At 45.3% G+C, this 68195-nt stretch overlaps 3 protein-coding genes across 11 annotated transcripts; 2 read left to right on the forward strand and 1 right to left on the reverse strand.

The window, feature by feature from the left end:
- Positions 1–9894: 9894 nt before the first annotated feature.
- Positions 9895–38302, forward strand: LOC109877586 (trinucleotide repeat-containing gene 6C protein). Of its 8 annotated transcripts, none has more exons than XM_031818117.1 (18): positions 9898–10068; positions 12223–14850; positions 17998–18198; positions 19495–19733; positions 20027–20084; positions 20241–20392; positions 20734–20892; positions 23304–23444; positions 23801–23920; positions 24218–24301; positions 24659–24899; positions 26134–26298; positions 26677–26853; positions 27126–27275; positions 28165–28323; positions 29128–29352; positions 35751–35964; positions 36249–38302. In XM_031818117.1, exons 1-18 carry the CDS (start codon positions 10044–10046, stop codon positions 36622–36624), a joined length of 5514 nt encoding a protein of 1837 aa, XP_031673977.1. In that variant the 5' UTR covers positions 9898–10043; the 3' UTR covers positions 36625–38302. The 8 variants fall into 8 exon arrangements, with proteins under 8 accessions (XP_031673982.1, XP_031673980.1, XP_031673977.1 ...); XM_031818118.1 differs by having other exon boundaries at positions 9899–10068; positions 35754–35964; XM_031818119.1 differs by having other exon boundaries at positions 9899–10068; positions 28213–28323.
- Positions 38303–44156: 5854 nt separating this feature from the next.
- On the reverse strand, positions 44157–51586 carry LOC116365523 (uncharacterized). Of its 2 annotated transcripts, none has more exons than XM_031818116.1 (4): positions 51366–51586; positions 50759–51121; positions 49956–50005; positions 44157–49742 (listed from the first exon to the last, which is right to left on the reverse strand). In XM_031818116.1, exons 1-4 carry the CDS (start codon positions 51421–51423, stop codon positions 49530–49532), a joined length of 684 nt encoding a protein of 227 aa, XP_031673976.1. In that variant the 5' UTR covers positions 51424–51586; the 3' UTR covers positions 44157–49529. The 2 variants fall into 2 exon arrangements, with proteins under 2 accessions (XP_031673976.1, XP_031673975.1); XM_031818115.1 differs by having other exon boundaries at positions 49956–50059; positions 51366–51584.
- A 1318-nt stretch (positions 51587–52904) lies between these two features.
- Positions 52905–58987, forward strand: LOC109876531 (sterile alpha motif domain-containing protein 9-like; the record flags this gene model as incomplete). Its single annotated transcript, XM_020468935.2, is given in 3 exon segments — positions 52905–52993; positions 54238–54275; positions 56690–58987. Coding segments are annotated over 2 exon segments (2302 nt in total), but the record flags the coding sequence as incomplete, so codon positions are not given.
- Between the last annotated feature and the right edge of the window lie 9208 nt (positions 58988–68195).

Below are 68195 nucleotides of genomic sequence, written 5' to 3' on the forward strand. Positions count from 1 at the left end.
CAGTTACAAGATGACCTGGTGTTTTACCCTGGGTTATCCTGAACACAATGAGCCTGTGTTTGTTGTACAGTTACAAGATGACCTGGTGTTTTACCCTGGGTTATCCTGAACACAATGAGCCTGTGTTTGTTGTACAGTTACAAGATGACCTGGTGTTTTACCCTGGGTTATCCTGAACACAATGAGCCTGTGTTTGTTGTACAGTTACAAGATGACCTGGTGTTTTACCCTGGGTTATCCTGAACACAATGAGCCTGTGTTTGTTGTACAGTTACAAGATGACCTGGTGTTTTACCCTGGGTTATCCTGAACACAATGAGCCTGTGTTTGTTGTACAGTTACAAGATGACCTGGTGTTTTACCCTGGGTTATCCTGAACACAATGAGCCTGTGTTTGTTGTATTGTGGACAACATTTGCCACAGACCACGCATCTGAATGCACTTATGTTCCCCAACATTATGAACTGCCTTGGATCACGTAAACAACAACTGTAATTGTTTGATGGCGGGGATGCAGGCCTGTATTCCAAACAAAACACCAAGTGTGCTTGCAGAGCGCCCTAGTTCCTCAGCACAGCTAGGAGAGCTAAAAACAAAATGCACCTTTTTGTTGAAGACTCTTCTTTCAGTCATGGAAGTGCATTGAAATGACTAACTGTGCAGAGTTTAGAGAGGTGTGGGCTCTTGGAGACACCAGTTAGTCCTCTCACTCAAACCTTGTCATTTGTTTGTCTTATGTTGCACCTACCCCAAATTATTACACATTTATTTTTATTTTATTTGACCTTTATTAAACCAGGCTAGTCAGTTTAAAACAAATTCTTATTTTCAATGACGGCCTAGGAACAGTGGCGTAACTGCCTGCCCCAAATGCATCAGAAAGAACAGTCACTGTAAAATGCACATACATACGGCTGTGACGGTAATTGAATAACCCTGTAACTGACAGTTATGGATGAAATATGAAAAATAAAATGAAATGAATAACGGTCAACCATTTAAATAGGCATACAATCATTTTGGGGGGAAATATTTAAGATGAACTTTAAGGTAGATCAACTTGGCTTAATAGCGGGAGTATTTACTAATGACTATAAGCAGTTGTTTTGCTGACTTAGTCTATTAAACTGTCTACGTCTCCTCTTTCCAACGGTTGTTTGATGCTCCAGCAGCTCAACCTCTTGATGCACAGGGGTGTAGAAGCACTAGTGTTCTTCTAGCCTACACTGAACCTTATCATTCCCTGCTAGTAGATGAATAACTCTTATCTTTTTAAAAAGGTTGGATGTGTCTATTTATTCATTATTCAACAGCAGTCGACAAGGTTGTTCTGGCTCTGAGGCCTATAATGCGCCAATGTTGTGTCAAATGGACAATGTGCCGGTCCTCTCCAACCTGGCATGGTATAATGTGATACAGAATCGTTTCTTAATTTTATGGACTAATCAACGCTGATAAATAGGCTATGGACATTTAGCCTTTTTATTTGCTGCTATTTTAATGATAGTATGACAATCACATCTGTTTCTCCTCTTCATACTTTCCTTGCCAATTCATTATCTTATAGCCTACTTTCAGAAAGCCTATGTTAGGCCTAGGTTTTTTAATATGTTTTAAGGAAGGGAGAAATATTTGCTCTTGACTGACATACTGGTGGCTTTGATTGACGGGTCCTTTTACAGTGGTGTGTGTGAGTTTGCTGATTCTCTCTCTCGACTGGCCTATATGTCCACTCAGAAAGTTTGCTGAAGTAGCCTGTCTGGAATCCATCTAATAAGAATCAAATGCTCCTGTCATGATTTAATTTCGTAAAAGGTCTATTTTCAGTAGCTTAGGCTACATTATTTCTCTCATTGTGGGGGTCTTCTCTTAATATTTATAAGTAATAACCTAAATAATAATAATGAAATGCCATGATAATAATGAAGTGTATTGGGTTGTTCCAAATATCTTTATTAATTAAGAAGCATATCCATGTACAAACAGAATTGTGACCTCCCCTTTTTACATAGGGCTTTTTAGGCCTAAGACAACAGTAACATTGAAACAAAATGGACACACAAACCAGTAACAGTCTGATAGCCTGTGTGTTAAATTGTCACATTTTGGTATTGACAATCTGACATTTCTTAATTGGAATACTAGACTTATATTTAGAGGTAATAATAACTTGAATAATAATAATAATTGAAATGCTATTGATGATAAAGTGTAATGGTAATAGTGAAGTTGCAGAGAAAAGACACTGGTTTCTTTTGAGTTTATGCTCCAATCCTTGTTGACTTGGCAAATGACCCTAACCTCAACTTCCAACACCGTCACAGCCCTACACAAAATCAACGGTGTTATGTTTGGATTCCGTCTTGTCAGGTGAACAGTTGTCCTCACTTTTAGATGAATCATTTTCCCATAATCTCCAAACAGGTTTCTTTTGATTGCTACCATGGTTATGCATTTGCTTTCCATATTTCTTCTGTAAGAAACATTTTAAATTTAGCCCTGTCCATACAGACCAATTCCCACAAGTGTATGTACAGGGTTAAAGATCCTCTCTTGAAGCAGTGTGTCACCCACTGAATGTATTGATTTGACAGTATTACCCCTCACCCTATAGGGCAGCACATGCGCCAGGCTGTGGTTGTGCAGGATGTTACTTAACGGCCCATACGGAGTGCTACGTGGTCCCGTAACCAGATCCCTCCCCACTTCTGTTTCTCGCTCTCACACTCTACCTACAGTGCATTCGGAAAGTATTCAGACCCCTTGATTTTTCCCACATTTTGTTACGTTACAACCTTATTCTAAAATTGATTAAATAAAATAAATCATCCATTTACACACAATACCCCATAATGACAAAACTAAATAGGTTTCAAAGAAATTTCTGAAATTGTATTAAAAATAAATAGATACCTTATTTACATAAGTACAGTGCATATCAGAGAAAACAAGGTTGAAGGAATTGTCTGTAGAGCTCCGAGACAGGATTGTGTCGATGCACAGATCGGGGGAAGTGTACCAAAACATTTCTTTAGCATTTGAAGTTCCCCAAGAACACAGTGGCCTCCTCATTATTAAATTGAAGAAGTTTGGAACCACCAATACTATTCCTAGAGCTGGCCGCCCGGCCAAACTGAGCAATCGGGGGAGAAGGGCCTTTGTCAGGGAATTGACTAAGAACCAGATGGTCACTCTGACAGAGCTTCAGAGATCCTCTGTGGAAATGGGAGAACCACCCAGAAGGACAACCATCTCTGCAGCACTCCACCAATCAGACCTTTATGATAGAGGGGCCAGACGGAAGCCACTCAGTAAAAGGCACATGACAGCACGCTTGGAGTTTGCCAGAAGGTGCCTAAAGGACTCTGACCATGAGAAACTAGACTCTCTGGTCTGATGAAACCAAGCTGATGCAAAGCGTCACGTCTGGAGGAAACCTGGCACCATCCCTACGGTGAAGCATGGTGGTGGCAGAATCATGCTTTGGGGGTGTTTTTCAGCGGCAGGGACTTAAAGACTAGTCAGGATCGAGGGAAAGATGAACGGAGAAAAGTACAATTATCCTTGACGAAAATCTTCTCCAGAGCGCTCAGGACCTCAGACTGGTTCACCTTCCAACAGGACAACAACCCTAAGCACACAACCAAGACAATACAGGAGTGGCTTCGGGACAAGTCTCTGAATGTCCTTGAGTGGCCCAGCCACAGCCCGGACTTGAACCCGATCCAACATCTCTGGAGTAGAGGTCGCCCGATTTATGATTTTTCAAGGCCGATACCGATTATTGGAGGACCCCAAAAAAAGCCGATGCCGATTAATCGGACATTTTTTTACATTTATTTGTAATAATGAGAATTACAACAATACTGAATGAACACTTATTTTAACTTAATATAATACATCAATAAAATCAATTTAGCCTCAAATAAATAATGAGACATGTTCCATTTGGTTTAAATAATGCAATAGCAAAAAGTGTTGGAGAAGAAAGTAAAAGTGCAATATGTGCCATGTAAGAAAACCAACGTTTAAGTTCCTTTCTCAGAACATGAGAACATATGAATGCTGGTGGTTCCTTTTAACATGAGTCTTCAATATTCCCAGGTAAGAGGTTTTAGGTTGTAGTTATTATAGGACTATTTCTCTCTATACCATTTGTATTTCATATACCTTTGATTATTGGATGCTCTTATAGGCACTTTAGTATTGCCAGTGTAACAGTATAGCTTCCGTCTCTCATCCTCGCCCGTAACTGGGCTCGAACCAGGAACACATTGGCAACAGCCATCCTCCAAGCATCGTTACCCATGCAGAGCAAGGGGAATAACTACTCCAAGTCTCAGAGCGAGTGACGTTTGAAACGCTATTAGCGCACACCCCGCTAACTAGCTAGCCATTTCACATTGGTTACACCAGCCTAATCTCGGGAGTTGATAGGCTTGAAGTCATAAACAGTGCAATGATTGAAGTATTGCGAAGAGCTGCTGGCAAAACCCACAAAAGTGCTGTTTGAATGAATGCTTACGAGCGTGCTGGTGCCTACCATCGCTCAGTCAGACTGCTCTTATCAAATCATAGACTTAATTATAACATAATAACACACAGAAATACGAGCCTTAGGTCATTAATATGGCCAAATCTGGAAACTATCATCTCGCAAACAAGACTTTTATTCTTTCAGTGTAATACGGAACCGTTCCGTATTTTATCTAACGGGTGGCATCCATAAGTCTAAATATTCCTGTTACATTGCACAACCTTCAATGTTATGTCATAATTACGTAAAATTCTGGCAAATTAGGTGGCCCAAACTGTTGCATATACCCTGACTCTGCGTGCAATGAATGCAAGAGAAGTGACACAATTTCACCTGGTTAATATTGCCTGCTAACCTGGATTTCTTTTAGATAAATATGCAGGTTTAAAAAGATATACTTCTGTGTATTGATTTTAAGAAAGGCATTGATGTTTATGGTTAGTTACACATTGGAGCAAGGACAGTCCTTTTTTGCGAATACGCACCGCATCGATTATATGCAACGCAGGACACGCTAGATAAACTAGTAATATCAACCATGTGTAGTTAACTAATGATTATGATTGATAGATTTTTTTTATAAGATAAGTTTAATGCTAGCTAGCAACTTACCTTGGCTTACTGCATTCACGTAACAGGCAGGCTCCTCGTGGAGTGCAATGAGGCAGCTGGTTAGAGCGTTGGACTAGGTAACTGTAAGGTTGCAAGATTGAATCCCCGAGCTGACAAGGTAAAAATCTGTCGTTCTGCCCCTGAACAAGGCAGTTAACCCACCGTTCCTAGGCCATCATTGAAAATTAGAATGTGTTCTTAACTGACTTGCCTAGTTAAATAAAGATGAAATAAAGGTGTAAAAAATTTAATTTTAAATAAAACTTGGCCAAATCGGTATACATAAATACAGATTTCCAATTGTTATGAAAATTTGAAATCGGCCCTTATTAATCTGGCATTCCGATTTAATTGGTCAACCTCTACTTTGGAGAGACCTAAAAATAGCTGTGCAGGAAAACTCCCCATCCAACCTGACAGAGCTTGAGAGGATCTGCAGAGAAGAATGGGAGAAACTCACCAAATACATGTGTGCCAAGCTTGTAGCATCATACCCAAGAAGACTCGAGGCTGTAACCGCTGCCAAAGGCGCTTCAACAAAGTATGGAGTAAAGGGTCTGAATACGAACACTACCGTTCAAAAGTTTGGGGTCACTTAGAAATGTCCTTAGACTGATGAGTTTCAGAAGAAAGGTCTTTGTTTCTAGCCATTTTGAGCCTGTAATCAAACCCACAAATTCTGATGCTCCAGATTCTCAACTAGTCTAAAGAAGGCCAGTTGTATTGCTTCTTTAATCAGAACAACAGTTTTCAGCTGTGCTAACAATTTCAAAAGGGTTTTCTAATGATCAATTAGCATTTAAAAATGCTAAACTTGGATTAGTTAACACAACGTGCCATTGGAACACAGGAGTGATGGTTGCTGATAATGGGCATCTGTACACCTATGTAGATATTCCATAAAAAAATCTGCCGTTTCCAGCTACAATGGTCATTTAGAACATTAACAATGTCTACACTGTATTTCTGATTAATTTGATGTTATTTTAATATACAAATGTGCTTTTCTTTCAAAGTGAATTTAAATGTGATATTTCAGTTTTCAATTTTTTATAAATGATCAGAAATGTTACAAATATTAATAATAAAAAAACAAAGAATAATTGCTTGGTCATTATGGGGTTTTGTCTGTAGATTGATGAGGGAAAACACCATTTATTACATTTTAGAAAAGGCTGAATGTAATAAAATCGAGGTATCTTAATTTGAGGATGTTTGTTACAGCAGGAAAATAGTCCTGCAGCAACAGGAAATATGGATTATAATTAATGCACATTTTCGTAGCGGTTGATCTATTTTTTGTAAGGGAAATTTCTGTGGAAATTACAAACTTCTGAAGCCTTTTTAAACCTCAAACAATACACATTTGAAATGTCCTGCATTGCAGGAAAGTTGTCCTGCAACAGGGTGATCAAATTAAGATCCTACATCTGTAGTTGGCTTTTATGAGGGCGTTTTGCATTGCTTTTTAAAGTATGGCTGTGTCCTGTTAACAGCACTCATATAAGTGTTACCTTTACATATTTTAGCAGTAGGGTTGTTGTGCATTAACGCCTAAGCACTAAGCTCCATCCCAATGATACTCGATACAATTCTACAGTGTAGGAGTCATCTACCAGATTCTTATTTTATCAAGAGCAAGCTGAAACAACTGCATAACACTGGAAGCTGTAGGACCCCAGCGATAGGCTGCCATCCTAGAGTCAGTCTGTTGGTGTCTCCTCTCTTTGAGCTGAGGACACAGCTTGCCTTCTCTGTGGCCCAATGGCCGCCAGTGGTGTCGCCAGATTGTGTCCTGTCGCATTACGTCACGTTGTCATACACACATGCAACAGGAGAACAGGGACACAGTGGAGGTTGTTGTGTAAGACCCTATCTGTCTTCCCCACACTGCCCCCTCCCCTCTGCCCGTCTAAACGTTTTGTAACCGTACAGTGACGGGCTCACACACACACACACACACACACACACACACACCTTGCATGGTGGTTACTTTATTATTAGATGACCTGTGCCACCTGGGGCTTTAGTCAATAGTCCTTTGTCTCAGCACTATTCTTCAGATTTCCATCTATAAATTGTACTCTGAATCTATTAGAACAGGTATGGTCAATAATACAAGACTCGGTGGCCTTGAACAAACTGAGACAAACATCCAGCTATCTCTACTTCATAGTAGTCAAAGCAATACAAGGACGTTCCTGCTGTATGTAGCTGCCATTTTCTACTATCAGTTATTCACCCACATTACAGTTTGTTATGGTAATCTCCGTGTTTGCATGGCCTGCTTTGTTTTCGTCTCAGACCCAATGTGTGTTGCTCTTCTATAATCAAGATGATGTTGAATAAAGTCTGCCACTCGAAGTTGCAGCTTTTGTGGGTTACATCTGTTTATAGCATACTGGGCTTGTGCCTTACTCAGGGTGAGTGTGTTGACAGGACAGCACACAATTCAGTTGAGCAGGTTTTCATCTAATATTGTTACTCTATGGGCCAATGGTCATCAGACTGTAGGCTAATCATGGGAATGGTAGAGGAGGTTTGATGGTGGGGGTGCAGCAGTGTGTGTGTATGGTAAGTAATAGTGTGTCTGGTTGGAAGGATTGAAAGAGCAGCCGTCTTTCTCTCTACAAGCCTCTCCTCTCCTGCCCCCGGGGGTCTTCATTATGCCTGGACCAACCCAGCTGAGACCTGACTAACACATCCATCTCTTCTTCACTCTCTCTTCCACTTTTTCTCATTCTCTGTGCTGACTGTGACTATCCAGCTCTCCTCCTGCTCTCACTTTCTTTCACACTCTCTTCCTCTCCTTATCTCCCTCACCTTCCAACTCTCTTCCTTATCTCCCTCACCTTCACACTCTCTTCCTCTCCTCATCTCCCTCACTTTCACACTCTCTCACCCTACAAACCCAACTTGTTGAAACACAATGAAAGGAAAAACTACTAAACAAAAACCTTAACAACAGCAATGTCTAGGCTGAGATTGCAATTCACCATCCGTCCGCGTTTCTGGGAAACGGCAGCGAGGTAGTGGATTGGGCGTTTGGGCAAGTGCCATCCAGACAGTTTACATGAAGGGCATTATTTATACACAAAGCACCAATCAGAGGGTCTTTGATGACCTCACTGCACGTTGACACACCACACACACAGTGGAAAAGGCTGGGGCCTGGGTTTCCACATAAGGAACCACTGTTCTTCTGGTGGGACTTTGACGTATTGTGTGTTGGAGCAGTAGAGGTTTGTTTGTAAACAATACCCACCTTCAGTTAGCTTAGGAGCTGCTGCTGTTACTGCTTCTCTTTTGCAAGCCTCTAGCTAGCGCCCGGTAGCGCCCTGCCTCTAGCTAGCGCCCGGTAGCGGCCTGCCTCTAGCTAGCGCCCGATAGCGGCCTGCCTCTGGCTGGCACCCGATAGTGGCCTGCCTCTAGCTAGCGCCCGATAGCGGCCTGCCTCTAGCTAGCGCCCGGTAGCGGCCTGCCTCTGGCTGGCGCCCGATAGCGGCCTGCCTCTGGCTGGCGCCCGATAGTGGCCTGCCTCTAGCTAGCGCCCGATAGCGGCCTGCCTCTAGCTAGCGCCCGGTAGCGGCCTGCCTCTAGCTAGCGCCCGGTAGCGGCCTGCCTCTAGCTAACGCCCAGTAACGGCCTGCCTCTAGCTAACGCCCGATAGTGGCCTGCCCCTCCTCCTCTGTTTAGCTCTCTCTTTCTCTAACCCCTCTTCTCTGCTGTCTCTACCTCATTTTCTTCCCTTTCCTCCCCTCTCTCTCTCTCTCTCTCTCTCTCTCTGTATCTCTCTGTATCTCTCTGTATCTCTCTGTATCTCTCTGTATCTCTCTGTATCTCTCTGTATCTCTCTCTTCTCTCTTCTCTCTTCTCTCTCTCTCTCACTCCAGACCTCACTGTGTAAAGACAGACGTTTAGCTCTTCTTGGCCTCCTGCCCACCTCCATGTGATCTTCATTTCATGTGTTTATGCTGTTTTCCATGCAGCCGTTGAAGTGGTAGTGTTTCTCCGGGCCAAACTGGGTCTGTTTTGCGTTCCAGGGAGCTGCTCTGGTATGTGCTGTGTCGTCCCGCTGCAGACTAGTCTGTCTCTGTTTGGGACGTCACACAACAGCAGTTTTTGTGTCATCTGCCAGCATACTATAGGAAATCATTGTGAAGCAGGAGGGGGGTGGGTGGGGGTGTGTGTGTGTGTGTGAGCGCATGCATATGTATCTGAATGTGTCTGCATACCTGCATGTGTCTGGATGCGTGTTATTGTCTGGGTGTGCGGGTGAACATGTATGTTTTCGTGCGTATGTGTGTGCACATTTGAGTGTCATTCCTGAACACTCAACGATGCAGCAAAAACTCTTCTTCTCTTCTGCTTTTGGAGAGGCTTCCATTGTGGCCAGGCTGTGCTCAATGTAAATGGAGTGTTCCTGGCTAAACATTTAGTGACGACTCCAAAAGCATGAAAGCGGGAGGGAGGGAGGCAGCAAAAAGGAATCTCCCTTTTGTTTAGTTTTTTTTCTCTCGTGAGCGAGCGGATTGAGTGCACAATGAAATGCTCTCGGCTTTAACCATAACCCTCTACGCCGGCCCCTACTCTCTCTGAGAGAGAGAATATCCTCTCCATGGATAGGAATAGAGCGGAGTTCTAAATAAAGCCAGAGAGAAGGAGAGAGGGGCAGGATGGCTCTAGCCAAGCCAAAGCAGGCTGGAGCAGAGCAGAGGGGGGAGGGTGTGTGTCTCTCTCTCATGCCGCGAGAGCTCGCAGCTTCTTGGCAGTATTTCAAAAATGAGCCTCTGAAAGCTCTGGCGAGCCGAGCAGACATATTGAGACTAGAGACACACGGGGATGGCCGCCTGCGCCGCCACCGCTTCGCTCCAAACGTAGCGCTCGCTCACCATGGTCGGAAGGTACCTCTCCTCAGGTATTGTTCCTGCTTTTCGCCCGTGATCCCCCCTCTCTTTCTCTTTATTCGCTGGGCGTCTTTCACTGCGTTGTGCATTGTAGTGCGCGATTGCCTTTAAATGCATGCAAGTACTAAGATTTTGCAACGGAAAACATCCAGCAGCGAAAGATGACATTCTGATATCTTCATGAGGATAGTTTTAGTGTGTTTTTTCAGAGAAGTGACCGTGCTGCAGGAACAGCGAGAGAGAGAGAGAAACAGATACAGACTGTAGCTCTGAGCGTTTTTGGCTCTGGTTCAGATTTGATAAAATGGCGTCCTGTACTACACCACAAAAACCACACCGCTGTGTCTGAGACACTGCCCTTTTCTCCCTCCCTCTCTTTCTGTTTTTCCATTTGTATATAATCATTGGAAGAAGCCTAAGCTCTGCAGAGAGACAGACAGCCAGCAAAAGCTTGCAGACAAACAGCATCTCTCCCCATTTAAAGATCAGACAAAAGCAGACGCTGTGTGTGTGCAGTCCGTTCCGCTCACACATGCATGTGGAGGCACACCAAAAACAACGAGAGGGAACTGACGCGGCGGCAGAGTGATTACCACGGCAGTGCATCTAGAGCAGCTGCTGCTTTTGGACTGACTCACTTCTTATGCACCAAGCTGCTTCAGGGGATAGTTCTAGAACTGTTGTTACAAAAGCCTCTCTCAGCAGTGGTTTCTTTATTGGAAGAGAAAGAAATCCTACTGTTTGAGGAGTAGAGGCAGTAGAGAGATTTGAAGGGACTGGGAGGCAATCTTCTGTACAGCAGGGGTGCAACGTTACGAAACATTCAGATATAAATGTTGTATTGTGTAGTTTAGGTACTTGTGTTTGTCATATCAGCTGTACACATCACAATGGTGCCGGAACAAATGTAAAGTGTTTCAGCTAATCGAATACACTCCAGGGCAGAGTGGTTATCAGTCGAGCCAAATGTTTGTGAAGCTGGTGTCAGGACCAGACTGAGGCTGAACTGCAGGACTCAAGGGGTCAAGGGTTAGGACTGAGGATGGGTGTCTTCGGATCTGCCGGTGGACTCCACCTAGGCCTCCCACTTTATTCCAAGATGGCTGCAACTAGGGTAAAGCTGTTGCGATTACTAGGCTTGGGCGATATACCGTTAATACTGTATACCGGGGTATTTCGAAATATGCAGAATAAACAGAACTCCCACAACATTTCAACCAGGGTTGGACAGTAGACAGATTGTCATACTGTACCATACCGGGGTATACTGTATTACCAGAAGTGCCCACAAGGGGGAGCTATTTAGTTATCAAAATAATGACACACAAAATAATTTAGGCAACCGGTTTCTTGATCCAGGAATGGATTGAATGTCTCTGCTGTAACCAAGAAGCTTGATCTTAACATCGAGCCACTTAGCTAACAAGTTAGCAAACCAAATGACATCTTATAGTTTAACTTAACTTATAGTTAGTTATAAGCAGTGGCGTATTCGCACCGAACTGTTCTGTACGGGGACCTCTGTTCGGTCAGTACTGTGAACCTGAAATGAATACAGAAATCCAATAAAAACACTAGCCTATACCTACACTGAGGTGTATGCCATCGCCTCGTGAGTAAATTTGAGCTGAATAAACATTGTAGGCTATTAAAACAAGTACAGCCTATGCGCACGTTGTAATCGAAATTCTAATCTTAACTGGCTGATTTAAATCTATCCTTTTGTGAGGCGCAGCCGGGGACTGTGTAGATGGGGACTGGTGGGCTCCGTAAGCCAGAATTGAAGGGTCCTCCATCATCGGTTAAATCTCCAGTTTGGGAACATTTTGGCATATATACTACCGGTCAATAGTTTTCAACACTTACTCATTCAAAGGTTTTTCTTAATTTTTCTACTTTGTAAAATAATAGTGAAGACATAAACTATGAAATAACACATATGGAATCATGTAGTAACCAAAAAGCAAATATAAAATTTGTTAAATTTGAGATTCTTCAAAGTAGCCACCCTTTGCCTTGAGGACAGCTTTGCACACTCTTGGCATATGTTTAGATGCCAACTGTTGTCATGTTATCTTCTAGGTATGAAGACATACTAACCTTGTCCCTTTCTCCCTCTCTCTCCCTCCATCCTCTCTTTCTCTCCATCCTCTCTCATTCAACAGAGCTGCCCCCACAGAGTGGCCCGGGAGCCCATTATGAGAATCCCCACTGGGGACACCAGCCAGCCAATCGGAGTGCCACTTCCGCCTCAGCGTCGGCCAATCACAGTGGCTGGGATACAGTGATCATCGACGAGAGCGACACCGAGGCCTGGCCCTCCATTTCCCGCAGCAGCCAGAGCCAGGGCCCTGCAGGAGGATGCCCCTCGGACACTGACCCAGCCAGCAGCAGCAGCAGTATGAGCATGGCCACGGGGGCCAACGGCCAGACAGGCCACTTTCCTGCCAACTACCCCAGCAGCAAAGGAGCCAGCTCTGGGCCCGGCAGCTCAGCCAATCACCCCGGGGCAGGCACGGTCAGCATGGCCTCCAGCCAAGGAGCAGCCAATCGGGGCTGGGGATCTGGTCCCGGTCCCTCCCCCCATGGCCCTCCTCAGTCCTCCTCTGTCGGGGGTGGGGAGGGGAAGAGTGATGGCCCAATGGGAGGAGGAGGAGGCAGGGGTTGGGGCTCCTCTTCCTCCACCACCTCCAACTTGAACCTGAACCCCAATGCCAACCCCTCGGCCTGGCCCGTTCTGGGGCACGACGGGGGCGGAGGAGCGGGGGCAAGCAGCTCAGGGGGAGCCAACCCCAATCAACCCCCTTCTTCTCAACCCCCTCCAAACCTCTGTGACCCGCCAGGCACCTCTCACGCCCAGGGGAACGGCATCAGAGGAGGAAACATGGTGGGCGGCACCAACGGCAACCTTCCGGTTGGGGGAGGCAGCACCTGGGGAGAATCATCTGAGCCACACCCATCCTCATCCACGAATGTGTCTTTCAGCTCAGAACCTCAGAACCTTAACACTGACGGACCAAATCATACTAGCAAGCAACAGGAGCCCCATATCCACAGCGTGTCCGGCTGGAGTGGCCCCTCCGGAGGTATGAGCTCCCTGGGCCAGCCTCCTCCTGGAGCTTCCCAGCTGGTCAATGGAGAGGATGGTAGCTCCATCTGGGGCAACAATGGAGACGCCAAGTCAGTCGCCTCCTCCACGGAGCCTTCGGGCTGGGACTCTGGGGCCGGGGGCTGGGGGAGCCATGGAAGCAGTGGTGGTGGACCCTCTGGAGGCTGGGGAGGCCAGAGCAGCAGAGACGCCTGGGGGAAGCAGCATTCCGGCGAGGTCCAGGGGGGCTGGGACGCCCCCAGCTCTCCTCCCCAGCAGGCCAGATCCTGGAGCACCCGAGCCCCTAGCACCATGGCGGCCAGCGAAGGCAGCAGCGAGGGCATGGATGGAGCGGGACACTCCCTCCGACAGGACCGTTCATCCAGGGATGAGCCTGCCCCCCTGCTCCCAGCCCCTGACCTGGACCCCAGGGTGCTGTGCAACACAGGCTGGGGCCAGACCCCCGTCCGCCAGCACACGTCCTGGGACATGGAGGAGGCGGCACGCACCCAACGAAAGGCAGATGCTGCCGGGACGGACTCTTGGGGAGGCTCCGGTCCCAACACTCCCACCGAGCCAGCCCAAGGGCCCTCCAACCCCAGCCACGGACCCCCTCATCGGGTTGACCCCAAGAGCGAGGGTCCCGGGCCTGGTCCTCAGGCTGCCCCTGGCTGGGGTGGTTCCAAGCCTCCAGCCAGCCAACCCGGCTCTGGCTGGGGTGAGCCACCGAGCAGCAAGAACGGTCCTGGGGGCTGGGGGAACCCTCCACCAGGAGGCCCCGGGTCAGGCCCCAACATGCCCAAAGCTGGGAGCCAGTCCTGGGGTGCTCCAGAGGAGAAGTCCCCAAGCTGGGATGGTTCCCACGGCAAGGCCCCCAAGCCCCAGGGCTGGGGAGATGGGCCCAAGCCGCCCCACAGCGGCTGGGGCAACAGCGCTGGAGGAGGGGGCAATGGAGGAGGGGGGGACTGGAGAGAGCCTGCAGATGGCAAGAAGAACAGTCCCACCACCAACCCTCCCTGGGAGGGAGAAGGAGCAGGAGGCTGGAAAGAGAGCAACCGAGGCTGGGGAAAACCTGGTCCGGGGATGGGGGGAAATGTTGGTGGAGGCTGGGGAGAGCCAGCGATGGCCCAGCAGCGCCCAAGTTGCCCTGCCCAAGGATGGGGCGGCAAGCACCAGGAGAGCTCCAACGGCAATAGCGGAGGAGTTAGAGGGAGCATGGGCGGGGCAGGAGGTGGAGAAGGGAGCATGGGATCCTGGGGAGGCCCTGGCTCCGTGAAGCCCAGTGTATCAGGCCGGGAGGGCAACGGGGGAGGAGGAGGGAGCAAGCAGGACCCCTCAGGATTAGAGCCCACAGGGTGGGAGGAACCTTCCCCACCCTCCATCCGACGCAAGATGGAGATTGACGACGGCACCTCGGCTTGGGGCGACCCGGGTGCCTACAACAAGACGGTCAACCTCTGGGACAAGAACAACCCTGGGGGAGGAGGGCCACCCCAAGGTAGACCCCCAGGGAATGCCCCTGCATGCCCCCCTGGAAACAACAACCACCCACCACATCACACCTACCACGGCCCCCCACCACCCCTCCAGAGCCATGGGGGCCACAACCCCCAGGGCCCAGGCCAGAACAGTGGGCCCGTGGACACAGCCATGCCTCACCAGACTGCGCCTCCACCACACAGCAGACCACCCCTCATGGGTCCAGGTGAGAAGACATACTCTATGAATGGACGGCTTATAGTGTTACTGTGATTGTGTCCTTGATAATCTTGTGTTTTGACAATGCCATCTAGCTTTTAGATCAGGAGAAGTTGTGAAGCGTCCTGCAATGTTGGGTTTATGTTTTGCACATGTAGTCATGGGAGTAGAACCGTGTTGGGTTTACGTTTTGTACATGTAGTCATGGGAGGAGAACCGTGTTGGGTTTACGTTTTGTACATGTAGTCATGGGAGGAGAACCGTGTTGGGTTTACGTTTTGTACATGTAGTCATGGGAGGAGAACCGTGTTGGGTTTACGTTTTGTACATGTAGTCATGGGAGGAGAACCGTGTTGGGTTTACGTTTTGTACATGTAGTCATGGGAGGAGAACCGTGTTGGGTTTACGTTTTGTACATGTAGTCATGGGAGTAGAACCGTGTTGGGTTTACGTTTTGTACATGTAGTCATGGGAGTAGAACCGTGTTGGGTTTACGTTTTGTACATGTGGTCATGGGAGTAGAACCGTGTTGGGTTTACGTTTTGTACATGTAGTCATGGGAGGAGAACCGTGTTGGGTTTACGTTTTGTACATGTAGTCATGGGAGGAGAACCGTGTTGGGTTTACGTTTTGTACATGTAGTCATGGGAGTAGAACCGTGTTGGGTTTACGTTTTGTACATGTAGTCATGGGAGGAGAACAGTGTTGGGTTTACGTTTTGTACATGTAGTCATGGGAGGAGAACAGTTTTGGGTTTACGTTTTGTACATGTAGTCATGGGAGGAGAACCATGTTGGGTTTACGTTTTGTACATGTAGTCATGGGAGGAGAACAGTGTTGTGTTTACGTTTTGTACATGTAGTCATGGAAGGAGAACAGTGTTGGGTTTACGTTTTGTACATGTAGTCATGGGAGGAGAACAGTGTTGTGTTTACGTTTTGTACATGTAGTCATGGGAGGAGAACAGTGTTGTGTTTACGTTTTGTACATGTAGTCATGGGAGGAGAACCGTGTTGGGTTTACGTTTTGTACATGTAGTCATGGGAGGAGAACAGTGTTGTGGGTTTTACAGACAGGCAGAATGAATTCACTGTGCCAGGCCTGATAAAGATTAGTCGTTTTGTTAAAAAGTGGCAGCTTAAAACCGTTGTTGCAGTTCAATCAACTGTTATTATACTGTGAACACAAGAACAAGGAAATAGTTGTCTGTTCTACCTATGACTTAGCACAACATCTTGTTAGGTGGCGCACAGCGAACACATGCTTGGCTCCAAAACGTTGATCCGTTTAAAGGTAAAACCTCTTAGATTTCCATCTAAATGAAGAACCAAATTGGTGAAAGCGATGCCAGCCTGCCCTGGCCCCACCCCCTTGGTGAAAGCGATGCCAGCCTGCCCTGGCCCCACCCTCTTTACTTCTCTGAAGCTCGCTCTCCTCTGATTTCACAACAACAACACGGGCGCCCCCATCTGTGTGCGTAACTGTGACAACCTCACGTGGGCACACTTGGCAGAGGAAGCCCAAGAATGCTGTTTACTAACCCGGCTTGTGAAAATAGCGATTGGAGCCACAAAACGTTTGAGCTGTGGAGGAAGTGTGTGATTATAGGAGTAACTACCATCTGTCAGTAGTTAGAGGATGAGAGAGCGAGAGGGAGGAGGAGGGGGGAGAGAGGGAGCGGAGGAGGGGGGGAGAGAGGGAGCGGAGGAGGGGGGAGAGAGGGAGCGGAGGAGGGGGGAGAGAGGGAGCGGAGGAGGGGGGAGAGAGGGAGCGGAGGAGGGGGGAGAGAGGGAGCGGAGGAGGGGGGAGAGAGGGAGCGGAGGAGGGGGGAGAGAGGGAGCGGAGGAGGGGGGAGAGAGGGAGCGGAGGAGGGGAGGAGGGAGCGGGGAGCGGAGGAGGGGAGAGGGGGAGCGGAGGGGGGAGAGGGGGAGCGGAGGAGGAGGAGGGGGGAGGGAGGAGGGGGGAGAGGGGGAGCGGAGGAGGGGGGAGAGGGGGAGCGGAGGAGGGGGGAGAGGGGGAGCGGAGGAGGGGGGAGAGAGGGAGCGGAGGAGGGGGAGAGAGGGAGAGTTTAGATCCCCTGCTGGTTCTGGCTAGTCACTGCCCCCATATGCTGCTCTTTTATGCACCACAATCAACCATGCAACACAAAATAATACAATAAAAGTTGTGTGTCCATACAGTATACACTGAAATATGTCTTTAGTTTCCTCCTTCACTCCTTTCCCACATAACCCTGATACTTAAAATGACAAGCTATTGATTTCTTTAACATCAGTGGTCATGACGGAAAGGAGATGATCATAACTGAGAGAGTGAAATCTGATCCAGGAAGTAGACCTCTTGGAGCAATAGACAAACTGGCACAGGCAGAGATGGGGCTGCCTGACTCTCAGCCAGGCCAACTGGTTACTACGGACAGGGCCAAGAGTTAAACGGCCTCCTCTGTCCTGGACTGGCCAAAGTCCAGCCTGTCCTGCATAAAGGGGCATTGTAGAAACCAGGAAAAGAAAGGTTAGGAATGGTACATTTTAGCAATATGATTTTCTTAATGTTTTTGTTACATTGTGACTGTTTAAACTTAGATTTAGAACAAGGATGCACACAATGTTGAAATTGACAATACATGCATTTTGTTCGGTGTATGAATGGCAGTGCAGGGGTTTCTCCTGTAGGATCAAAAACAAGTCACATGCGCTGAACACAACAGGTGTATGTAGACCTTACAGTGTAATGCTTACTTACCAGCCCTTAACCAACAGTGCAGTTTTAAGGAAATAAGACTTTAGTTAATTTAGTAAATATTTGCTTCAGAAAAATACATTAAAAAGTAACAATAACAAGATTATATACCGCGGGTACCGGTACCGGTACCGAGTCAGTGTGTGGGAGTACGGGGTAGTGGAGGTAATATGTACATGTAGGTAGGGGTAAAGTGACTATGCATAGATAATAAACAGGGTGAGGGGCAGCCATTTGATTAATTGTTCAGCCGTCTTATGGCTTGGGGGTAGAAACTGATAAGGAGCCTTTTGGACCTATAACATGTGAACAAAATGGACCCAAGGTTCCAGAGCAAGAGTTTGTTTTGGGTCCGTTGTTCTCTGTACTGTTATCCAATCCACGTGTGCCCTTATCAAAGTCATCCTGTTCCTAGGCTGGGGGGAGCCTTCCAGTGCCCACCCCAAACCAGAGCCCTCCTGGGGGGAGCCTGCTCCCCCTCTGGTCAGCGTGGACAACGGGACCTCCGCCTGGGGAAAACCCACCGGGAGCCATGGGGGCTGGGGTGTGGGTGACAACAGCCCTGAACCCTACAGACGGGGCAACGCACCCCTTGGATCTGCACCTTGCAAACCAGGTGAGAAGGACTCTAGTACCTTTTATAGATTAGATCAGATTTTTCCTGATTAATTTAAATTGCTGATGTTTTTATTATGGCTGGGACCTCATGACATTACAAAATGTTTAAAATTTGAGTCATTGCTCACCATATGTCTGCTGCAGAGGAACAGGAAAGCCATGAGAAAACACGCTTTGATCAGTCATGGAATATAATTGCTGAAAACAAATTGACTCCCTATTTAGTATGCAGCTACACTGACCTCTGGTGGCAGGCTGAATACACAGAATGTATTCTCCAATAGTCTTTCTATACAAACTTTACCAGTGCATGGCTGTGCTATTCTAAAATAAGTCTAAATCAACTGACAATTCAAATACCCCACTGTCAGAACCAATACAAATACCCCACTGTCAGAACCAATACAAATACCCCACTGTCAGAACCAATACAAATACCCCACTGTCAGAACCAATACATATACCCCACTGTCAGAACCAATACATATACCCCACTGTCAGAACCCATACATATACCCCACTGTCAGAACCAATACATATACCCCACTGTCAGAACCAATACATATACCCCACTGTCAGAAGAACCAATACAAGTACCCCACTGTCAGAACCAATACAAATACCCCACTGTCAGAACCAATACATATACCCCACTGTCAGATCCAATACAAGTACCCCACTGTCAGATCCAATACAAGTACCCCACTGTCAGAACCAATACATATACCCCACTGTCAGATCCAATACAAGTACCCCACTGTCAGAACCAATACATATACCCCACTGTCAGATCCAATACAAGTACCCCACTGTCAGAACCAATACAAATACCCCACTGTCAGAACCAATACATATACCCCACTGTCAGAACCCATACAAATACCCCACTGTCCGAACCAATACATATAACCCACTGTCAGAACCAATACATATACCCCACTGTCAGAACCCATACAAATACCTCACTGTCAGAACCCATACAAATACCTCACTGTCAGAACCCATACAAATACCCCACTGTCAGAACCCATACAAATACCCCACTGTCAGAACCCATACATATACCCCACTGTCAGAACCCATACATATACCCCACTGTCAGAACCCATACATATACCCCACTGTCAGAACCAATACATATACCCCACTGTCAGAACCAATACAAATACCCCACTGTCAGAACCCATACAAATATATGACGTCATAATCAGTGGCAGCTGGTGACTTAAAACGTTGTGGATGAAAATGAATTTGAAAAGATAGTAACACAACACTTCCTCCTCTCCCTCTGCAGCCCCCAAATCTATGCAAGACGGCTGGGGTGGTGGAGGTGGCGGGGAGGACATGGGTTTGTCTGGGGGCCCGTGGGACCCTGACGACGGGGACATGTGGAGCAGCCAGGCCTCCCAGGAGAGCAACTCCTGGGGCAACAGACCCAGGAAGGCCCCACCCAAGGGGAAGATTCCGGGCAAGCAGGAGGAAGCCTGGATCATGAATCGCCTGATCAAGCAGCTGACAGACATGGGCTTCCCTGTGAGTGCTGCTACCTGCTACTACCTCTGGGGTCAAACTCCACACTGATGTAATCTGTATACATAGACATCTGATAATAATATAACATGCCATTTAGCAGACACTTTAATACAACAGTGAATGCATATATTTTGGTAGCCCCCGCGGGAATCAAACCCCCACGGGAATCAAACCTGCCTTCCTGGCGTGGCTAGCTCCATGTTCCTACCAACTGAGCCACACAGGACCACACGTACACATGCATGTTTGTGAGATATTTCTGCTGACAGCTGTGTGTGTGTGTGTGTGTCCAGAGAGATCCAGCTGAGGAGGCTCTGAAGAGGAACAACATGAACCTGGACCAGGCCATGAGTAAGTCTCTTCTCCCAGTCCTCAATACACTCTGTTAATTCCTTGTTCCTGATGAAGTCCATATCACTGTCACTGACTGTATCAGTGTTGGTGATATCCCTGTGTTCTCTCACTGCTCTCTGTTTGCCACTACTCTCGCTACTCTGTCTCTCTCAGGTGCTCTGTTGGAGAAGAAGACGGAGCTGGACAGGCGGGGGATGGGCATGTCCGACTACAACAACTGTCTGATCAACAAGGGGCCAATGGGCTGCCGGCCTCCCCTCCACTCCAAAGAGTCCTCCTCAGATCGCTCCCCTTTCCTCGACAAGGTAATGACCCCTGACCCACTCCCCAACATCACACACACCTATATTGTCCATGGGTTCTTCAATGAGAAGATGATGTATAGCCAGGGCAGACTAGTGTTCTGGGGAACCATGGAAAATAACTTATCAAGGAATGAAAAATTTAAAAAAAAAATTTAACGCGAACAATATAATACTGTACATCACACTGTTGTGTAACTCACTCAATAGTGTGTTTGTTCTATTGTTCACTAGTTATGAGGGGACAGATTCTGTTCTGAACAGGGCAAGGTTCAGTTTCTATGTGTCCACCCATTGAGAGTGTAATGGTGACGCTCTCCCTCTGGCTGTCTGTGTGGGCGCAGGACGGTGTTGGTAGCCTGGTGGAGGACGTCCATACCTCCTCACCGTTTATGCCTTGTTCCCCCGGCCCCCTCGGCCTGAAACTCCCCTCCCTGCCTCTATCCAGCCAGGGCCTGGGCGGCCCACAGGGCCTAGCCATGCAAAACTTGAACAACAGACAGGTAGGCAGCACATTGTCTACGGCTATGTGGGGTTTAGACAGCAGACAGGTAGGCAGCACACTGTCTACGGCTATGTGGGGTTTAGACAGCAGACAGGTAGGCAGCACACTGTCTATGGCTATGTGGGGTTTAGACAGCAGACAGGTAGGCAGCACACTGTCTACGGCTATGTGGGGTTTAGACAGCAGACAGGTAGGCAGCACACTGTCTACGGCTATGTGGGGTTTAGACAGCAGACAGGCAACAGGCAGGTAGGCAGCACACTGTCTACGGCTATGTGGGGTTTAGACAGCAGACAGGTAGGCAGCACACTGTCTACGGCTATGCGGGGTTTAGACAGCAGACAGGTAGGCAGCACACTGTCTACGGCTATGTGGGGTTTAGACAGCAGACAGGTAGGCAGCACACTGTCTACGGCTATGTGGGGTTTAGACAGCAGACAGGTAGGCAGCACACTGTCTACGGCTATGTGGGGTTTAGACAGCAGACAGGTAGGCAGCACATTGTCTACGGCTATGTGGGGTTTAGACAGCAGACAGGTAGGCAGCACACTGTCTACGGCTATGTGGGGTTTAGACAGCAGACAGGCAACAGGCAGGTAGGCAGCACACTGTCTACGGCTATGCGGGGTTTAGACAGCAGACAGGTAGGCAGCACACTGTCTACGGCTATGCGGGGTTTAGACAGCAGACAGGTAGGCAGCACACTGTCTACGGCTATGTGGGGTTTAGACAGCAGACAGGTAGGCAGCACACTGTCTACGGCTATGTGGGGTTTAGACAGCAGACAGGTAGGCAGCACACTGTCTACGGCTATGTGGGGTTTAGACAGCAGACAGGTAGGCAGCACATTGTCTACGGCTATGTGGGGTTTAGACAGCAGACAGGTAGGCAGCACACTGTCTACGGCTATGTGGGGTTTAGACAGCAGACAGGTAGGCAGCACACTGTCTACGGCTATGTGGGGTTTAGACAGCAGACAGGTAGGCAGCACACTGTCTACGGCTATGTGGGGTTTAGACAGCAGACAGGTAGGCAGCACACTGTCTACGGCTATGTGGGGTTTAGACAGCAGACAGGTAGGCAGCACACTGTCTACGGCTATGTGGGGTTTAGACAGCAGACAGGTAGGCAGCACACTGTCTACGGCTATGTGGGGTTTAGACAGCAGACAGGTAGGCAGCACACTGTCTACGGCTATGTGGGGTTTAGACAGCAGACAGGCAACAGGCAGGTAGGCAGCACACTGTCTACGGCTATGTGGGGTTTAGACAGCAGACAGGCAACAGGCAGGTAGGCAGCACACTGTCTACGGCTATGTGGGGTTTAGACAGCAGACAGGTAGGCAGCACACTGTCTACGGCTATGTGGGGTTTAGACAGCAGACAGGTAGGCAGCACACTGTCTACGGCTATGTGGGGTTTAGACAGCAGACAGGTAGGCAGCACACTGTCTACGGCTATGTGGGGTTTAGACAGCAGACAGGCAACAGGCAGGTAGGCAGCACACTGTCTACGGCTATGTGGGGTTTAGACAGCAGACAGGCAACAGGCAGGTAGGCAGCACACTGTCTACGGCTATGTGGGGTTTAGACAGCAGACAGGTAGGCAGCACACTGTCTACGGCTATGTGGGCACACTGATAGGCAGAGAGGACTGGTAGGCACACTGATAGGCAGAGAGGACTGGTTGGCACACTGATAGGCAGAGAGGACTGGTAGGCACACTGATAGGCAGAGAGGACTGGTTGGCACACTGATAGGCAGAGAGGACTGGTTGGCACACTGATAGGCAGAGAGGACTGGTTGGCATACTGATAGGCAGAGAGGACTGGTTGGCACACTGATAGGCAGAGAGGACTGGTTGGCACACTGATAGGCAGAGAGGACTGGTTGGCACACTGATAGGCAGAGAGGACTGGTTGGCACACTGATAGGCAGAGAGGACTGGTTGGCATACTGATAGGCAGAGAGGACTGGTTGGCACACTGATAGGCAGAGAGGACTGGTTGGCACACTGATAGGCAGAGAGGACTGGTTGGCACACTGATAGGCAGAGAGGACTGGTTGGCACACTGATAGGCAGAGAGGACTGGTTGGCACACTGATAGGCAGAGAGGACTGGTTGGCACACTGATAGGCAGAGAGGGAGATGGATGGACGGACGGACGGGCAGGGGACAGACAGATCTAGAGGGAGCCTGTATTTAAGTTTAGATTTTTCACTGGGGTTTTGTCTAGCCTGTTAAATCTTGTTGGACTTTTTATGAATCTAAATCCAAGTTTATTGGTCACGTGGCTGTAAACGGTTCAGAGACATGCAGACTTGCAGTTCTTCCTCAACAGTGCAGAATAGTGGGTCCCTATCATCATGCTGTTCCACCCTGGTTTCCACCTCCTCCTCCTCCCTCCCAGATGCAGAGTGGAATGTTGGGCTGTAGCAGTGCAGCACAAGCCCGGGCCATGCAGCAGCCTCCTCCTCAGCCGCCAGTGCCGCCTCTCGGCTCCTCCCAGCCTAGTCTACGCGCTCAAGTGCCTCAGTTTCTCTCCCCTCAGGTACACACACACACACACACACACACATACACAACATGGACCGTGAAAGTGAGAGGTTGTTATTAGACAAGTTCAGGTAGGGAGGGATCCTTGTTTGGATTCATTGTCTCGTATTTAGTGCCTAATGAATACGACCTGGGGAACACCACACACCTCTCAGCCCCCTCCAAGTATCTCCCCTCACTCACACACACATACACGAACACACTTGCAATCATATATAGAATCATACACACACACATTTTTCAGCTCCCCTCAGCATAGTTTACGTGCATAAGCGCCTTCTGTCTACCGTTTTTTCTCGTACTTAGTTTATGGTTTCTAAAACCGAATCTTTTGGTCTCTCTCTTGTCCAGGTTCAAGCACAGCTCTTACAGTTTGCAGCAAAAAACATTGGTCTGAATCCTGCACTTTTAACCTCACCAATAAACCCTCAACATATGACCCTTTTGAACCAACTATACCAGCTGCAACTGGTGAGTCCTCATCTGGTCTCCTCTCAGTTTACTTTAGGACTCCTCCATATAAACACTATGCAGATACACTCTGTACACGCTTATATCATACACTCCTCTACTGCCTCGTTGCCTTAGAGATGTGAAAAACCCTTGGGTTTTGACTGATCGCATTCTGTAGCAACCAGAAAATGGTGTGTGTGTGTGTGTGTGTGTGTGTGTGTGTGTGTGTGTGTGTGTGTGTGTGTGTGTGTGCACCTGTATATTTCTGTACATATGTGTCTGTAGATTTGTGTGTAAACGTGTAATCCTCTGCAGGCGTACCAGCGTTTACAAATTCAGCAGCAGATGTTGCAGGCGCAGCGTAATGTTTCTGGTCCCATCCGACAGCAGGAGCAGCACGTGAGTGTCCCTCCCTCTCAAATACAGCCCACTAGTTTCACCCATCTCTGCCTTTCATATCTACTGATCCTGAACCCGGCCAGGCATCATACTGGGGTAAAACCCAAACGTTTTACCATTCTACTATAGCAGAGGGGGTGTATGTGCTTTGCAGACATACCTGGGTTCCTAGCCTGGTGAATTTGAGAACCTGGGTGGTTAATCCCTAGTAGAAGCAGATGTATGTATAAGGGGCTATACTTGCCATTCACTCGAGCAACTGTCACATTGAAGTTTTTCCTGTGTTCTCTGCTGGCTCACAGATAAACTGACCACCAGCTTTGTGTCTCTCTCTGATGTCACTTCCTCTTCCTGCAGGTTGCACGTACAATCAATAACATGCAGCAGCAGATCCAACAGCACCAGAGACAGCTGGCCCAGGCCCTGCTGATTAAGCAGCAGCAGACCCTCGGCTCCCTCTCCTCCTCCGGCCTGCACCACGGCCAAGGCAAATCAGCCCTGGACTTGTTCCCAGGCCACCCCCAGGCTCCGGGCCTACCCGACCTGCAGACCAAAGAGCAGCAGTCGTCCCCCAACTCCTACAGCCCCTACCCTCTCTGTGAGTGGGAACTCCACAATGTGCATGACACATACAGTGGGGAGAACAAGTATTTGATACTGCTGATTTTGCAGGTTTTCCTACTTACAAAGCATGTAGAGGTCTGTAATTTATCATAGGTACACTTCAACTGTGAGAGACGGAATCTAAAACAAAAATCCAGAAAATCACATTGTATGATTTTTAAGTAATTAATTTGCATTTTATTGCATTCCACTGTAGTAGTTCCACTTTGGGCTCTTGTCAATTTGGGACAGTTGTTGATGTAACAGGGGCTTTATAAATACATTTGATTGATTGATAGCAGGACAGGGACTGGGAATGTCATCATTGTTACAGGTCCCAGACCTTTGTGTGCCCTTTCTAAACAGATCATCTTTCTGGTCAATATCTGTCTGTGTTCAAATACAGCTGTTGGGTCTTGCTCAGTGTCTAACAGATATCCTGTGGCAAAGACATTACGATTGATTGTAGTTATATAAAGAACCATAGCAACAAAGTGCAAAACAAGAAACGAGTGATTCATCCTTAATGCTTTATTGACTTGTTTTGTCTGGTGTTACCTCCCTGCCTCTCTGCCTGCCTGTCTCCCTCTCTGCCTGCCTGCCTGTCTCCCTCTCTGCCTGCCTGCCTGTCTCCCTCTCTGCCTGCCTGCCTCCTTCTCTGCCTGCCTGTCTCCCTCTCTGCCTGCCTGTCTCCCTCTCTGCCTGCCTGTCTCCCTCTCTGCCTGCCTGTCTCCCTCTCTGCCTGCCTGTCTCCCTCTCTGCCTGCCTGTCTCCCTCTCTGCCTGCCTGTCTCCCTCTCTGCCTGCCTGTCTCCCTCTCTGCCTGCCTGTCTCCCTCTCTGCCTGCCTGTCTCCCTCTCTGCCTGCCTGCCTCCCTCTCTGCCTGCCTGTCTCCCTCTCTGCCTGCCTGTCTCCCTCTCTGCCTGCCTGTCTCCCTCTCTGCCTGCCTGTCTCCCTCTCTGCCTGCCTGTCTCCCTCTCTGCCTGCCTGTCTCCCTCTCTGCCTGCCTGTCTCCCTCTCTGCCTGCCTGTCTCCCTCTCTGCCTGCCTGTCTCCCTCTCTGCCTGCCTGTCTCCCTCTCTGCCTGCCTGTCTCCCTCTCTGCCTGCCTGTCTCCCTCTCTGCCTGCCTGTCTCCCTCTCTGCCTGCCTGTCTCCCGCTCTCTGCCTCTCTCTCTGCCTCTCTCTCTGCCTGTCTCCCTCTCTCTGCCTTTCTCTTTGCCTCTCTCCCAGCTGGACTGAATCCTAACATGAATGTAACCTGCATAGAGGTGGGAGGCTTGTCCATGAAAGAGCTTCCCCAGCCCCAGTCTCGCCTCTCCCAGTGGACACACCCCAACTCCATGGACAGCCTCTCTGGAGGCTCATCCTCTCTGGAGCCCAACCTGAACAAGCACGGTACAAACTGTTGACACCATTGCCCAATGTTGGGACAATAAAGATTTAATGAACTCTACTGAGCTGGACTGAGTAGAACTGGGGGATATGAAAGGACCATGGTGTATGACACTCAGTTGGCAGCTTCAGAACGTAGTTTTCCTCTTGGGTTTTCAAGTGGAACCTTGACATTTCCATCTCAATGCTACTATATGTTCTAGGAAAGGGAAAGGGGATACCTGGTCAGTTGTACAACTGAATGCATTCAACTGAAATGTGTCTTCTGCATTTAACCCCTCCTGTATTGGTTTCTATTAAACTTGACTAAGTATTTCATTCTCTAGTTCTAATTTATATTGTACTTAACCAACTTCCTGGTTCCCCTCTTGTCTCTGGCAGGTTCCAACCTGGGCCCCCCCGGGAAGCCCCCCCAAATGGAGGATGGGTACAGCCCCTACGGCATGATGCCTGTCTCCGAGTCCCCCACCAACCCCCTGGTGCCCCCAGACAGCTGGAGCCAGGGCAAGAGCCCCAACGACAAGATGGTCAACGGCGCCAACATCACCTGGCCTCCAGGTCAGTTAGTTGGCTAGTTAGACTGGGATGGTGGATAACAGTCCTGGACAGCTACAGTGACTGCTTACTGTCCAGCCAAAACCTATTCACCTAATATGATGATCATGGGACTAATGTAGCCAAATGACTTCTGTTTTCAAGAGAATTAGTTTCATTGCAAGCACCACCTTTTGTATTTTTGTATTTTGTACATTGCTGAACCAGGTAGTCATGTAAATGAATGAGAGGAATGACAATTGTAATACTTCCTGTACAATCACTTCCTCCTCCAGAGTTCTGCCCGGGCGTGCCCTGGAAGGGCCTGCAGAACATCGACCCGGAGAACGACCCCAACATGACCCCGGGGAGCGTGCCCAGCGGCCCCACCATCAACACCAACATCCAGGACGTCAACCGCTACCTGCAGAGAGACCGCAGCGGAGGTGAGGACGAGGGAAGCAGAAAGGGAGGGTGAGGGAGATGAGGAGGTTGGAGAAGGAAGGGAGAGACGGGGGAGGTGAGGGACCTGGGAGGTGAGGGGCAGGCGCGCTAGGGGTGGAGAGGGACAGGGGTGGAGAGGGACAGGGGTGGAGAGGGACAGGGGTGGAGAGGGACAGGGGTGGAGAGGGACAGGGGTGGAGAGGGACAGGGGTGGAGAGGGACAGGGGAGGTGAGGGTGGAGAGGGACAGGGGAGCTAGAGGAGGTGAGGGAGGGAGGGAGAAGGACAGGTGATGTGAGAGGGAGGGAGGGAGGGAGGGAGGGAGGGGAGAAGGGGAGGGAGGGGAGGGACAGGGGGGTGAGGGAGGGGGAGAAGGACAGGAGAGGAGGGGAGAGGGACAGGGAGGGGGAGAAGGACGGGGGGGTGAGGGAGGGGGAGAAGAACAGGAGAGGTGAGGGAGGGGGACAGGGGGGGGTGAGGGAGGGGGAGAAGGACAGGGGGGGTGAGGGAGGGGGAAGTAGTCCTATACATATGTAATGACGGTGCTCTCCCTCTGGTAGACTTGGTCTTGAGAGGGGAGAGGAGAGCTGGGGGTCTGAGATGACCTGAATCATTCAAAGAAAACTGCTGCGGGCAAAATCAGATACTGTGCCTGCAATGTATCCCAATGGGTTGGGGAGACTGATTATCTGTAACAGTTCAGTCACTGGAGAAGCCTGCTTTTTCTCTTCTGGTCCTGCTGCTTCTTCACTTAACTGCATGTACAATCTGACACTCGTATATCTACACTACTAGGTCATCTTATTCCCAACACTTTGAACTCTCCCATATCACACAGCCACAGAGCACCACAGCTGTTCATCCACTTTCATTTATTCTGTTTCTTTATTAGATTCTCTCTCTCTTCCATTCCCTTTTGCTGGATGCGATGCCCCCATAGGCTCCTCCCCCACCTCATCTCAGAACGAGGCCCTGCCCCCCTCCACCGATTGGCCAGTCAGTGCCTACTCTAGCTCGTTCAGTCTGTCGTCCCCGGAAACGGACGACCCAGGTACACAGTTTGTCGGAGTGGGCGGAAGTCTCCTCTAACCGCTGATACAGGGTCAAATCTTATATCCTACCATATTCCCCGTGGTTATGTTTAGGACCAGGTGATATGATAATCTGGTCCTAGATCTGTGGGTAGGGGTGACTTCCGCTTTGAGCTAGTTTGTCCCCCTGCCCCCGTCAGTGTTGATGTCTCTGGTGGCTCAGTATCTGGTCCAGAGGAGGACCCCATCCTTACCATCACATCTGTTTTGTGTGCCCTTCCCTCTTTAGTTGTACCCCTCATACATCTTCCCTCTGGTGGTGTTGATGTATCCCCACCCCTGTGTGTAGCATGGGGGGGGGGAACTGGGAGGAGGGTGTATATACTATATCTTAGTATAGTTCTAGTCTGTCTGTGTTCCTGGCCTGATCTGTCCCATACTGTGAGGCATGGACTGAAACTGACCCTGGGCTGTACTCCTTTGTGTGTGTGTGTGTGTGTGTGAGAGAAGTCTAGCTGTATTCCTGATCTGTTCCATACTGTGAGACATGGACTGAGACTGACCCTGTGCTGTACTCTTTACTGTGCAGTCTGGGACTGTGTGTGTGTGAAGTCTAGCTGTGTTTATGCCCATTTTTGGTTCAACACATCCAGGAAAAGCAGAATGATTGCTCTGCTCTACCGTCAACAACCCCTCTACCAGGGTATTATTCTGACTAGTGTTTTTGGTTGTTTAGTTCCCTGTGTGTTGTTGATAGAAGAATGCCAAGTATCTCCAATTGTTGCCAAGCAATCAATGTGTTTCTTTTCTTATCTCTCTTTCAGGTAAATTGTCAGACATGAAGTCCACCTGGTCCCCGGGGCCCATCTCCCACCCCTCCCAGGTCTCTCTGTCCCATGAGTTGTGGAAGGTCCCCCAGGGGCCCCGCAGTAACACAGCCGCCCCCACACGGCCCCCCCCGGGCCTCACCAACCCCACCAAGCACTCCTCCACCTGGGGAGGCAACTCCCTGGGCCTGGCCCAAGGCTGGAGCAGCTCCTACTCCTCAGGTAAATCAAATTATATTTGTCAAATGTGCCGAATACAACATGCATAGACCTAACTGTGTAATGCTTAAAACCAACAATGCAGTTTTAACAAAATGGAGTTAAGAAAATATTTACTAAATGAACTAAAGTAAAAATATATATATTTTTAAAAGTAACACAATAAAATAACAATAATGAGGCTATGTACAGGAGGAACCGGTACCGAGTCACAGTAATTTGTACATGTAGGTAGGGGTAGAGTGACTATGCATGGTAATAAACAGTGAGTAGCAGCAGTGTAAAAACAAAGGGGGGGTCAATGCAAATAGTCAGAGTGTCTATTTGATTAGCTGTTAAGTAATTGGATGGGGAGGATGGCGACTTGCTGACTGACTGGATAAATGAATTGACTGAATGGGTTTTGGTCCAACCAGTGCATGTTCAGTTGATCATTTATGAAGTTCATGTAACAGCTGTCTTTACTCTCCAAAAACTGTAGTGTATTTGTTGTGCTTGCCATAAAAACTGTAGTGTATTTGTTGTGCTTGCCATAAAAACTGTAGTGTATTTGTTGTGCTTGCCATAAAAACTGCAGTGTATTTGTTGTGCTTGCCATAAAAACTGTAGTGTATTTGTTGTGCTTGCCATAAAAACTGTAGTGTATTTGTTGTGCTTGCCATAAAAACTGTAGTGTATTTGTTGTGCTTGCCATAAAAACTGTAGTGTATTTGTTGTGCTTGCCATAAAAACTGTAGTGTATTTGTTGTGCTTGCCATAAAAACTGTAGTGTATTTGTTGTGCTTGCCATAAAAACTGTAGTGTATTTGTTGTGCTTGCCATAAAAACTGTAGTGTATTTGTTGTGCTTGCCATAAAAACTGTAGTGTATTTGTTGTGCTTGCCATAAAAACTGTAGTGTATTTGTTGTGCTTGCCATAAAAACTGTAGTGTATTTGTTGTGCTTGCCATAAAAACTGCAGTGTATTTGTTGTGCTTGCCATAAAAACTGTAGTGTATTTGTTGTGCTTGCCATAAAAACTGTAGTGTATTTGTTGTGCTTGCCATAAAAACTGTAGTGTATTTGTTGTGCTTGCCATAAAAACTGTAGTGTATTTGTTGTGCTTGCCATAAAAACTGTAGTGTATTTGTTGTGCTTGCCATAAAAACTGTAGTGTATTTGTTGTGCTTGCCATAAAAACTGTAGTGTATTTGTTGTGCTTGCCATAAAAACTGTAGTGTATTTGTTGTGCTTGCCATAAAAACTGTAGTGTATTTGTTGTGCTTGCCATAAAAACTGTAGTGTATTTGTTGTGCTTGCCATAAAAACTGTAGTGTATTTGTTGTGCTTGCCATAAAAACTGCAGCCCTCATAAATGTTCAGTTAGAGTAGAAGATGACTGAAGGTCAGGTTCTAGAGGTGTTGTGATACAGACTAAATGTCAGGTTCTAGAGGTGTTGTGATACAGACTAAAGGCCAGGTTCTAGAGGTGATACAGACTAAAGGCCAGGTTCTAGAGGTGTTGTGATACAGACTAAACGTCAGGTTCTAGAGGTGTTGTGATACAGACTAAAGGACAGGTTCTAGAGGTGATACAGACTAAAGGCCAGGTTCTAGAGGTGATACAGACTAAAGGCCAGGTTCTAGAGGTGTTGTGATACAGACTAAAGGACAGGTTCTAGAGGTGATACAGACTAAAGACCAGGTTCTAGAGGTGATACAGACTAAAGGCCAGGTTCTAGAGGTGTTGTGATACAGACTAAAGGCCAGGTTCTAGAGGTGTTGTGATACAGACTAAAGGCCAGGTTCTAGAGGTGTTGTGATACAGACTAAAGACCAGGTTCTAGAGGTGATACAGACTAAAGGCCAGGTTCTAGAGGTGTTGTGATACAGACTAAAGGCCAGGTTCTAGAGGTGTTGTGATACAGACTAAAGGCCAGGTTCTAGAGGTGTTGTGATACAGACTAAAGGACAGGTTCTAGAGGTGTTGATACAGACTAAAGGCCAGGTTCTAGAGGCGATACAGACTAAAGGCCAGGTTCTAGAGGTGTTGTGATACAGACTAAAGGCCAGGTTCTAGAGGTGTTGTGATACAGATTAAAGGCCAGGTTCTAGAGGTGTTGTGATACAGACTAAAGGACAGGTTCTAGAGGTGATACAGACTAAAGACCAGGTTCTAGAGGTGATACAGACTAAAGACCAGGTTCTAGAGGTGATACAGACTAAAGGCCAGGTTCTAGAGGTGTTGTGATACAGACTAAAGGCCAGGTTCTAGAGGTGTTGTGATACAGATTAAAGGCCAGGTTCTAGAGGTGTTGTGATACAGACTAAAGGACAGGTTCTAGAGGTGTTGATACAGACTAAAGGCCAGGTTCTAGAGGCGATACAGACTAAAGGCCAGGTTCTAGAGGTGTTGTGATACAGACGTAAGGCCAGGTTCTAGAGGTGATACAGACTAAAGGCCAGGTTCTAGAGGTGTTGTGATACAGACTAAAGGCCAGGTTCTAGAGGTGTTGTGATACAGATTAAAGGCCAGGTTCTAGAGGTGTTGTGATACAGACTAAAGGACAGGTTCTAGAGGTGATACAGACTAAAGACCAGGTTCTAGAGGTGATACAGACTAAAGGCCAGGTTCTAGAGGTGTTGTGATACAGACTAAAGGCCAGGTTCTAGAGGTGTTGTGATACAGACTAAAGGCCAGGTTCTAGAGGTGTTGTGATACAGACTAAAGGACAGGTTCTAGAGGTGATACAGACTAAAGACCAGGTTCTAGAGGTGATACAGACTAAAGGCCAGGTTCTAGAGGTGTTGTGATACAGACTAAAGGCCAGGTTCTAGAGGTGTTGTGATACAGACTAAAGGCCAGGTTCTAGAGGTGTTGTGATACAGACTAAAGGACAGGTTCTAGAGGTGTTGATACAGACTAAAGGCCAGGTTCTAGAGGCGATACAGACTAAAGGCCAGGTTCTAGAGGTGTTGTGATACAGACTAAAGGCCAGGTTCTAGAGGTGATACAGACTAAAGACCAGGTTCTAGAGGTGTTGTGATACAGACTAAAGGACAGGTTCTAGAGGTGTTGATACAGACTAAAGGCCAGGTTCTAGAGGCGATACAGACTAAAGGCCAGGTTCTAGAGGTGTTGTGATACAGACTAAAGGACAGGTTCTAGAGGTGTTGTGATACAGACTAAAGGACAGGTTCTAGAGGTGATACAGACTAAAGGACAGGTTCTAGAGGCGATACAGACAAAAGGCCAGGTTCTAGAGGTGATACAGACTAAAGGCCAGGTTCTAGAGGTGTTGTGATACAGACTAAAGGCCAGGTTCTAGAGATGTTGTGATACAGACTGAAGGTCAGGTTCTAGAGGTGTTGTGATACAGACTAAAGGCCGGGTTCTAGAGGTGATACAGACTAAAGGCCAGGTTCTAGAGGTGTTGTGATACAGACTAAAGGTCAGGTTCTAGAGGTGTTGTGATACAGACTAAAGGACAGGTTCTAGAGGTGATACAGACTAAAGGCCAGGTTCTAGAGGTGTTGTGATACAGACGTAAGGCCAGGTTCTAGAGGTGTTGTGATACAGACTAAAGGACAGGTTTTCGAGGTGTTGATACAGACTAAAGGCCAGGTTCTAGAGGCGATACAGACTAAAGGCCAGGTTCTAGAGGTGTTGTGATACAGACTAAAGGCCAGGTTCTAGAGGTGATACAGACTAAAGGCCAGGTTCTAGAGGCGATACAGACAAAAGGCCAGGTTCTAGAGGCGATACAGACTGAAGGCCAGGTTCTAGAGGTGTTGTGATACAGACTAAAGGCCAGGTTCTAGAGGTGTTGTGATACAGACTGAAGGTCAGGTTCTAGAGGTGTTGTGATACAGACTAAAGGCCGGGTTCTAGAGGTGTTGTGATACAGACTAAAGGCCAGGTTCTAGAGGTGTTGTGATATAGACTAAAGGCCGGGTTCTAGAGGTGTAGTGATACAGACTAAAGGTCAGGTTCTAGAGGTGTTGTGATACAGACTAAAGGCCAGGTTCTAGAGGTGTTGTGATACAGACTAAAGGACAGGTTCTAGAGGTGATACAGACTAAAGACCAGGTTCTAGAGGTGATACAGACTAAAGGCCAGGTTCTAGAGGTGTTGTGATACAGACTAAAGGCCAGGTTCTAGAGGTGTTGTGATACAGACTAAAGGACAGGTTCTAGAGGTGTTGATACAGACTAAAGGCCAGGTTCTAGAGGCGATACAGACTAAAGGCCAGGTTCTAGAGGTGTTGTGATACAGACTAAAGGCCAGGTTCTAGAGGTGTTGTGATACAGATTAAAGGCCAGGTTCTAGAGGTGTTGTGATACAGACTAAAGGACAGGTTCTAGAGGTGATACAGACTAAAGACCAGGTTCTAGAGGTGATACAGACTAAAGGCCAGGTGCTAGAGGTGTTGTGATACAGACTAAAGGCCAGGTTCTAGAGGTGTTGTGATACAGATTAAAGGCCAGGTTCTAGAGGTGTTGTGATACAGACTAAAGGACAGGTTCTAGAGGTGTTGATACAGACTAAAGGCCAGGTTCTAGAGGCGATACAGACTAAAGGCCAGGTTCTAGAGGTGTTGTGATACAGACGTAAGGCCAGGTTCTAGAGGTGTTGTGATACAGACTAAAGGCCAGGTTCTAGAGGTGTTGTGATACAGACTAAAGGACAGGTTCTAGAGGTGTTGATACAGACTAAAGGCCAGGTTCTAGAGGCGATACAGACTAAAGGCCAGGTTCTAGAGGTGTTGTGATACAGACTAAAGGCCAGGTTCTAGAGGTGTTGTGATACAGACTAAAGGCCAGGTTCTAGAGGTGTTGTGATACAGATTAAAGGCCAGGTTCTAGAGGTGTTGTGATACAGACTAAAGGCCAGGTTCTAGAGGTGATACAGACTAAAGACCAGGTTCTAGAGGTGTTGTGATACAGATTAAAGGCCAGGTTCTAGAGGTGTTGTGATACAGACTAAAGGACAGGTTCTAGAGGTGTTGATACAGACTAAAGGCCAGGTTCTAGAGGCGATACAGACTAAAGGCCAGGTTCTAGAGGTGTTGTGGTACAGACTAAAGGACAGGTTCTAGAGGTGATACAGACTAAAGGACAGGTTCTAGAGGCGATACAGACTAAAGGCCAGGTTCTAGAGGTGTTGTGATACAGACTAAAGGCCAGGTTCTAGAGGTGTTGTGATACAGACTAAAGGCCGGGTTCTAGAGGTGATACAGACTAAAGGCCAGGTTCTAGAGGTGTTGTGATACAGACTAAAGGTCAGGTTCTAGAGGTGTTGTGATACAGACTAAAGGCCAGGTTCTAGAGGCGATACAGACTAAAGGCCAGGTTCTAGAGGTGTTGTGATACAGACGTAAGGCCAGGTTCTAGAGGTGATACAGACTAAAGGCCAGGTTCTAGAGGTGTTGTGATACAGACGTAAGGCCAGGTTCTAGAGGTGCTGTGATACAGACTAAAGGCCAGGTTCTAGAGGTGTTGTGATACAGACTAAAGGCCAGGTTCTAGAGGTGTTGTGATACAGACTAAAGGACAGGTTCTAGAGGTGATACAGACTAAAGGCCAGGTTCTAGAGGCGATACAGACAAAAGGCCAGGTTCTAGAGGCGATACAGACTGAAGGCCAGGTTCTAGAGGTGTTGTGATACAGACTAAAGGCCAGGTTCTAGAGGTGTTGTGATACAGACTAAAGGCCAGGTTCTAGAGGTGTTGTGATACAGAATGAAGGTCAGGTTCTAGAGGTGTTGTGATACAGACTAAAGGCCGGGTTCTAGAGGTGTTGTGATACAGACTTAAGGACAGGTTATAGAGGTGTTGTGATACAGACTTAAGGACAGGTTATAGAGGTGTTGTGATACAGACTTAAGGACAGGTTATAGAGGTGTTGTGATACAGACTAAAGGCCAGGTTCTAGAGGTGTTGTGATACAGACTAAAGGCCAGGTTCTAGAGGTGTTGTGATACAGACTAAAGGTCAGGTTCTAGATGTGTTGTGATACAGACTAAAGGCCAGGTTCTAGAGGTGTTGTGATACAGACTAAAGGTCAGGTTCTAGATGTGTATGTTGTAGCCTTGCAGGCAGAGACTTGGTGCCCTTTTGGTACAGCCAAGGCGGTCTAGACAACGCCCCGAGAATGCCTTGTTGTGGTTGAAGGCACCTCTCTTGATCAACTGACACTGTGGTTTACCTAAACTACAGAGCTTACTGCTTAGAATCCACCACCCATCTTACTGACTTTCCTAGCTCCTTGGAGAATCCATTTGACATTGTGACGACATGGTGTTAGATGTAATGCAATTCTGCATTTTAGGTTTATTTAGCTTTCCTCCCTCTATTCTCCTCTCCTTCTCCTCCCTCTCTATCCCCCTCTTCTCTCCTTCTCCTCCCCCTCTATCCTTCTAGCAGCTACCACATGGAGTACAGACAGCTCCAACAGGACCAGTAGCTGGTTGGTCCTGAGGAACCTCACTCCCCAGATAGACGGCTCCACCCTGCGGACGCTATGCATGCAGCACGGCCCCCTCATCACATTCCACCTCAACCTGACCCAGGGCAACGCATTGGTGCGCTACAGCTCCAAGGAGGAGGCCGCCAAGGCCCAGAAGTCCCTGCACATGTACGGAGATGTTGTTGGCAGTTTTCCTGCCCCTCTCACTGCTCGAAGGCAGAAACACTTAAGTCATGTCAATTGTCAGGTGTGAAAGGACTTAGAACTGGGAGAACTTGGAAAGCTTAGAATTTGGAAAAATGTGAACTTAGAGAGATCTTTTAGTGGGTGCCCAGCCTGCTTCCACAAAGGGTAGAAACAGTATCTATAGCATCACACGTGGTGTATGAGAATGGCCACTTCAACGAGGCTAACCAAATAACACCTCTCTGTTTGTCTCTCTTCCTGTCCAGGTGCGTTCTGGGTAACACCACCATCCTGGCAGAGTTTGCTGGGGAGGAAGAGGTCCAGCGCTTCTTTGCACAGGGCCAGCAGCTAGCCTCAACCACCAGCTGGCAGGCTGACCCAGGTGTCAATCAGACGCGGATGGGTGGTTCCGGGCCCAGATCCTCGCACCCCATTGGCCACCCCCACTGGAACTCTGGCGGTAGCGGTGGCGGCATGGGAGGAGGTGGAGCCAAGACGGCCGGAGATCTGCTCTGGGGGGGCGTGCCCCAGTACTCCAGCCTATGGGGACCGCCCAGCGGAGAGGAGGGGCGGGTCATGGGGAGTCCTACTCCTATCAACACGCTGCTGCCTGGGGACCTGCTGAGCGGGGAGTCCATGTAGGACCACGTCACAGAGCTCCATGCTAGAAAAAGGAGGAATGGAATAATACACAGGAATACTACACAGTACTACATATATACATGTATACAAACAGAAGAGCAAAAACCAAGCAAATCAATGTGGTGATAATCAGTGTGGGTGGGATGATCGAGGGACAGATTTGAGGAGGACGAGGTGACTCTTCTGTGTCCACGCTGCTCACCCTCTTCCAATTTTTCTGTTTGTTTAAAAAAAAAAAAACATTTCATTTTAGATTTGTTTGGCGAGAGGCTCTGGTTACAGTGTTTTAAGTTTGGACTTTCGGAAAAGCACGAGTATGCCTTTGACTCAACCAACAAAGGAAGAGAAACATTTGAACTTTACTCTGAGAACTATTTGTCATGTGAAACGTGTGTTTTAGACTAACTGCTTCAAACAACGAGCTGCCATCTTCAAAACTCCCATAGTCCCTTGCTGCCTGGCAGCAGTCAATCCACACCTCAGAGAAACCATAGATACACGTCATTCCCAAAGCCCATCCCCTTCCTGTCGGGAAGGTTCCAGAACTTTCTACCAGTCCGGAATTTCTCTTGTTTGTTTTTTTCTCAGCACTAATTACTAGCCTTAACCTCCCCCCTGGCCTCGTTCCCCTCTTTTATTCACTGATTCTCACTCACTCTGTACTTACTGAAGAAAACGTACTGAGAATTGCACACTCATTTCTGAGCCAGCGAAAACCGAGGGGAGAGGATGTGCTTGTAAGAGACTGAGGCCACAGCAGCTCTCAACTGGAATCGTCGGCGGTCACAAGCACATTATTCAGTCCCCACCACTCTTAAAGGGATTGATGATGCAAACGCAAAAGATCTTCGCCTTGTTCATTTTAAAGCCATTTTTGTCATGGAGGAGTTTTGTTTCCCCAAACCATTCGCAAAATAAGCGAAGAGAAATATGACTCCAGTGTGTGAATATTTCCGGGGGCGTGTGTTTACATGTGTGTATGACCGTCTTGTTGAAGTCTAGTAACCACTGCTCTATGGAACTGTAACAAAACACTTGTTTTGAAATGCACCTCAACTCGTTTAAGGACGAACTTGTGGTCTGGTTCCTCCCCTTTCTGTGACTGTGGAAGACCTCAGTCGTTACCGTGGTCCACTAATCTCTCCTTTACACCAACACACCATTTCAAGTGACGTGCAATATAAGCCACAGACTACTCTCTACTACCGTCCACACCAAGTACTCAAAGGGTTTCTCTCACAAACCTCTTTCAAGAGCAGAGACAGAATCAGCAAGGACTCTCTATATCCATGTCCCCTGGGTGTGTGAGCTGGCTGGACCTACTTATCCGTGAAACACAAGGATATACAACAAGCACTTGTTATTCAGTCTTGGACTGGGTCTTTCTAATCCAGCCTCACAGTGACGGACTAGAGGGGCACAGGGGTAAGGAAGGGGGTGTATGGGGCATTATACCAAAACGAGACTTGTTCCTTATCTACCCACAAGACGAAACCATGCATTTCTTTCTTTCCATTGTTGTATTTGGTACAAAAAAGTATGGAACAAATATATAACTGCTTTATAAAAAGAGGTGGTTTATCATAGCACTTAGCAAAGAGCGTCAAGCTCCTTCACTTCAATGCCAACGAATCAGAAGAGGAGAAGCGTGTGACACTGAAAAACTCTAGGAAAAAAACAACAAAAAACAAGCAATCTACTACAACGTGGCTTCTGTGTAACTCTTTATGAACTGTAACAGATGTGAAACTATTTTCAGTTTTCATATTGTTTTGTTATTTTCGACCTTCCCTTTCTCGCTGTCTGTGTGTGGTACCAGGAACCTTTCTGAAATGGTAGCACAATGAAGGGATGAAAGGAAAGAATGAAAGACTTTGGGCACTATCGGGTGTGAGACCCCGAAGCACTCGCCTGTTTTCCCTTTCACTCTATCAAAGTAAATATCACTGTTACATGACTGCAAATCTTTAGCCTTGTTGTCTGGAGACGCAACTAGATGCTGCGGCAATGTTCTGGAGATGGATTCTGCAGGGGGATCGCCATTTTCTCTCTGTCTCTCAACCTTTTTCACAAGCCCTGCCAACCTGTATGATCGTGTGGCCATTGAGTGCCTGCCTGCTGCGGAGGGGGTGGACTTCATAGAAGCTCCACACCAGGCCTCTGCAGCAGCTCTCACCCCACCTTCCCCTCTCCATCCCTGGGGAGCCTCACAGACTGGTTCCCCCAGGGACCTCCCGGGCCTCTGGTGCCCAAGAGCAGCTGTCAGAACTGTCCGATTCGTATTAACTACTACTACTGCGCCAGCTTCTGTTGTTCATCACCTCCAATCTATCCCTCTCTCTATCCCGCTCTCTGTTGTTCATCACCTCCACTCTATCCCGCTCTCTATCCCGCTCTCTTCTGTTGTTCATCACCTCCACTCTATCCCGCTCTCTCCCTCTCTCTTCTGTTGTTCATCACCTCCACTCTATCCCTCTCTCTATCCCTCTCTCTTCTGTTGTTCATCACCTCCACTCTATCCCGCTCTCTATCCCTCTCTTCTGTTGTTCATCACCTCCACTCTATCCCTCTCTCTATCCCTCTCTTCTGTTGTTCATCACCTCCATTCTATCCCGCTCTCTCCCTCTCTCTTCTGTTGTTCATCACCTCCACTCTATCCCTCTCTCTATCCCTCTCTCTTCTGTTGTTCATCACCTCCACTCTATCCCTCTCTCTATTGTTCATCACCTCCACTCTATCCCTCTCTCTATCCCTCTCTCTTCTGTTGTTCATCACCTCCACTCTATCCCTCTCTCTATTGTTCATCACCTCCACTCTATCCCTCTCTCTATTGTTCATCACCTCCACTCTATCCCTCTCTCTATCCCGCTCTCTATTGTTCATCACCTCCACTCTATCCCTCTCTCTCTCCCTCTCTCTTCTGTTGTTCATCACCTCCATTCTATCCCGCTCTCTCCCTCTCTCTTCTGTTGTTCATCACCTCCACTCTATCCCTCTCTCTTCTGTTGTTCATCACCTCCACTCTATCCCTCTCTCTATTGTTCATCACCTCCACTCTATCCCTCTCTCTATTGTTCATCACCTCCACTCTATCCCGCTCTCTGTTGTTCATCACCTCAACTCTATCCCGCTCTCTGTTGTTCATCACCTCCACTCTATCCCGCCCTCTATCCCCCTCTCTTCTGTTGTTCATCACCTCCACTCTATCCCTCTCTCTGTTGTTCATCACCTCCACTCTATCCCTCTCTCTGTTGTTCATCACCTCCACTCTATCCCTCTGTTGTTCATCACCTCCACTCTATCCCTCTCTCTGTTGTTCATCACCTCCACTCTATCCCTCTCTCTGTTGTTCATCACCTCCACTCTATCCCTCTCTCTGTTGTTCATCACCTCCACTCTATCCCTCTGTTGTTCATCACCTCCACTCTATCCCTCTGTTTTTCATCAGCTCCACTCTATCCCTCTCTCTGTTGTTCATCACCTCCACTCTATCCCTCTCTCTGTTGTTCATCATCTCCACTCTATCCCTCTCTCTGTTGTTCATCACCTCCACTCTATCCCTCTGTTGTTCATCAACTCCACTCTATCCCTCTCTCTGTTGTTCATCACCTCCACTCTATCCCTCTCTCTGTTGTTCATCACCTCCACTCTATCTCTCTCTCTGTTGTTCATCACCTCCACTCTATCCCTCTCTCTGTTGTTCATCACCTCCACTCTATCCCTCTCTCTGTTGTTCATCACCTCCACTCTATCCCTCTCTCTGTTGTTCATCACCTCCACTCTATCCCTCTGTTGTTCATCAACTCCACTCTATCCCTCTCTCTGTTGTTCATCATCTCCACTCTATCCCTCTCTCTGTTGTTCATCACCTCCACTCTATCCCTCTCTCTGTTGTTCATCACCTCCACTCTATCCCTCTCTCTGTTGTTCATCACCTCCACTCTATCCCTCTCTCTATTGTTCATCACCTCCACTCTATCCCGCTCTCTGTTGTTCATCACCTCAACTCTATCCCGCTCTCTGTTGTTCATCACCTCCACTCTATCCCGCCCTCTATCCCCCTCTCTTCTGTTGTTCATCACCTCCACTCTATCCCTCTCTCTGTTGTTCATCACCTCCACTCTATCCCTCTCTCTGTTGTTCATCACCTCCACTCTATCCCTCTGTTGTTCATCACCTCCACTCTATCCCTCTCTCTGTTGTTCATCACCTCCACTCTATCCCTCTCTCTGTTGTTCATCACCTCCACTCTATCCCTCTCTCTGTTGTTCATCACCTCCACTCTATCCCTCTGTTGTTCATCACCTCCACTCTATCCCTCTGTTTTTCATCAGCTCCACTCTATCCCTCTCTCTGTTGTTCATCACCTCCACTCTATCCCTCTCTCTGTTGTTCATCATCTCCACTCTATCCCTCTCTCTGTTGTTCATCACCTCCACTCTATCCCTCTGTTGTTCATCAACTCCACTCTATCCCTCTCTCTGTTGTTCATCACCTCCACTCTATCCCTCTCTCTGTTGTTCATCACCTCCACTCTATCTCTCTCTCTGTTGTTCATCACCTCCACTCTATCCCTCTCTCTGTTGTTCATCACCTCCACTCTATCCCTCTCTCTGTTGTTCATCACCTCCACTCTATCCCTCTCTCTGTTGTTCATCACCTCCACTCTATCCCTCTGTTGTTCATCAACTCCACTCTATCCCTCTCTCTGTTGTTCATCATCTCCACTCTATCCCTCTCTCTGTTGTTCATCACCTCCACTCTATCCCTCTCTCTGTTGTTCATCACCTCCACTCTATCCCTCTCTCTGTTGTTCATCACCTCCACTCTATCCCTCTCTCTGTTGTTCATCACCTCCACTCTGTCCCTCTCTCTGTTGTTCATCACCTCTACTCTGTCCCTCTCTCTCTGTCTCTCATGCAAGGATCACTTTAGCCAGAGATGGAGAGGTTTTTGAATTGTGTTAAGTTTTTTGGTTTAATTGTTTTGGTTTATTATTTTCATATCTGGAAAAATCTCCAGTTGTTGTTTTAGTTTTTGTCAAACTTGCTGTTGTTGTTTGTTTTATGATGATTACAATGATTTTTACGGATGTTTTTTCAACGGCTCCATGCAGTGTTCAGCTGCTCTCCTGTCCCCTGCTCTTACTGCTCGTAAGCAGAAGCTAAAATACTTCTGGTTCGACGCGCACCTCAGCAAACGCAGCCCACCACAGGAATGTTATGGATACGGACACTGCAGATCTCAGTGGGGGTGGTTCATTTGGTGTGGTTGTTGGACAGTCAGTGTTTTGGTTCAGGAGCGGACCTAATGGTTCTAATGTATAGTCAGATCAGGTGTGAGATTGAGGGTATCTATCTACCCGGCCTGTCCTGCTCCCCCTCTCTCTCAGCCTCTGCTGCCCAGCCCACCCTCTCTCTCAGCCTCTGCTGCCCTGCTACCCTTCTCTCTCAGCCTCTGCTGCCCAGCCCACCCTCTCTCTCAGCCTCTGCTGCCCTGCTCCCCCTCTCTCTCAGCCTCTGCTGCCCTGCTCCCCTCTCTCTCAGCCTCTGCTGCCCTGCTCCCCCTCTCTCTCAGCCTCTGCTGCCCTGCTCCCCCTCTCTCTCAGCCTCTGCTGCCCTGCTACCCTTCTCTCTCAGCCTCTGCTGCCCAGCCCACCCTCTCTCTCAGCCTCTGCTGCCCTGCTCCCCCTCTCTCTCAGCCTCTGCTGCCCTGCTCCCCTCTCTCTCAGCCTCTGCTGCCCTGCTCCCCCTCTCTCTCAGCCTCTGCTGCCCTGCTCCCCCTCTCTCTCAGCCTCTGCTGCCCAGCCCACCCTCTCTCTCAGCCTCTGCTGCCCAGCCCACCCTCTCTCTCAGCCTCTGCTGCCCTGCTCCCCCTCTCTCACAGCCTCTGCTGCCCAGCTCCCCCTCTCTCACAGCCTCTGCTGCCCAGCCCACCCTCTCTCTCAGCCTCTGCTGCCCAGCCCACCCTCTCTCTCAGCCTCTGCTGCCCTGCTCCCCCTCTCTCCCAGCCTCTGCTGCCCAGCCCACCCTCTCTCTCAGCCTCTGCTGCCCAGCCCACCCTCTCTCACAGCCTCTGCTGCCCTGCTCCCCCTCTCTCCCAGCCTCTGCTGCCCTGCTCCCCCTCTCTCCCAGCCTCTGCTGCCCAGCCCACCCTCTCTCTCAGCCTCTGCTGCCCTGCTCCCCCTCTCTCACAGCCTCTGCTGCCCAGCCCACCCTCTCTCACAGCCTCTGCTGCCCAGCCCACCCTCTCTCTCAGCCTCTGCTGCCCAGCCCACCCTCTCTCTCAGCCTCTGCTGCCCTGCTCCCCCTCTCTCCCAGCCTCTGCTGCCCAGCCCACCCTCTCTCTCAGCCTCTGCTGCCCAGCCCACCCTCTCTCACAGCCTCTGCTGCCCTGCTCCCCCTCTCTCCCAGCCTCTGCTGCCCAGCCCACCCTCTCTCACAGCCTCTGCTGCCCTGCTCCCCCTCTCTCTCAGCCTCTGCTGTCCAGCCCACCCTCTCTCCCTTCCCATCCCCATGTTGTCCTCTCCACACACACACATCCTCCACTCCAGTCAGGCCTCACTCACACTGGTGCTTTATTTTCCATAGGCTGTCTAGGAGCTTTCTGGCAGAATGAAAAGACAGACTACTAACCACTATCCCTCTCCGTCAACCTGAATACCATATAAACTGACGCAGCACTCGATTTCTATGCAAAGACAGAGGTTCGCGCTCAGAACCATCAACCATCAGTCCACCAACCATCTGCCAATTATCTAACCCTCTCCTTTTCACCCCCCTGGCATTTTTTCATGCCAGCCAGCACTGGGCAGACTCCCAACTACCCTCCCCACTGTCCCATCACTGTGGTGTGTTTGTATTTCAGTCTCACTGATATCCCTCATACATACACGCCTCAGGAGGACCACTGAGTGGACTCTGCTTTCCCCTGTTGGCGCTCTAGCATTGTGTAAAGTACATCTGTAAAGTACAGTTCTTCATTGTGATGATTTCAAGAGCTTTTAGGTAACACTAATAATGACCTGCTGAGTGGTATGAGAAGTATGAGTGGTGGGGATGGGGGTTTCTGGGAGTCCTTCCTCATGTGTCATGTGCCAACTGGACTAAAATATATACTTCAGCCCTGCCATTTACCATTGAGTTGTCTCTGCTGTCAAATGAGCCTTCAATTCCCAAGATTCAGTAGTTTTGAGACTACATTTCCTCCTGAATCCTAGACTTAAAGGCACATGGGTCATGGAGGAATGTGGGGTGGGAGGAGGGGGTAATATTTGGGCCAGGACATATGAGGCAGTCCTTTGTCCCAGCTATCAAAAGAAAACAGGCAGTCTGTGTGTACTGTTGATGGGTCACATTGGGTACACCTTTTATAAAACCAAAAACATGTTCTCTTTTTTTGGGGGGGAGGGGTGACAAAAAGTAGAAGCTAAAGTACAAAAAAAAAAAGTGTTTTAAAAAAAGTCCTACAGTATGTTTTTGCTGTGCACTCCTTGGCTGAGAGGCCTCGTTCTGTCTCTGCAAGCCTTTCCCCCCAACTGTGGCCCTCTGACTGGGGCTTTCTTCTGGAACACTGTGTTGATGCTGTTCGTTTCTGACCTCCAGCCTCGAGTGCACCACCCACAGAACATTGCCCCAGATCTGGATTTTTGGGTTAGGGTCCAGGTGGGGCCCACCGTATCAGCAGGGCCAGGACACACCTCACAGTTTTGTTGTTCGGTACCAAGTCTTAAAAGGGGAAAGGCCCTCTTCCAAGAGTTGTTTTTCGTACTCGTCATTGTCGTGTGACATTAGCAACAATCACTACTTGCCTGTTTCTGAAAAACCTGAATTGTTTTGCTCCACGCTGGGCTCCCGAGGCTACAGACTGGAATAGGGTCACAAAAAAGGGATTGGGGGGGTCAAGTCTCAGAGGCGTCCACGAGCACTGAGAGCCCACCTGTCACTCTACCCACCCCCACCCCACCTTATTGACCCATCAATATACACCATGGATGACTGGTGTAGGAAGTCAAGAGAATCTCCCTTTTTAAATCACTCAAAGGCAACTGGAGTTTAAGCAAAGTATGCTTCTCAATCATGGACCAGAGTAGGTTCTGGGGTAGGGACCCCATTTCAAGAGGAAAACAAGAAAACAAATCTTTGTCAAGGGCCTGGGTTGAATATGCACATGCTAGTTTATATACATGTATACATCCAAGTGTGCATATGTATACAGCTAGGTTTCTCTTTCCACTTTACCCTAAACCCGCTCTCTGCCCCAGGTCCAACCTTACCCCTATGTATTCTCCTTCTCTGTATATTTCCCAGAAGATAAATATAATATTAACATATCAGAGTAATACAAAAATAAAGAATACAAATACTTGAATCAAAAAGAAGCGCCAATATTGTAATGTGAACACTTTGTAATAATTTTGTCTCATTCATACACTTCCTGGATATTTGAGAATATCTGTTCTGAGTGAACTAAATTAGAAAAATGAGGATTGTTAAAAACAAAGATTAGTATAAAAAAAATGCTAAATGACATCTGTTGTATCTGAGTGTTTGCACAAGGTTGCCTGTACTGTATGGTTGATGGGTGGGTGGATGGATGTGTCTGTTTGACAGACTGTGTGTATGAGGTTTCAAACGATGGTGAGCCTGTGATTTACAGTGGGAATTATCTCCGCTTTTTCATTTTATTTCCTTTCGGTATATTAGTTTTGTGTTTTATTTTTGTCTTATCAAAGTGTATTGTGAGGTTTATTGTTATTAGACTCTAGCGTTGCACTGAGTGTCAGCCTCCCCTCAAGCTAATCGAACAATACTGGGGGCAGACGGCGACTTCACGTGTAAATGTTTACTCAAGGACTTAAGAAAATAAGTGTTTTTAATCTGTAATATGTTTATATACCTTGTAGTGGCTTTCATTGTGGAATAATCCAAGAAAAAAGATGGATTATTAAGTATAAGTATTGCACCATTTGTTTCAGATTATAAACGTAAAAAGTATACAAAAGCAACAAAAAAAAACTAATATTGAAAAAAGTTTCAAAAAAAGTCTTTTTGAAGACCTGTGGCCATAGAGTCTGGGTAGAGAGACTTGTAGCTCTCCCTGTCTATTCAGGGACAAACCGAAGGACATCAGAAGGAGGGTTGATTACAAGGCTCACTTCAGAGGTGCCTACCTTTTTGGTTTGTTAGCTTTTGTTCAGTTTCATTTTTGTTAAAATCTCATGCGTTATGTCTGCTTGTTTTCTGCAAGGCCACTGACGGTTTACAACCATTTTGGTTTGTCTGAAGTTCGAGGAAAATGAATTAACTGTATGAAAATGTTGGAAAAACAGAAGAAAAGGACAAATACTTCCATTTTTAAAAAGAATAACAAAAACACTTTACAGAATGAAGATTTTAATATTGTGCTACTTTCAGAACTCTGGGATCCAACAGTGTTGTCATGTTATATTTGACCTTTGACATCTTTGTTCTATGTTGATTTCATGGACTATCTAAAGCCTGTGCATTTTTATTACATTTTTCCTTTGTAAAAAAAACAAACAAAAAAACATAATTGCTCACTATCTTGCACACATAAAGTGGATCTTGTCTCAGGAAGGCCAGGGTTCCAGAGTTCCAACTCCACTCCATTTTAATGTACGAAGAAAAAAAAAAGATTTTAAAAAATGAAGCACTGAAAAACTTATGAATTTCAGAAAGAGAGAAAATATCCTTTGTTTTTAAATCCGTAGCAGTTTACAGTGCCTTCAGAAAGTATTCACACCCCTTGACTTTTACCAAATGTTGTTATTAGCCTGAATTAAAAATGGATTAAATGTAGATTTTTTTGGTCACTGGCCTACACACAATACCCCATAACGTCAAAGTTATCCTTCTACATTTCTAAATTCAATAAGTATTCAACCCCTTTGTTATGGAAAGCCTAAATACATTCAGGAGTAAAAATGTGCTTAAGTCACACAAGTTGCATGGACTCTGTGTGCAGTAATAGTGTTTAACATGACTTTTGAATGACGACCTTTGTACCCCATACATACAATTATCTTTAGTCAGCAGTGAATTTCAAACAGATTCAACCATAAAGACCAGGGAGGTTTTCCAATTCCTTGCAAAGAAGGCCACCTATTGGTAGATGGGTAAAAAAACACAAAAAAACAGGCATAGAATATCCCTTTGAGCATGGTGGTTATTAATTACACTTTGGATGGTTTCTCAATGCACCCAGTCACTACAGAGATACAGGCGTCCTTCCTAACTGCGTTGCCGGAGAGGAAGGAAACTGCTCAGGGATTTCACCATGAGGACAATGGAGACATTAAAACAGTTACAGAGTATAGTGGCTATGACAGGAGAAAACTGAGGATGGATCACTAACATTGAAGTTACTTCACAATACTAACCTCATTGACAGGATGAAAAGAAGGAAGCCTGTATAGAATAAAAATATTCTGAAACATGTATCCTGTTTGCCACAAGGCACTAAAGTAATACTTCAAAAAATGTGGCAAAGCAATAAACTTTTTGTCCTGAATACAAAGTGTTATGTTTGAGAGTACCACCCTCCATATTTTCAAGCAGTGATGGCTGCATCTTGTTATGGGTATGCTTGTAATTGTTAAAATCCTATAGGAAAACCTTGTTCAGTCTGCTTTCCACTAGACTAGACACTGGGAGAGGAATTCACCTTTCAGCAAGACAATAACCTAAAACACGAGGCCAAATCTACGCTGGGGTTGCATACCGTGAATGTTCCAGAGTGGCCAAGTTAGTTTTGACTTAAATCTGCTTGAATGGCAAGACCTAAAAATGGTTGTCTAACATTGATCAACAAACAATTTGACAGCTTGAAGGATTCTAAAAAGAATCATGGACAAATGTTGCACAATCCAGGTGTGGAAAGAGACTTACTCAGACTCAAATGTGATTCTAGCATGTATTGTCTCAGGGGGTTGAATACTTATCTAATCAAGATATATTTGTGTTTTATTTTTCATGAATTTTGCACAAATATTCAATTTTTTCTTACACTTTGAAATGAGAGAATTGTGTTTGTCATTGCCAAAAAAAATCCCACTAAGTAACAACAAAATGTGGAAAAAGTCAAGGGTGTGAATACTTTATGAAGGCACTGTACATATTAACCAAATAATGGGCTTTAAATGAACTTACAAAAAATGGAGTGCTTTATATACATTTTTATTAAAATTACTTTACATTTAAAAACAAAATTATCATTTGATTTTGATTGTTACAAAAAAATGACCGTGAAAGAACATGCAAATTCTGTATGTTTTGAATCTTTATTGTATTTTCTTAGAAGTCCTGTCCTGACTGAATAAGGACCATTGTGCATTACTCTCTTTCCTCTGTCATTCTCTCTTATGTCGGGTATTAAGGAACAGGGAAATGTTTTTAAAACGAGCTGGTTGTAAAGGATCATGATCTATGCACACGTTGGGGGGGGGGGCTTTGATGGGTACAAGGTGCATTTTATGCAGGGGTTTTGGGATCCACTGTTTTTATTTGATTGGGTAGGCCTACCCCCCCACCCTAAGAACCCAACATCTGGCTTCTTTAATTCAGATTGACATCACGCTACATGGCTATGCTGTGTATTCAGATTGACATCGCGCTACATGGCTATACTGTGTATTCAGATTGACATCACGCTACATGGCTATACTGTGTATTCAGATTGACATAACGCTACATGGCTATACTGTGTATTCAGATTGACATCGCGCTACATGGCTATGCTGTGTATTCAGATTGACATCACGCTACATGGCTATGCTGTGTATTCAGATTGACATCGCGCTACATGGCTATGCTGTGTATTCAGATTGACATCACGCTACATGGCTATACTGTGTATTCAGATTGACATCGCGCTACATGGCTATACTGTGTATTCAGATTGACATCGCGCTACATGGCTATGCTGTGTATTCAGATTGACATCACGCTACATGGCTATGCTGTGTATTCAGATTGACATCGCGCTACATGGCTATGCTGTGTATTCAGATTGACATCACGCTACATGGCTATACTGTGTATTCAGATTGACATCGCGCTACATGGCTATACTGTGTATTCAGATTGACATCGCGCTACATGGCTATGCTATGTATTCAGATTGACATCGCGCTACATGGCTATACTGTGTATTCCTAAACCAATGAGCGTCTTACTCTTTAGCACTGTGCCCGTCACCCCATCTGTATGTTCTGTCGTTTCATTCAGTTATTGTGTTTTTGTTGGGATGATGGGTGGGACGGGGATTTGGGGTTAGGGCTGCTTTTTGCCTTTTTTGTCTTTGAAATATTAAGGAAAAATGTCTGTACTGAGATTTAAAGAAGAGTCAGTTGGCTTGTAATGATTTATTTTCTCAATGTATCTCTTTCTCCTCATAGAATGTGATTGTTAAATGACATGCACCGAAAACAATGTTTTCATGAACTATGGAGCTTCTTTCATCTATTAATAAAATTGCAGTTTTTTTCTGGTCTGTTAAAGGGTGTTGTGGTCAGTTCTTGATGTTGGTGTTCGTCAATTAGTTTGCAGATTGGAGTTTTCCCTATTAGATCCTGTTCTGAGGGCATCACCACTAGTACACCTATACAGGCACAGTGACCTATGTACTAGCTCTCAGTCTTTTCCATTCTCATCCTGTAGGTGGGTTTGTTGGGCGACTCCTGTAGAAAAGAGAGGTGAGGTGGGACCAATAGTTTACGATCTTGCACAGACTTGAAAAAGCAATGATGACAGTCAAACTCTTTCCCACCACCTGTCAGAGTGGGTTAGAACATGTATATCTGGAACTCTGGTACTGTTATTTCTGCCATCCACTCCCCCTTTAAAAAACATTATGGGGGCATGACACCACCCTCTGTGGTTCGCTCAGGGCTTCAGAGTGATCTGTCGGGGGCTGGCGTAGTGGTTCTCCTGTGCTTGTCTGGCCTGGGGGTTGCTGTACACAGGGGACTCTGTTTCCTCCAGGTGTGTAGGCACAGGATGGTTATTTTGGGCACTTCCAGCTCCTCGACACCCACTGTTCATTTCCTCATAGATGGGGATGGGGGCTTGTGTTTTATGACGTTTTCTCAGCTTAGCCTGAAATGGATATGAGGCATACTTTTATACTGACAAATTTACTCATGACTTTATACCTGACTAAAATTAGATGTGGAAACAATGTTCATCATGTGTCTGAAAAATAAACTGAAGTAATTCCCGAGAGTAACAGTGAGGACTTCCTTTAAATTTCGACATTAACATACTTGGTTGTGGTATGGTGGTAAGATTCGGGTTGATTAGGCTACTTACACACTCTACTGCACACAGGCAGATGAGGACGAGGAGAAGCAGGCCAGCTGCTGCAGAGATGGTGTAGATCAGTGGGGGGTAGCTGGAGCACTGACACACACTCTCTACACAATCAACACCCACACACTTTTATACAAATACATAGTAAGTGTAAATCCAGGACACTCCAATTAGTATGATATGTTTTGTATAGTATGTATTCATTTGTGGATGTCCATTATCCATTTCGTATGATATGTTACGAATTACAATTTGTTGTGGCTAACGTTAGCTCAGTGGCTAATGTTAGCTAGGCTATGGTTTAGGGGTTAAGGTTAGGGGAAGGGTTAGCTAACATGCTATGTAGTTAAAAAGTTATGGGATTCCAGACTGCATTCACGGTAAACGCTGTATATGTTTGCTCAATCGGAAATTTACCTTTACATTTATATCGCGGAATCTGTAACACTTCAGCTTTACAAATTGAATAAATCCCTAAATCAAGGTCAGAATGCAGAGTAGCTGTAGACAAATCTCCGCCACACCTTAATTCATTGATCTCCACCCAAAAGAATAGCGGGTGAATAGCATTCTATTCTCATGCTTAAATTTAAGGTCAGAATACGTGGAGATAACAGTGTATAAAAAGGGAATTATGTTCCATTCACTTGCATTTAACTCAGGTCGGAATTCCCCCCAATGAGAATGTGGACACATAGGATGAACAGGGCTTAAAGCCGTCACTCTCAGTAACTCTCCAGTACCACGGTTGGTGACCACTGATAGTTCCTTCTCAGTGCTATAGCCAAATCATGATCACGTACCTGTCCCTTCAACAAACAGGAAGTATTCCAGACTGCCGGAGACTGTTCGGTCAGAGGGGTCAGCTGTGTAGACAAACTCACAGATGTACAGGCCTGTGTCTGTGCGCTGTAGATGGGCTATGGTCACGTTGAGCAGGTCAGAGTTCAATCCGCCTGTGACCTTCAGGCGATCTTTGTACAGCCGGTTAACCCTCACCGTCCCGGGACTCCGGTCCTTGGCCATGAACAGCACCTCCCTCTCAGGCCGGACACACCTGTGGGTCAGGTAGAGACTGACAGGGGCTCCACCTGTCTGCTCAGGTGTACAGGAGAGATCCACTGACTGCCCCTCTGAGCCCTTTATGTACAGCACCTCCTGACGGGCTGGAGAGGCGGTTGTGGGTTAGTGAGGGTAATGGGTTAAAACTCATGCAAGTTACTCATAACCTCCATTGTGTATTAATGATAACCTTTTGGTATTTGCAGACGATAAGATTGAATGGATAAATGAACATCAATATGTTTTCTTTTCCAACAAAGCCAAACACAACTTTTATTGTGTTCCTAAAAAACCTAGTTTTAACCTCAGTCCCCGGAGGAAACCCCTCAATGGAAATTCACCACTTACCAGTGCTGATCATCAGTGTGAGAATGAATATCCAAATCAAATACCAGCTGGTCTTCATGGTTTTACTTATGTATTGATCCACATGACCTGCTCTAGCATATCACCCTAATGTTGAATCATGTGAGGAGGACTATTTCCTACAGGCTACTAAACTGTGAAGCTCTGCGGTTATGCATTGTGTACATGTATAGTTCTCCCACCTATGAGCTCAGCACAGGAAGAAGACTTGAAAGCCCCAACTGTCAACAATCTAGATGAATACATTTGAGAGGAAACAGGACCATATTTGTTGAATGGCTGTGAGCATATGCAGGAAACTGAACACTGCTTTTGCTCAAACTCACTTCTGAAAGTGCAGTGTGGTATAACTTTTATGTGCAAATTGAATTCCAGCCTAAATATTGATATTTGGGTAACACTATACATGGAGGTATACATAGCACCTTATGAAACCAGTCATAACACCTCTATGACAGTTGCAATATCATGCATAACAACCTTTATAACACATGTATTCAACATCATTTATAAGGAGTTTTCAAAATGAATGAAACTCCCTTTAACTAAAAGTGTATTAATCCGTTGCGAAATTGAAATGTGTATCTGTACTGTCACAGTACCAAAACTCCTTACACACTATTCAGGCAACAGGCTGGGAGCACAGAGCCACAATGGCAGTAAGAGATGTCAGCAGCCACGGGTTTAGTATATTTCAAATACAAGACATAGCTGTGCTTGATTGAGCTTGCCTGGGGCGCTCTAGTCTTGTTTATATTGTGGGAGGCAACCTGTCTGCCTAGGGAGACGAGGCAAGCTCCATTGACTAATCAATGGAATAGTTGCAAAAGTGCAGACCCCATATGCCCAAGATTTGAAATACTATCTGAACCCAGGTCTGGATGGCACCTGAGTAATTGTTTACCATTGTAATGTGTTAGTAAGCCATCTATAGCTGCGACCTGAAGACGAGCTCCACAAACGAATGCCTATCTCAGCAGGCTAACACAATGTTGTGGTGTGCAGGAGACCTGGGCTTCAACCCATCCTCTTAGTAACCATCTGGTTACTCCCACCAGATATTTCTACTAAAATAACCTTTTTGTACTTTAATGAAAAGGGACTTCTTTTGAAGAGCCCTTATAGGCCTAATGCAATTGAAGAATGACCCAGTTCTTTAAGTTTCTATTTCCTGCCGTTTCTTTCCTGAAGTTTTGATTTCCTGATGTTTCTTTCCTGAAGCTTCGATTTCCTGTTCGGCACAACCCCCATAGTTTCAGTGTTGCAACATTTAGCTGTTGCAACAGAATTAACTCATTAAGTACCATATCTGATTGGAGAGAAATACTTTATGACGATATGTATCAAACAGTTAAATATGTGTATGCACCAAGGATAAGATAGTTATGTTCATTATTATTCAATACATTGTCAGCCCCATAATATCACACTTACTCTTTAAAAGGATGGACTTTATTCAAATGCACGGGGGGCATTAGGACAGAGTGCATGTCTATGCGGACTGCCCTTGCAGAAGACACACCCTGTTGCTATGCCCGGAAAATAAAAGCAACCACACTGTCAAGTAGTCACTTCATATGGTGAATACCACTTCAGCCGTCAGTTTCAAGGTGAGCAGAATGAAATGTACTTAAACATTGTGGAACATTTGTATTTTGTAAGAAGCTAATTGAATGCCATAATAATCATAATGGCTTTTAAAAGTGCAATGTGTGTAGGTTTAGTTGTGGATTCAAAGGAGTATAATTACTAAGGACATAAGATCATCACAATCTACAAATTTACCATTAAGCATTGCCATTTCATCTCTAGAATAAAACCAATACATTTTTAATGATTCACTATTTAACTTTATTCAGCTATTAAGAATGATATCTGCCTGAACTTTTAGTGAACAACATTTTGTTACGATTGCACAGAATTTAAGGTATTTATATATAAAATATAGAAATAAGAACTGGAATTGAATTGTTTATGTTTTGGAATCTGGACGTTAACTGTCGTTCCTTAATGTTTTGTTATGCGAATGATAAAAGGTGTGTAGAGAAGAGTCATTGAAGTCCTGCAGGAATTATAGGGTGAGAAACACATGCAATTACATGTGTTTCAAACTTTTAAATTAAGTTCATATACTTCCAACTAATGAAAGTTAAACATAGAAATTGTTATTTTAAAGAGGAAGTTCTGAGGTTCCTGGTTGAAGTGATTGTCAAAGCTGACAAATCTGTCTTTGAACAACAATGCTGCGCTGAATATCAAGTTTATGTTTACCCATCTGAATCCCCGATTACACCTTGTGCTAACATGTGGTTGTTTTGTTCCTATCAAGGTGACCCAATCACTTTCTGATCAAGGTTTCTTGTTTCTACACATAGTATTTTATATGTTTATTAGCCATCCACCTTGTTTACAGTGTGACTTTATTTCCTGATCCCTCCCTATATGCAAATTATTTAAAATAAATTGTTTCAAAATAATGATTATTTTATGTTAATACAAATAATGATGCCTTAGGTCAAAGGTGCCACCTGTCAATGATTTTAGACAGGGGTATAATGATGATTTAAATGGTTTGATCATCCAGTAAGATATTCAGATACAATACCTCTATCTACCTCCTGAGGTCAGGAAGATCTGATCACAAACAGTTATTTTAATCATCTACACCTGTCTAAAAATCAAAATGTGGACAAGATCAGGACACACAATGCATGTTACTACCAGGTATAAACAGGGATTGAATGATTTCATTGTAAGTCATTTGTCAAGGGCAAAAAATAAAGCTTATTGAGATCAACGATTCATTTTTCACCTTTGCCTCAATTACCCTTCCTTTTATTTTCCTCTCTCAAAGATGCCAAAATGAACTGACATGTAGTGTCTGCAAGATGGGTAAGATACATCAAACTGTCAAATACTTGTATACTGTGTGTAGTTTTACAGAACATTGAATGAAAATCTATCAGTGAAATGTGGATTCTGTTTCTGATCATTTATATACATCAATTCTATACATTAAGTAGAGATGGCCGAGATATGTTTAGCTCCAAGTTTCATCCATTTGAAATAATTGGCCAAAGTTTTATGGCCTGGAATAAGAAAATAAAATCCATGATGTGTCACAGTTCTTAAGCCTAGTCACGACATGTAATCAGAGAGGAACGGCTATTATCCATCATCTGATGAATGTTTCTAAATAAATGTGGTCATTCTTGAAATGAGGCTTTTGCATCCCTCACTTTTGCCACCATGACAAACACGTAAAATGTTGAATAGATTCACATCATACATGCTTTTGTTTATATTGAACAGTTTATCAGTGATAAAACATAATGCAACTGCTTTAAACTGCCAAACTGTATTTGTATGCATTGTTTAAAGTACAATATGACAAGCAAATTAGCTTGAGCCAGCAAGAGAGTTGCAGTGACAGAGAACTACAGAGTTGTAGTGACATGGTTTGGAGATTTATTGATTTTGGATATACATTACCAGTGAAAAGTTTGGATACACCTACTCATTCAATGGTTTTTCTTTATTTTTACTATTTTCTATATTGTAGAATAATAGTGAAGACATCAAAACTATGAAATAACACATATGGAATTATGTAGTAACCAAAAAAGTGTTAAACAAATCAACATATATTTTAGATTCTTCAAAGTAGCCACCCATTGCCTTGATTACAGCTTTGCACACTCTTGGCATTCTCTCAACCAGCTTCATGAGGAATGCTTTTCCAACAGTCTTGAAGGAGTTCCCACATATGCGGAGCACTTGTTGGGTGCTTTTCCTTCACTCTGCTGTCCAACTCATCCCAAACCATCACAATTGGATTAATGTCGGGTGGTTGTGGAGGCAAAGTCATCTGATGCAGCAAACCATCACTCTCCTTCTTGGTCAAATAGCCCTTACACAGCCTGGAGGTGTGTTGGGTCATTGTCCTGTTGAAAAACAAATGATAGTCCCACAAAGTGCAAACCAGATGGGATGGTGTATCGCTGCAGAATGCTGTGGTAGCCATGCTGGTTAAGTGTGCCTTGAATTCTAAATAAATCACTGACAGGGTCACCAGCAAAGCACCCCCACACCATAACACCTCCTCCTCCATGCTTCACAATGGGAACCACACATGCGGAGAATAACCTACTCTGCGTCTCACAAAGACACGGCGGTTGGAACCAAAAATCTCAAATTTGGTCTCTTCAGACCAAAGGACAGATTTCTACCAGTCTAATGTCAATTTATCTTGTTTCTTGGCCCAAGAAAATCTCTTTTATTCACTGCGTGAATCGACCATTAAGGCCTGATTCACGCAGTCTCCTCTGAACAGTTGATGTTGAGATGTGTCTGTTACTTGAACTCTGTGAAGCATTTATTTGGGCTGAGAGTTAGTTTCATCATAGCGCTTGATGGTTTTCCAGATTGACTGTCCTTCATGTCTTACAGTAATGATGGACTGTCATTGCTTATTTGAGCTGTTCTTGACATAATATGGAATTGGTCTTTTACCAAATAGGGCTATCTTCTGTATACCACCCCTACCTTGTCACAACACAACTGATTGGCTCAAACGCATTAAGAAGTAAAGAAATTCCACAAATTAACTTTTAACAAGGTACACCTGTTAATTGAAATTCACTACCTCATGAAGCTGTTTGAGAGAATGCCAAGAGTGTGCAAAGCTGTCATCAAGGCAAAGGGTGGCTACTTTGAAGAATCTCAAGTATAAAATATATTTTGATTTGTTTAACACTTTGTTGGTTACTACATGATTCCGTATGTGTAATTTCATAGTTTAGATGTCTTCACTATTATTCTACAATGTAGAAAATAGTTCAAATAAGAAAAACCCTTGAATGAATAAGTGTGTCCAAACTTTTAACCGGTACTTTACACTCCCGGTCAAACGTTTTAGAACACCTACTCATCCAAGGGTTGGAAACAAAAATTTGGACTCCAGACCAAAAGACACATTTTTGCAGCATTTTGTATTCCTAGACAAATTTCCAACGGTCCAGTGTCCAAGGAAAATTATTAGCTAATCACACCCTTTTAACTTAATACCTGATGGGAAATCTCAATCGAAAATGGTTATTAGTCTATGCTCAGGGTTGGGGTACATTTTACAATCCGACATTAGACAGTGAATTGAAATTCAATTAATTATTTTCTGAATATTTTCAATTAATTTATTGGATTTCAACTTCCTGAAATTACTCAATTTTAAATATGATTCACTCCAACCCAGGTGCAAATATTGATATACCATGAAGTCTTACATGGGGTGTATTGTTTTTTTACAGAGTGGAACGAATTTCCATGTGGCAAATGGACAGAATCCCATGTGAGCTCCTGGTTAAAATCCATTGGAGTGAAAGAGAAGTACATTCTGAAACTGTACGAAGAGGAGGTTACAGGACCTGCACTAATGAGGCTGCAAAGAGAATATCTACGTGACACAATTGAAATGAAAGGTGGCCAAATCGAACTTCTGCTATCTAATCGTAATGATCTATCGAAGCCAAGACCACAGAAACTAAAAGCAGGCAGTAGCACACAGAGAGATACCAGAAATGTTGAATCCATTGCTGCATCCACACAAGAGTCAAAAGACAAAGTTGAGTGTACCAGTGAAACAAGTGAAAATGAAAAAACATCAATTGGCGCATCTTCTTCTCTAAGTAACTTCCGTGTATTTGATGAACATGACAAAGACTTCCGATATGTCAAGCACAGAGTGCTTCCACCAGAGACTGGAATTGAAAACATGATTGTTCCATGCCATGAATACAAATCACTGGAAATTGCCCACAAATTAGAACCACTGAAGCTTAGAGTCAAAGTCGCAAGTGAGGTAATCAGATTTGCTTGTGGGTGCATGAACATGCGGACCAATGGCACAATACACTTTGGGGTCATGGATAAGATTAAAGGCAGCTACAAGCATGGTGAAATCATCGGAATACCAGTTGAAAACCAAAGTGACTTTGTGGATGCATTGGACTACATTGAAAACTGCTTCAAGGATTTAAACCACCATTCTGATGCCAGGAAATGCATAAGGAATCCAAAGTTTATTGAGGTAATTGACAAGGGGAGCAGTGGAGGAAACTGGATCATTGAATTTGATGTTGTCCCAAAGGCAAGAGTGGTGAAAGACCAACTCTACAGTGTTACTATTCCAAAGTTCAGCGAGAAAACCAACAAAGTAATCTATGAGGAGAAAGCACCATACCACAGAGTAGGGGCCAATACACCCCGCATACCTGGTGAAGACTTAGTTCATTTCATTCAAGGACTGAAAGAGAAAGATCTACAGAGGGAAGAGGCAGAGTCTTCTACCAGTCAAACAGCTGCAGACACTAGGGAGGATCTTGGGAGAAAATTGTCAATTCTCTTGACCTGTGGAAAAAAGTACATGGATGACACCTTGTCATTCATCATTGTGACAAATAAGTTTCAAGAAGAACATCTGAAGACTATCAACTTCTTAGTGCACATGAAAATATTCTGTGTTTTTGACTTCGATCCAGACTCCAAAACATCTGGACTTTGTGGACAATATCGTGAGCACCATGCTGCTAACCTCCACTTTTTGCATGACTTTGCTATTGATCCTGGTCTAAGCACCACTGACTTCAAGAAGAGCTTACAGCTATTTGATAGGACAAGCTGGATATTCTGCAATGGGCGGAATCATTACCTTGGTGGAGAAGATCCTTGTGATGAAAAAACCTGGATCAGAACAAAGAAAAAACAACTGAAAAGGACTGTCTCTGTCATCTGCAATGAAATCCTTCCTAAAGGTTCATTTGTGGTGCTTTTCTTGCTCATGTCTCAGGTCGAACAGCCACTTGTTGATACATTTCATGAATTCTATGCAGAAATGAATGGCCATGAGGATTTGGCTATCATTTCAGAGTCCAAAGAGAACTACAACAAGTGGTCAAGTCTCGCTCAAGCGTCTTGTGATTTGGAATCACTGGAACAAATTAGTATTGTTGGCATGCCAATGAGTCATGTAGATGCTACAATTCAAAGCATTCAGCTTTCCAATAAACAACTGACTCGACGCTTACCTGTGTTCAACAAAGGTCTGTGCTTCCTGAAGCCTATAGATGAAGACACAATGCTTTCTCTGGACATAGTCAGTACTGATCAGTGTGAAGAAACAAACTTGGATGTAATGGGCAATGACCAAGTTAGTAACATTGAGAAGTATTTCTATCAAGGAGGGAAAATCAGCTGGATGCACTTGTGGCTTGCAGAAAAAGTGAAGTGTGAAGAGGTCATTCAGAGAGACGCATACAAAGAAACAACCAAGATTTTAGAGGCCATTTTACAGGATGATACAACAAAAAGGTCCATTCAGAGTGTCAACATATGTCACCAACCTGGCAGTGGTGGAAGCACAGTCGCACATCAGATCCTCTGGAACTGTCGAACCAAACTCCGGTGTGCAGTGGTTAAGCAATCATACCTAATTCAAACTGTATGTCAGCATTCAGTACGCCTGCGAGAATATGAAGAGAAAGACAAAAACCGTTGTCTCCCGGTGCTCTTGCTGCTGGATGACTGTAATGCAGAGTATATAGATGAGTTCAGACATGAATTACATAACGGAATTACAACCATGAAGATCAATTCTTCTGTATTATGTTTCATCCTTCTTGTCTGCAAAAGATGCCACAACCCAGAAAAGATGAGCAGAACAATGCCTTCCCAGACAGTAGCAGTAACACACAAGCTGTCTAGCCAGGAGAAGATTCTGTTCAAAAAGAAACGTCAGGAACTGATTTTTGAACCAGAGTCCATTCTTGCTTTTGTACTCATGAGTGAGGAATACCAAAAGAGTTACATTGAGGACTTTGTGAAGAACCTACTGGAGGATATTGACCACTCATCTCTCACCACTCGCCTTATCAGATTTGTGGCCTTGCTGAACTGTTATGTTGCGAACTCCAGCATATCTGTGTCACATTGTGAGGCCTCCCTGGGCTTTGGTATTCAAATGGATCGTTTCCGTTACCATACATTTGTGAATTCTCTAAGTGAACAAGCTAAACTTGTTTTCATACACCTAAGAGAAAGTACAACACAAATCTCATCTATTAGAATCCATCCTCTTGTAGCAAAGGAAATTCTGAAACAGCTGTCTGCCATTCAGCCTCAAAGCTCTATCGCAAAGGATCTTCTCTTAGATAAGGTGCTGATGGATCATAGGTTTGGTAGGGATGAATTTTTAAAGTTTATCCGAGATCTGCTCATCAGACGAAACAAAATAAGCAGAGGAGATCCTGACGACAGTTCTTTCTCTCCTTTAATTGAGCATGTCTGTACAGAGAAGGATGGCCTTCAAAAAGCAATGAAACTTTTAGAAGTAGCCTACACTTACTTTGGAAAGAATGCATTTGTAGCCCAGCAGCTTGCACGACTGCTTTACACAAACAAATTATTCATTCAAGCCCAGCACTGGGCGGAGGAAGCAAAAGCACAGCTTCCACATGACACTTTCATCCTTGATACGGAGGGGCAGGTGTACAAGAAGTGGTTTTATGAACAGCATGATGCTCTGAAGAAAGCTGAACTAAGACCCGAAGAGGTCTCTGAAGCCATTGGTACAGCTCTGAAAGGAATTGCTGCCTTCCGTGCCTCTGAAAAAGCTCCGAAATCAGAGACAGTCAGTCTCAACAGCTCCTACTTTGGGGAAGTAGACGTTGGATGTCGGCTACTTCAACTCATATCATCAGTGAATGTTTTCTCAACAAAAGAAGGAAAGTCTGAACTAATGAGGTATTTACTCAGTGACAACATACCAGACGCTGTCAAAAAACCCTGGATGAAGTTCCATGGTCAGTTAAAAGGAATGCAGAAGAGTATTTACATTGCTCTTGAGTGCATTTCTGAAGATCTCAGTTACTATCGTACAGAAATAAGTGAGGAAGAAGAGGAGCTTGACACAAGAGAACCTGAACAAGTGAGCAATCCAAGAAAATGGCTTACAAGGAAAAGTGCTGTTTATGCTGGATTTTTCTGTAATGTTGTTTCACATTTAGACAGTCCAGTGTCTGACTGCAGTGACACTGGAATGGTCACTCCACTCAAAAGAAAAATGAACATTTACCAGCTGGGTGGTGGTAATGTCACAACCATACTCTCCCTGCTCTCTGATCGGAAGAATGAGAGATGTGGCAAAAAGCTAGAGGAGATAATTGCCATGTATCCAGAGAACCCCCAAAGGAATGACCTTGACCAAACAGAACTGATCAACTTCATTTTCTCTCAAATAGCTCTTGCTTGTGTTTTACCTGGTTCTCCAAAGCTGGTTGCGCTTACGAAACTTCAAGATCTGAGCATGAGATTTTACAGGGAAGGCAGCAGGTCAGCAAGTGCCTTCTTTTTGCTTTCAATCTTATTCTGGCCAGAGGATCCAAATGACAACCGTTGGAAGGAAGCTAGCTCTGCAAAAAATGAAAAAGTCTTAATCTCAGCAATTGACGACCTTCAAAGACTATGTATGCTCAAAACAAAACCACGGAAAGGGAGAATAGTGACTCACTTCTTTTTTGGAAAGGCAAGGGGTCTGTACAAGATTGTTCATCGAAGTGCAATTGAAAAGCACATAAAGGGAACTCTCACAGAGAGAAGGCTCAAGTGGAGAGGTGGAGAGGTGTGGACAACCCCTGAGGTGGTGCAAATGCTGAAACGTGTTGAAGGATGGACGGAAAACGGGCAACTCTTTGTGCGAGGCACTACCAAGGGAAGCAAGATCAGAGTCATCCCCTTGTATTCTGCCTCGTTACCAAATGCGAATGAAAACGTCACTTTTTACCTAGGATTCTCTTTCGATGGGGTGGTTGCTTTTGACATTCAAGTTCTGGAGGAGTAAAGTACACTTCAACTTTATGTCCATATAAGCACAAAATGTGCTCCCAAAAGGTTTCTACAACATAGCGAAACGAGAGTAACCAAATTCATGTGATTTACATTTTCACTACTGTGAATGGTTAGCAGCTGGTTATGAGCAAAATGCAGCAAAATGTAAATACAATGGGAACCCTGGAACACATACAGTACATTGTCCTGTTTGAATAAGCTGCATTATGCAAAAGGTAAAGAATGTTGTGGTACTGTATGTATGACAATGATGTGGCCGGGTGGGGAGCATTGGACAAACTTCGAGGTTGTCCAAATGCTGAAACTGTTATGAATTTTATGAATAATGACTAAATGATGTATACATTTAACATAGAACTATAATTAACAGAATTCTTCTACCCTGTCACTGTATGATTGTATGACATTTATTAGAATCATAAAGCTAAATCTGATGTGTGTAGTTCTAGTCAGAATGAGAACAAGGACATTTAGTTCCTTTTTAGTATGTAAGCAGGGTGCAAGTGTGAAACAAATGATAAGAGGAGCTATCGACAGACAAGCTGTACTACTGTGTTCCTTACAGGACATTCTGTCCCCACCCAGGGAGGGGAGAGATCTTTGGCTTGTAGTAGATTGTATAACAGGGGGCAGACAATGTATGAGTAGGAGAAGACTTGTGAACTATATTGTCATTGTTTCTGAGAGGAGGAGGGACATTTATGACGAAATGTGAGGTATATAGACCAATGACCAGGAAATGATAGGCAGAGCTCTCGTAAATAAACCTGCTGACTAAGTAGACTGGCCTCTGACTGGTTCATTTCAATAAGAACCTTACAAAGTATTAGTAACAGACAGAGTATTTTAATTGAAGTTAACATTGAGAACAAAATTCTATTGACAGAAACGTATAGAGTGTTGGACAGAAAATGGAAACGTGTATGTCCGAGGCACAGCCAAGGGAAGCAAGATCAGGCTCATCCATTAGCAGTCTGCCTCTACAAAATATAAACAAAAATAACACTTTATTTACCCAGGCCTTTCTTTCAATGTGGTGGTTGCTCAAATAATTGAGAATTTGACAAGAAATACAAGCAGCAAAATGTAAATACAATGGGAACACTAGAACACAAACAGGGGGTACATGGTCCTGTTAGAATAAGCTGCATTATGTAAATACAATGGGAACACTAGAACACAAACAGGGGGTACATGGTCCTGTTAGAATAAGCTGCATTATATAAATACAATGGGAACACTAGAACACAAACAGGGGGTACATGGTCCTGTTAGAATAAGCTGCATTATGTAAATACAATGGGAACACTAGAACACAAACAGGGGGTACATGGTCCTGTTAGAATAAGCTGCATTATGTAAATACAATGGGAACACTAGAACACAAACAGGGGGTACATGGTCCTGTTAGAATAAGCTGCATTATATAAATACAATGGGAACACTAGAACACAAACAGGGGGTACATGGTCCTGTTAGAATAAGCTGCATTATGTAAATACAATGGGAACACTAGAACACAAACAGGGGGTACATGGTCCTGTTAGAATAAGCTGCATTATGTAAATACAATGGGAACACTAGAACACAAACAGGGGGTACATGGTCCTGTTAGAATAAGCTGCATTATGTAAATACAATGGGAACACTAGAACACAAACAGGGGGTACATGGTCCTGTTAGAATAAGCTGCATTATATAAATACAATGGGAACCCTACAACACAAACAGGGGGTACATGGTCCTGTTAGAATAAGCTGCATTATGTAAATACAATGGGAACCCTACAACACAAACAGGGGGTACATGGTCCTGTTAGAATAAGCTGCATTATGTAAATACAATGGGAACACTAGAACACAAACAGGGGGTACATGGTCCTGTTAGAATAAGCTGCATTATGTAAATACAATGGGAACACTAGAACACAAACAGGGGGTACATGGTCCTGTTAGAATAAGCTGCATTATATAAATACAATGGGAACCCTAGAACACAAACAGGGGGTACATGGTCCTGTTAGAATAAGCTGCATTATATAAATACAATGGGAACCCTACAACACAAACAGGGGGTACATGGTCCTGTTAGAATAAGCTGCATTATATAAATACAATGGGAACCCTAGAACACAAACAGGGGGTACATGGTCCTGTTAGAATAAGCTGCATTATGTAAATACAATGGGAACCCTACAACACAAACAGGGGGTACATGGTCCTGTTAGAATAAAATGCATTATATAAATACAATGGGAACCCTAGAACACAAACAGGGGGTACATGGTCCTGTTAGAATAAGCTGCATTATGTAAATACAATGGGAACACTAGAACACAAACAGGGGGTACATGGTCCTGTTAGAATAAGCTGCATTATATAAATACAATGGGAACACTAGAACACAAACAGGGGGTACATGGTCCTGTTAGAATAAGCTGCATTATATAAATACAATGGGAACCCTACAACACAAACAGGGGGTACATGGTCCTGTTAGAATAAGCTGCATTATATAAATACAATGGGAACACTAGAACACAAACAGGGGGTACATGGTCCTGTTAGAATAAGCTGCATTATGTAAATACAATGGGAACACTAGAACACAAACAGGGGGTACATGGTCCTGTTAGAATAAGCTGCATTATGTAAATACAATGGGAACCCTAGAACACAAACAGGGGGTACATGGTCCTGTTAGAATAAGCTGCATTATATAAATACAATGGGAACCCTACAACACAAACAGGGGGTACATGGTCCTGTTAGAATAAGCTGCATTATATAAATACAATGGGAACCCTAGAACACAAACAGGGGGTACATGGTCCTGTTAGAATAAGCTGCATTATATAAATACAATGGGAACACTAGAACACAAACAGGGGGTACATGGTCCTGTTAGAATAAGCTGCATTATGTAAATACAATGGGAACCCTACAACACAAACAGGGGGTACATGGTCCTGTTAGAATAAGCTGCATTATGTAAATACAATGGGAACACTAGAACACAAACAGGGGGTACATGGTCCTGTTAGAATAAGCTGCATTATGTAAATACAATGGGAACCCTAGAACACAAACAGGGGGTACATGGTCCTGTTAGAATAAGCTGCATTATATAAATACAATGGGAACCCTACAACACAAACAGGGGGTACATGGTCCTGTTAGAATAAGCTGCATTATATAAATACAATGGGAACCCTACAACACAAACAGGGGGTACATGATCCTGTTAGAATAAGCTGCATTATGTAAATAAAATGGGAACACTAGAACACAAACAGGGGGTACATGGTCCTGTTAGAATAAGCTGCATTATGTAAATACAATGGGAACCCTACAACACAAACAGGGGGTACATGGTCCTGTTAGAATAAGCTGCATTATGTAAATACAATGGGAACCTAGAACACAAACAGGGGGTACATGGTCCTGTTAGAATAAGCTGCATTATATAAATACAATGGGAACACTAGAACACAAACAGGGGGTACATGGTCCTGTTAGAATAAGCTGCATTATATAAATACAATGGGAACCCTACAACACAAACAGGGGGTACATGGTCCTGTTAGAATAAGCTGCATTATATAAATACAATGGGAACACTAGAACACAAACAGGGGGTACATGGTCCTGTTAGAATAAAGCTGCATTATATAAATACAATGGGAACACTAGAACACAAACAGGGGGTACATGGTCCTGTTAGAATAAGCTGCATTATATAAATACAATGGGAACCCTACAACACAAACAGGGGGTACATGGTCCTGTTAGAATAAGCTGCATTATATAAATACAATGGGAACCCTACAACACAAACAGGGGGGTACATGGTCCTGTTAGAATAAGCTGCATTATGTAAATACAATGGGAACCCTAGAACACAAACAGGGGTACATGGTCCTGTTAGAATAAGCTGCATTAGTAATACAATGGGAACCCTAGAACACAACAGGGGGTACATGGTCCTGTTAGAATAAGCTGCATTATATAAATACAATGGGAACCCTACAACACAAACAGGGGGTACATGGTCCTGTTAGAATAAGCTGCATTATATAAATACAATGGGAACCCTAGAACACAAACAGGGGGTACATGGTCCTGTTAGAAATAGCTGCATTATATAAATACAATGGGAACACTAGAACACAAACCAGGGGGTACATGGTCCTGTTAGAATAAGCTGCATTATGTAAATACAATGGGAACCCTAGAACACAACAGGGGTACATGGTCCTGTTAGAATAAGCTGCATTATATAAATACAATGGGAACCCTACAACACAAACAGGGGGTACATGGTCCTGTTAGAATAAGCTGCATTATGTAAATACAATGGGAACCCTACAACACAAACAGGGGGTACATGGTCCTGTTAGAATAAGCTGCATTATATAAATACAATGGGAACCCTACAACACAACAGGGGGTACATGGTCCTGTTAGAATAAGCTGCATTATATAATACAATGGGAACACTAGAACACAAACAGGGGGTACATGGTCCTGTTAGAATAAGCTGCATTATGTAAATACAATGGGAACACTAGAACACAAACAGGGGTACATGGTCCTGTTAGAATAAGCTGCATTATGTAATACAATGGGAACACTAGAACACAACAGGGGGTACATGGTCCTGTTAGAATAAGCTGCATTATATAAATACATGGAACCCTACAACACAAACAGGTGGTAGCATGGGTCCTGTTAGAATAAGGGCTGCATTATGGTAAATATACCAATGGAACCCTACAAACACAACCAGGGGGGTAAATGGGGGGTCCTGTGAGAATCAGCTGCATTATATAAATAAGACAAATGGGAACCCTACAACGACAACAGGGGGTACATGGTCCTGTCGACTTATGTAAATACAATGGGAACACTAGACACAAACAGGGGGTACATGGTCCTGTTAGAAATAAGCTGCATTATGTAAATACAATGGGAAACACTAGAACACAAACAGGGGGTACATGGTCCTGTTAAAATAAGCTGCATTATGTAAATACAATGGGAACACTAGAACACAAACAGGGGTACATGGTCCTGTTAGAATAAGCTGCATTATATAAATACAATGGGAACCTAGAACACAAACAGGGGGTACATGGTCCTGTTAGAATAAGCGGCATATGTAAATACAATGGGAACACTAGAACACAAACAGGGGGTACATGGTCCTGTTAAGATAAGCTGCATTATATAAATACAATGGGAACACTAGAACACCAAACAGGGGGTACATGGTCCTGTTAGAAATAAGCTGCATTATGTAAATACAATGGGATACACTAGAACACAACAGGGGTACATGGTTCCTGTTAGAATAAGCTGCATTATATAATACAATGGGAACACTAGAAACACAAACGGGGGTACATGGTCCTGTTAGAATAAGCTGCATTATGTAAATACAATGGGAAACACTAGAACACAAACAGGGGGTACATGGTCCTGTTAGAATAAGGCTGCATTATGTAAATACAATGGGAACACTAGAACACAACAGGGGGGTACATGGTCCTGTTAGAAATAAGCTGCATTATGTAAATACAATAGGAACACTAGAACACAAACAGGGGTACATGGTCCTGTTAGAATAAGCTGCATTATGTAAATACAATGGGAACCACTAGAACACAAACAGGGTGGTACATGGTCTGTTAGAATAAGCTGCATTATTAATACAATGGGAACACTAGTAACACAAACAGGGGGTACATGGTTCCTGTTAGAATAAGCTGGCATTATGTAAATACAATGGGAACACTAGAACACAAACAGGGGGTACATGTCTTTAGAATAAGCGGCAGTATATAATCAATGGGAACCCTACAACACAAACAGGGGGGTACATGGTCCTGTTAGAATAGCTGCATTATATAAATACAATGGGAACCCTAGAACACCAAACGGGGGTACATGGTCCTGTTAGAATAAGCTGCATTATAAATACAATGGGAACACTAGAACACAAACAGGGGGTACATGGTCCTGTTAGAATAAGCTGCATTATGTAAATACAATGGGAACCTACAACACAACAGGGGGTACATGGTCCTGTTAGAATAAGCTGCATTATATAAATACAATGGGAACCCTACAACACAACAGGGGGTACATGGTCCTGTTAGAATAAGCTGCATTATGTAAATACAATGGGAACACTAGAACACAAACAGGGGTACATGGTCCTGTTAGAATAAGCTGCATTATGTAAATACAATGGGAACACTAGAACACAACAGGGGGTACATGGTCCTGTTAGAATAAGCTGCATTATGTAAATACAATGGGAACCCCTAGAACACAAACAGGGGGTACATGGTCCTGTTAGAATAAGCTGCATTATGTAAATACAATGGGAACCCTAGAACACAAACAGGGGGTACATGGTCCTGTTAGAATAAGCTGCATTATGTAAATACAATGGGAACACTAGACACAAACGGGGGTACATGGTCCTGTTAGAATAAGCTGCATTATGTAAATACAATGGGAAACTGAACACAACAGGGGGGTACATGGTCCTGTTAGAATAGCTGCATTATATAAATACAATGGGAACCCTACACACAAACAGGGGGGGGTAACATGGTGCCTGTTAGAACTAACTGCATTATATAAATACAATGGGAAACCTTTAGAACACAAAACAGGGGGTACATGGTCCTGTTAGATATAAGCTCATTATATAAATACAATGGGAACCTGGAACACACAGGGGGTACATGGTCCTGTTAGAATAAGCTGCTTATATAAATACAATGGGAACACTAGAACACAAACAGGGGGGTACATGGTCCTGTTAGAATAAGCTGCATTATATAAATACCTGGGGAACCCTAGAACACAAACAGGGGGTACATGGTCCTGTTAGAATAAG

The sequence above is a fragment of the Oncorhynchus kisutch genome, unplaced genomic scaffold (genome assembly GCF_002021735.2).
Source record: "Oncorhynchus kisutch isolate 150728-3 unplaced genomic scaffold, Okis_V2 scaffold1262, whole genome shotgun sequence".
Taxonomy (NCBI): domain Eukaryota; kingdom Metazoa; phylum Chordata; class Actinopteri; order Salmoniformes; family Salmonidae; genus Oncorhynchus; species Oncorhynchus kisutch.

What these genes read in the sequence shown, in the direction of transcription:
- LOC116365523 (XM_031818115.1), bottom strand. Translation starts at nt 51,423, where the DNA reads ATGAAGACCAGCTGGTATTTGATTTGGATATTCATTCTCACACTGATG. An exon ending in CACACTGATGATCAGCACTG is followed by an intron (nt 51,122 to 51,365) that starts GTAAGTGGTGAA and finishes CCGCCTCTCCAG; the next exon opens with CCCGTCAGGAGGTGCTGTAC. An exon ending in GCCTGTGTGCAGTAGAGTGT is followed by an intron (nt 49,743 to 49,955) that starts GTAAGTAGCCTA and finishes TATCCATTTCAG; the next exon opens with GCTAAGCTGAGAAAACGTCA.
- LOC109877586 (XM_031818117.1), top strand. Translation starts at nt 10,044, where the DNA reads ATGGTCGGAAGGTACCTCTCCTCAG. An exon ending in CTCAGTTTCTCTCCCCTCAG is followed by an intron (nt 23,445 to 23,800) that starts GTACACACACAC and finishes TCTCTTGTCCAG; the next exon opens with GTTCAAGCACAGCTCTTACA. An exon ending in CCCGGAAACGGACGACCCAG is followed by an intron (nt 28,324 to 29,127) that starts GTACACAGTTTG and finishes TCTCTCTTTCAG; the next exon opens with GTAAATTGTCAGACATGAAG.